This window comes from Ixodes scapularis, unplaced genomic scaffold, assembly GCF_016920785.2.
Source record: "Ixodes scapularis isolate PalLabHiFi unplaced genomic scaffold, ASM1692078v2 PGA_scaffold8__174_contigs__length_109621045, whole genome shotgun sequence".
Classification (NCBI taxonomy): Eukaryota; Metazoa; Arthropoda; class Arachnida; order Ixodida; family Ixodidae; genus Ixodes; species Ixodes scapularis.
The window spans coordinates 18,806,295-18,878,383 of NW_024609883.1; the positions used below are offsets into that span (position 1 = coordinate 18,806,295).

Here is a 72,089-nt window from a genome sequence, read left to right on the forward strand (position 1 = left end):
ATAAGTTAATCAAAAGTTATAAGTGATTTTCTGAAAATTTCAATGGGAAAATGGAGCCCATTTTTGCCTGTTTTCGGTTTCTGGTGCCATAGAGCCCCATGTGTTTGAAAACTCCGTCGGCCGCCATTTTCCCATTGAAATTTTCAGAAAATCACTAATAACTTTTGAATAAGTTATCGGATCGGGCTGAAACTTTGGCATCTGGTTGTGACCTCTAGCTCTACCTTTGGGCGGAGAATGAGCGTTCGGCGATGCCTAGTTTATTTTTGCGGTAAAAAAGACCGTGTAAATTTTCTTTTGTGACACCCTGTATATATATATATATATATATTTTTTTTTTGCAAAAATAAACTATGCATTGTCGAGTGCTTAGTTTCCGTCCAAATGTGGCCCTAGAGGTCCAAACCTGAGGCCAACGTTCCAGAACCAACCGTTATCTCGAAAGTTGTGAGTGATTTTTTGAAAGTTTCGATAGACAAATGCTGGCTGCTGGAGCCGTTGAATAAATGGAGCTGAATGGCGCAAGTTACTGAAAACGTATTTTGAACAAGATATCGGTTGGTTCTGTAATTTTGGCATCCGGTTGGGACCTCTAGAGCTACATTTGGGCCGAAACTGAGCATACAGCGATGCATAGTTGACTTTTGCGTTTAAAAAAAGAGTAAAGCTATACGCACCCCAGAGTGCGCTTCGGACGGAAATGGCTATACGCACTCCGCTTTTCTCGTAAAAAAAGAGTGGACACAACGAGATTCCTAAGCGGTGCCATGGCATAGGGGTTAGGATGTCCGTTTCATACGCAAGTGGTCGCGGGTTCGATCCGCGGTAAACCAACTTTTTTTTTTTTTTTTTTCTCAAACATTTTGTTTTGTAGGCATTTGGCGATATTTCCTTTTTTGCGATGAACAGTAAAAAAAAAAAAAAAATCGAATATTTTCGAGAAACTTCGCAGAACTAAATGGTAGCGGACTCCCTTTCCGGAGGTGCGATCGGGGACAGCGGGGCTTGGATTGCCGGCTGGACGCCGCGAAGCGGCGTGTACTGGTTACGCTTTGTAATTAGCAGCCGATACTGTCGCCGCGAAGCGGCGTGAATGCAGGCGGGGGGCTGTGTTAACGAGCGCCCCAGTGATTCACGCGCCGTTCGAAAAGGGTGGCCCGAGCGGCATGATCTCTCGGAGGAGTGCGTATAGCCATTTCCGCGCGAAGCGCACTCCGGAGTGCGTATAGCTTTACTCTTAAAAAAATCTAAATTTTTTTTTTTTAACTTACTGTATTAGGGGAGGGGCGGTTGGCTTGCTCTAAAAGTGGCTCTCATGAAATTTTAGTATGAGAAATGCACCACCTAAAGACACCTTTGTGGAAAGTTTATTTCAACACTGTCTGTTGGCTTATTTATATTTTTTTTAAGCCGGTAGAGGGGTTTAGAACCCATAGTAGAATGGGGTTGAGGAGTAATAGCCTGGCATCAGCAGTGCACACATATTGCATTGTAAAGCACCTTTCCATTGTAGCAAACTGGAAATTCCAGATATCTCATTATTTCCTCAATGAGTGTTCAGTCCTTTAGTACATATGCTTTCCCTTTAAATCGCTTGTAACACAAAATTTTTATTGCCATTTGTTGCTTCTGATGTTCGTAAATTGTTGATTTCTCTCATTGTGAATAATGCAGCTACCATAAGTGCCTTTAAATTCGGACAGCTGGGAGAATTATGCTCTGTGCTCTCATAGCTATCAAAGGCCTGTATGTAGCCTTTGATAGCTATGATACGTAGCTAGCCTCACAAATGCAAATAACGACAAATGAACTGTGCAAGCTGCTGCCATTGCCAGCATCTCATAGTCATTGTTCAGTTGTTGGAGTGTACATGTGCTGGCTGTCACTTGCAATAGATAGTCATACTTGAAATTTTAGAAATTTTGTGCATTTTGAGATTCATTGTGCACAGAACAAATAGCTCTTGGCACTCAAAATGACCACGCAGCAAAGCTTTTGTTCCCCTTCCCTCTTTCAAAATAAACGTAGGATAACAAAAAAAAAAAAAGATGAATTTTTGATCAAAATGAATAAAATTTTCCAATGGATCCCAGAGATGATAGCAACATTATTAAATTTCTCTGATTTAATATGGAGGCATTTAATTTCATGTTGCAGCTCTAGGCAGTGGAAAACTAGACACATGGGGGAGCTGTTTCTCCTTTTCCTTAGTCTTGGATCTCCATCGCAGCCCATACCAGTTGAAGCCTTATTATCTAGCTTTCAACTATTTCTGGGGTTGTCAGGTTTGACCAATCATAGGAATTTATTGTGTTCTCAATATTTTTGTTTATGTTGTCCAAATCCACTATTAATTGCACAAACAACCCTGAAATCAAAAGGATTTGCAATGGTTTGCCCAGTGCTTTTAGTTATAAAACAAATTGTATCTAGTTTTAGGAACCTACTGCAATGACAAAGTGATCTAAGATAGTGACAGTCAAATATGACAGCATTTATTTGCTCACGTTATAGGACTGCTTTAAATTTTTTTAGGTTTCTCAACTTCTACCTGGAACAACAATGGCACACACCTGAGGGAAAAGAACTTTCAAAGGAGGAAGTACTTGCTTGTCAGAAAGTAATTGGACGTTGCCTATCACAGAGGCTGATGGACATTGCCCGTGACCACCTCGCTCGGAATGCCTGGCTACAGATATGATGGGTATTTACTTTCAGTTTTACCAAACCTACATTTATGCGTCTTTACAATTAACAAGCCATAATTTTAGGTCAGCAAAGCTGCCATGTTCATTTATCATGATGATACCATACACATGCTTTAAGGAGAAAGGGAAATAGAGACATTGATGAACTGGCAGCATGAGCATTTATTGAAGGTCCTCAAGAACCACGACGGTTGCAGCGGTGGGCTCAGTAAAGAGGGAGAGAAAAATGAGGTAGCTGACCAAAAGTGAGAAGGAGAAAAATGACCTAGAAGATGGGAAACTGAGTGCTGAGATTTAACCCTAGACCACAAAGAGGTGTGTTGTGGTTGTTGACAGAGACATGCGATTACAGGGTCTAACAAGCTAAGAAACGGGGCTTCTATGTTTCCAGGAAAACTACACATGTTAAAAGCCTTAATTATCTGCACACCTTATGCCACTAGTCATTCCGTTAGAAATAGACATTTTCTCTCTGCAATTCTCACCTCGAATAGTACATCTCTCTCCACAACTACAGCCCACCTAGGTCTGAAGTCATTTGTCTGCCCACTTTCCTGTCTTCTAGGTCACTTCCTTCTGACTTATTCCCTCCTTTTTTTCTTACTTACCGCCCAATCTTTTCTTTCTTCAATCTTGCCGCTTAGGCAACTGTTGGCATGGGGCTCATTCCACGCCAAACATCCCAGACGTTACGCTTGACCATTTCCCATTTTAAAAAGAAAATTCATGGCTCTTTACCCCAAAGTCCGTAACCTTTTCCTAAAATACTTGGAATGAAGAGCGTGCTGGTAGGGGTAAAATATAATTAAAGGAAAAACAGAAAAGACCTTTTATGTTGTTTCCTTATTTATATGTTCCCTAAAATATTTTTGCCGAAAACATTTTTTTTACGGCGTGAGCGTGTCTTTATTTCTTAAATGGGCATACAACTAGGCATTCAATAAAGGAGTGAAAGTCTAATTTTTTTCAAAATGCCTCGGATTTTATTTTATGAAATTCGAATGGCTTTTACCTTGCTATGTTGTGATGTTTATGCAACTTTAATTGTTAAAATAGTTTTAGAAACCTCATCAAAAACCTTTTTTTTTTGCAATTTTCTTCATCTTTTTTGTTTAATTATCGCTCTGCACCTGGTATTTATAAGTTTTTTTTGCTATTGAAAGCCCTGTAGACATTTTACAAATAAAAAAAAAATGTTTGAAGCCGCATAACGAAATACCTCATGGGAAAAAAAAATATTCTAAAGTTGTGAAAAAGTCTTTCTTTTTTTTTTTTTTGCCTAAACATGCATTTATTTTATTATGACGTTGTCAGAGTACAAATGTGAAAGATACCGACATTGGAAGAAGAGTTTGTCTTTAATTTCTGAAAGTTTATTCAAAATAATCTTTTTTCTAAAGCAAGAAAAAAAAAATGTTGAAGATGAGTTGCCTTTGTTGCAACCTGGCATTGTTTCTTAGCGCCTCTTCACCGCACTACACGCCACCTTACACGAGAGTTGAGAAACTTTGCGATCATGGAAGGCATTTGTTGGTTTAGAATGTGATTTTCGCATAGGCTTCTTTCTACACATGCACATTTTTGACTCGCAATTGCCTCACATATATTGTCACTGTCTACAGCTAAAGAGGTACCGCGGTTTGCCGCGGTCGCTTCCACTTGTCCTTCTTTTTGGCTGTAACGCACACAACAGTGGATATGGTGTGATAATCATAAACGCTGTCACTGCATAGCTGGCTTCTTTCACCCTTTGTACCAGTGTCGGCTCTCCTCACTTTGAAACTTGATGCCTAACGGCCTCACATCGCCTAAAAGAAAGTTATTCCCTCAGGAAACGCAATGTCGACCAAGTGAGATCCCTACTGGCATATTGAAAGGAATGAACCGACAGTAAGGAAGGGCAAAAAACTAGGGGTATTGTTTCGGACGACCACTAATTAGTAGCAATCGGGAATCTAGCCAAGAAATTTTAGTTTTTGTAAGAGTATGGTGACATATTGATGTATGGAGCAGGTCACTCGGCACAGGCAAGTCATCCTGCAGTTGATGCGGATGCTGATGAGGGTAAGCAGGAAATTCTAATTGTTGATGATGATTCTTTTAGAGCGCAGCTCTTAGGCGCCCGTTTCTGGCGTGAGCGGCGTCCCCGTCGCCATAACCGCGCGTTGCATTTTGGGAAAATTTTCCCGCTAAATCTAGCGGAAAAATTTCCCCACTAAATCTAGCGGAAAAATTTCCCTGTTAAATCCAGCGGAAAAATTTCCCCGCTAAATCTAGCGGAAAAATTTCCTCGCTAAATCTAGCTGAAAAATTTCCCCGCTAAATCTAGCGGAAAAATCTCCTCGCTAAATCTAGCGGAAAAGTTTTCCCGCTAAATCTAGCGGAAAAATTTCTCCGCTAAATCTAGCGGAAAAATTTCCTCGCTAAATCTAGCTGAAAAATTTCCCCGCTAAATCTAGCAGAAAAATCTCCTCGCTAAATCTAGCGGAAAAGTTTTCCCGCTAAATCTACAGAAAAAATTTCTCTGGAAGGCCGCGTGACCCCCACATGACCTCGGGGAGGGGGATCACGTGACCTTGGGGGTCACGTGACCTCAAGATGGGGCGGGGGTGGGGGTCACGTGACCCCTCCCCCTGGTCACGTAACCCCCCCCCCCCCCAAAAAAAAAAAAAAAAAAAGAAAATGTCACCCTTAGTACCCTCCCCTCCTCCTCAAGAGCTGCACTCTAATTCAGCATTACAGGGAGCTGTAAGCGGCTTTTATTTTTTTTTTGTTAGGGGCGAAGCTCCTTAGGGGCTAGCCATGTTTGGCGTCGGGTGCTCGTGCTTCGCTCGTGAGTTCATGTGCTCACGAGCACGTGAGCACGTGTTCCTAAGGTTGTGTAAGGCAAAAAAAAACAAAAAAAAAGCGCATCTTTACGTGGTGAATGATGTTGATTGGGGCGAAGCTCTGGTGGTGCTTGTCTGCGTAGACGCTGAGCCGCAGCATGCCGAGCCTTTCGTTCATTTTCATCCATGTCAGAAAGAGAATGGGTGGTATGGAATGTGGTTATATGCGCATTTGAGCATTTCACCGCAGCGTGACATGGATGAAAACGAATGAAAGGCTCGGCATCCTGCGGCTCAGCGTCTACGCAGACAAGCACCACCAGAGCTTCGCCCCAATCAACATTTTCACAACATTGAGATGCAGTTGTTTTTCTAAATTAGGAGGATAGTTGTATTGTGTTTACTCATTTCTAATGTGTCGCCAACTCTGTTTAGTTGCTACGGTTCAATTCATGCCTTTTTCGAACCACCTTGACCGTAAAGAAAATTTAAGCTACATGTCATTTGTTCTGTTATGCTTATGCATACCTGCCAAGTTTTACGATTTTATCGTAAAGTGTCTGCTTTCCAGCGCTTTCTTGAGGTTATCGTATTAACAACAATATTTGTATAATTTTCCGCACCCCCCTGTAAAGAAAAAGATAATTTTGTTTAAGCTGCATCTCACTTGTTTACAAGTTGGGGTTGGCAACACTGGATAATGACTTGTATGCCAGGGGGCGCAGGCTACCGCTCCAGTGATGTAAGGGGTGGTATAGCCGCTACTGAGCTGAGCGTCTAACATCCATCCATCCATCTGAATCCAAAACTAGAAATCTCCTTTGTTGTGGCGAACGTTGTACGTTGTGTTACTGGAACTTTTACTCATGATCCCTTGAAACCATCTTTGCTACAAGATGGCGGGAAAAAAATACTTGCAAGTGTTTATTCCCAGCTATTTATCCGACTTTCCATTTCTGAAGACGTCGCGCAAGGGCGAAATGTTCACATTTTGTAGTCTGTCGCTGCGATGTCAACATTTCGCACGCTGGTCGCCGGGACATTCTGTCATCTGAATAGAAAAAAACACAAGGGCTCTGCAAATGTAGATGAAACCAACGAGAAGCTTGGAGGGTACTTTAGTCGATCAACGGATTACGACACTACCCGAGCAGAATGCCATTTACGACATTTTTGATTGAACACAACGTGCCGTTTACAGCGGTTGTGGAGACGTTAAAGAGCAAGAACTTTGCTCTTTAACGTCTTCGTTAAACCAGGCACAGGAGAAAGAGTTTTCAGCAAAGTGAAGGAGGCACACACGCAGTTCCGCTCCTCTATGTCGAAAAAGACTCTTGAACAGTTCTTAGTTGTGAGATGCAGCCAGTCTGGAAAGTGCCATGAACAAGTGTTCGACAACAACTTCCTAAGAGAAGCATATGCTGAAACTTCCTCAGTGTTGACCCAACCTTCTACTTCTAAAGAATAAGACATTTCGTGCAATGTATGATGTGTTTGTGCCCTAGTTGAGGCATTTTTCTTAACTAAACCAAGTTTTTGAAGTATAAATCAGTTTTCGTATTCCTTCACACAATAGTAGTGTTTTTTGGCATCCCCTGTAGTATTTTCATCATTGTAGCTTGGCAAGTCTGCTTATGTGACACCTATCCGAGTGAAAGTTGTAATAGTGCATTGATTTATCTGCAGTTGACCTGGTTCACTTGCCTGTCGCTAAACCAGCACGAAAAAGTTTTTAAAGCTGAATATACCGGTTTGGATACAGTACTAGCCTATGTCTTGAGGGACCTGATTTTTATGTGCCTGCATTAAGCGAATAGTTAAGAGGGCTTTCTTTTATGTGCAGTGCCTACCATCAAGATTTCTGGTTTGTTCGCAGAAGTTGAACTTCCTCCGTGCTTTCTTGGTTCATGTGGTTGCCACAAAATCACGTAGGCTAAGAAGCAGTTTCTGATTGATGCTTAAAGACCGACCAACGAAACCATATTCCGCAAGGTAGGAGAATGCCCCTCGCACCCTCCTCTTTTCATTCTCTCCCAAAAATCATGTGACGGCAGGGGCTTCCTTTGTGTCTGCTTTTTCTGTATGGATAATCCTCAAAAAGTGTGCAGTGAGCGGCTAGCTGCGAGCGCCACAACGACCTTGAGACGTCCAGGTGCAGGGGTGTGACATCTGCCCCAATTGCGCTAATCTGATACAAACCCAGTTTTCTGCGCCTAGTTGTGCCAAAAACGCGAAGTTGGTCGAAATTGCGCCACACTGTGCCAAAAGTAACTCAAAAACGAAAAAAAATTTAGGGGCGGCACTAGATTTAGCGGGAAACGAGAGCTTGGTTGGCAACACTCAATCTCGTCGTAGTAAAGTACACGGCACGTGTACAGGGTGGCGCAAGCAACCGCCGGATTCAAAGATTTCAGCTCTAGTACCCTTCTATACCTATGATACGTGCTATTTTCTCCCCTCTTCCTACTACTTTACGCTGTCATTTGTGACTGCATGCTACCGGTGCACTGTCACGCGGTCTTGCTGTCTGGCCGCGAGAGGTACGTTGCACAGGCTATCAAGATGAGCTAACAAAAATTTTCCTTTCGTTTTGAGAGTAAACCTTTTCTTAAAAGTGCTATTGAGCGCCTCCATTGTGTAATTGTTCATTTGCATCCGTTATCTCGTCAAAATGGATGGCGCCGTCGCCGTGAGTACTTTCGGTTATCGCACACTTGCTTCCAGTGCGTGAGCAATCGAATGAACCGGTCACACCCGTATTTGGCGTGCATGTGCTGCTCATAATTTTCCTATCATTTCACTATTTACCTTGTGACTCACTTTTGTGGGGAGTTTTTTTTTTTCTACCTGCACGGTGCTTTCTACGAGCGTGCATAGATGTCTAGTTGTAGTAAACCGTGCTTCCCTGTTCATGCTTTTGAATCACCGCTTTAAAAGGTTCTGCACTACAATTAAAAAAATAAAAAAAAAAAAAAACGGAAAAGGCAAACGCTAGTTTCGTGCGCATAGATGAGGACAGGAAACACAGGCTTTCTGCAAAGTTAGGTGGGTACCAGGTACCTCAGGCTTATGAGGTACCTGGTACCCACCTAACTTTGCAGAAAGCCTGTGTTTCCTGTCCTCATCTATGCGCACGAAACTAGCGTTTGCCTTTTCCGTTTTTTTTTTTAAATTTTTTTAAATATATTTTATCTTGGTACGTATCAGCTCTGATAACTTATTAAAACCAGGGTGGACAAAAATAATGATTGAAAAAGAAAAATCTGATTTATGTGATTTATATTATTTTTTATGATTTCAATAGATGAAATCTGCTCTAACATTTTCTGCTCCTAATCTGCTCCAAACTGTAGACTTTTGTGCTTCGAAGTTGCTCCAAAATGCATAAACTGCTGCTTCAAAACAAGAATTTTGTCTCCAAAGCTGCTCCAAAATCCAGATTTTTCTACTCCAAAAATTGCTCCATAACCTGTTTCACCTGTCTCACCCCTGCAGGTGTCTTCCCTCGTCGACGCGGGCACGCTCAATCCGCGAGATTGAGGAAGCCAGCACGACCGAACGCTTTCTCTCATGAGCTGCAGGTCCGAGGCCGCTCGGTCGGTGGAGATCGAGGGGTCGTGGCGGTATGCTGGGTTCGTACCAGCAGCCGCTCGCTGGCATCGCGCGGCTGATGGAACCGTTCCCGTGTCTGCACAAGGATTGGCTTGCGCAACAAAAGGTTCAGGTCGTCGATAATACATTTATTTCCCAAACTTATAAATCAAGTGGCTTTCGCTAATCTCTTTATTACTGTTTGAAACACATCTCCTCTCATAGGTTGTTCATCCCATTTTGGACTCTCTCGCGTATTTATTCGTCCTTACCTCTGCCTGATGACTGTTTTATAACTTGATAAAGACCTTTAAATATTTGCACGGGCTTGCGCGATGAACGCTGTCCCGGATTTAATATTGGAAAGATTGGCGTCAGGAGGGGCTAAACAAGCAAACCGAAATTCTTGCTTCTAATGAAGACGGCACGATCATAAGATAGGAAATCCTCCAGGCCGGGAATGTTTGTGCAAAGTGATTAAATTATTTACATCTAATTTGACATGCACTATAAATCTGGTACTTTCTCTTAGAAGCAACATGTTAGTGCACATGAATCCTCCCAGCGTCTTGCCTTCTAATCGCGTGGAAGGAAAATTGAAATATCCCAGGCATGATCTGTGCAGAAGCCTAGGTTCATTGGTCGCCTACTATTTCTACAAACTCTCTGGCAAAATCACTACCATATAGCCTGGTGTCCTTTATCCAAGAAGCGAGGTTTTGATAGAATTTCGTTGCTCAGCCACTATGTTTTCGTAGTGGCGCGAAGGAACAAAAAAAGAGAGAGAGGAAAGCAACGGTTTTTGCAGGCTGATATTTTTTTTTGCAATTGCAATATTTTATTGTGTTTAGGTATGCTTTTGTGGTGTAAACAATCTTACGCACTTCCCACAAATATTTCATTGTCAACGACAGTTGTTAAAGTATTACGCAGTGCCTCGGGTGCTTTGACCTTACGCACTAGAGCGTCACAGGAGCGAGTATTTCTGCAAAATAAATACGAGGAGCTATTTCTCCCTTTGAATCCATCACTTTTGTGGAATCACGACGAACACACTTTCACCATGAAATCGTAACAAATAATGATTGATGATGAAATTGATTGGGTCCCAACAGTGGAGCCACATTATTTAGGTTGCAAATAAACTGGGCGTCAATCATGCGATGTGTTTACTTCCACGTTTGAATGTGTTGAGAATGAGTAGCCAAAAAACGCCGTCTGCAGGCTGCTTCCTGGAGTGGCCTGATATCTCCAAAACTCGGGAAAGGGAGGGGAGGGGGGAGAGAAAGGTGTGGATGTTGTGGGAAGGTGATAATATTTATTCTCACTTAGGAGAGTCGCCGGTCGTTAAAAAGTCGACTCGCCCATAACGGGAAAGCCTGTAGGGCCACATGTATAGTAACCATGAGTAAAATGTGGTATACAGCTATGTTACTGAGAAGTTGCAATAGAGCAAACGATGGGGCATTGTGGAGGCAAGTGAAGCAAAGACCTATCTTATGATCGTGCCGTCTTCATTAGAAGCAAGAATTTCGGTTTGCTTGTTTAGCCCCTCCTGACGCCAATCTTTCCAATATTAAATCCGGGACAGCGTTCATCGCGCAAGCCCGCGCAAATATTTAAAGGTCTTTATCAAGTTATAAAACAGTCATCAGGCAGAGGTAAGGACGAATAAATACGCGAGAGAGTCCAAAATGGGATGAACAACCTATGAGAGGAGATGTGTTTCAAACAGTAATAAAGAGATTAGCGAAAGCCACTTGATTTATAAGTTTGGGAAATAAATGTATTATCGACGACCTGAACCTTTTGTTGCGCAAGCCAATCCTTGTGCAGACACGGGAACGGTTCCATCAGCCGCGCGATGCCAGCGAGCGGCTGCTGGTACGAACCCAGCATACCGCCACGACCCCTCGATCTCCACCGACCGAGCGGCCTCGGACCTGCAGCTCATGAGAGAAAGCGTTCGGTCGTGCTGGCTTCCTCAATCTCGCGGATTGAGCGTGCCCGCGTCGACGAGGGAAGACACCTGGACGTCTCAAGGTCGTTGTGGCGCTCGCGGCTAGCTGCTCATTTCGCGCTTTTTGAGGATTATCCCTACAGAAAAAGTCGACACAAAAGAAGCCCCTGCCGTCACATAATTTTTCGGAGAGGGTGACAAGAGGAGGGCGCGAGGGGCATTTTCCTACCTTGCGGATTATGGTTTCGTTGGTCATCTTTAAAGCCTGGTGGGCAAGGAATCAACGGCTGCTTTTTCTTCGCTCAGGGGCCGAAAGCGGAGAGAAAGGAGCCGTCAATCTGTGCCTGTCAGGTGAAACATTAGGAATGAGTAGTCACGACACAACTATCCTTCTAGTTTAGAAAATAAAATAATTTCCTTTTTAACTTCATCAGCATCCGCACGAACCGCAAAATGACTTGCCTGTGCCGAGTGACATGCTGCATCCATCAATATGTCACCGTACTTTGTTTGGCATATTTTTGATTCCAACTAGCCAGTGGTTGTTCGAAACGATACCTCTCTTTTTTTCTGTCCTTTCTTACCGTTGGTCCTTTTCTTTTAAAATGCCAGTAGTGACCTCGCTCTATCGATATCGTATTTCTTGAATAGAAGTCCCAGTCAGGCGATGCCAATGCTGTTAGGCATAAATGAAGTATCAAAGTGAGGAGAGCTGATATCGAAACAAAGGGTGCAACAACCCTGCCATGCAGTAGCGGCACATAGGATTATCACACCATATCCGCTTTTTGCATTACAGCCGAAAAGAAGAATCAGTGGAAGCAGCTGTGGCAAACCGCAACGCGTTTTTAGCTGTAAACAGTGACTGTATATGCAAGTCAAGAATGCACATGCGTAGAACCCCCTGCGAAAATCACTCCCGACTAGCAATTAGGCTGGGGGGGGGGGAGCTCTATCCCGAAAGAGCACCAAAATTCAAGATGGCAACGACAAAATTTTTCTACCAGAAAAAGAAAAAAAAAAAAAGCGCAGTGTACACGGATTTAGTATTTTATTTATCTCTGAGAACATAGACTTTATTAGGCCAAAGATTTGTCACTGCTATGTTAATCACTTTCAAAACCACCAAAAGACTCCTCAGAGTCTGTCACAAGAAAAAGTTTGCAGCATTCCGCAGACTATGTGCCGTTGGCTATTTTGACAACCTCTTCAGAAAGAAGCCGGTTGCCAATGGCTCATTCTGCACTTCTTTCGCGCTCGAGGTATGAGTGCATCCTCCACGTTTTCGCTGTACACCGGCGTGCCGTTACTTAGCTTTCGTCGAAGTTTGACTTTCTGGTAGTTTGGCTGTAGCAAATTTTCAAAATTCTTGTCCCATTCCCGTATCCGGTAGAGCTTGATGTGTCGAGACGTCAGGTGTATGTTTTTCCCGTTTTCACAATGCCATTGGACGACCTCAATTTTCTTTGCCGCTGTGAAAGAATGCATAGCCGACCTGACAACCCCAAAACAAAGCGACAGTGGTGCATGGCGACCGGGCAGATAGGGCTGCAAAGTAGGATTGGATTGGATTCTTGGACTGAATTTCGCAGGCCAGTGTTGCCTGGGCACAATCAGGCTGGTACGTGATACGGGTGTGGTGCGGGGAGGGGGGCGCTTTCCCGGAACAGCGAGGAAATGTGAAATTGGCAGTGAAGTTGGGGGGGACACTTGCTCAGAATTTCATAGTAAGCTTAAATTGTATCTTCATATTTTCTAATCTCTTTTATGCCTAAAAATAGTGCAACCAAATACTTCCCTAGGGTGCTGTGGGAGGAGGGTGAATACACCTTACTGGGCACTGTAATGCAGTGGCTTTGGCACTGACAGGTTTGACGTCGTTTGTGTGGCTGGATTCGCCGAAGCCTGGGGTTTCCACCTTAAATTGGGTGAGGTGGCTGATGTCACCTATCATAGTGGAATACCAGGCAATCGGATGTTTTTTGTTGCCCATGGAGCTTGTTTTTGAAACTTAAGGGGGGACACTGGCTAGAGGTCAAACTTTTGAACTACTCAAGTGATCGGAATGAAATTTGCAGGGGAGATTTAGCTTCAGATGTAGGTGTACTGTGCAAACTTTCAGCTCTCTAGGACAAATTTACATACCTGCATAAGATGATGTGTCACTTTTCATTAAGGAATCTATGATATGCAAATCAAGCTATTAAGCACCATTTTGACTGCTTGAATATAAAGTGGGGGATATGGGACCTCAGGCTATCTAGTTTCAATAACTTAAATGTAAATATTTCAGAAAGAGTTATTACCTCAAACTATGAGATGCATATCTGTCATCTGTCAATTTTTCAAAACTTAAGTTTTTTCTCACTGAGGACTTCAACTTAAAACAAAATAAAGTAGATAGCCCGATTCCTGAGTAAATTTCAGTTCAGAAACATCTTGAATGTGGTAACAGAATACTTTCACCTTCGAACAAAAGATTCCTTCGTATGAAATTTGCAGCAAAAAGTAGAACTGAGAAAAATGCATTCAAACATTGAGCTCCTGTACTTTGTTACTGCCTCACAATGCGTTGAAAATATTTTATATCAACGTAACTATTTGGCGTATGGTCATCAAATTTGGTGTAAAGGTGTATAATTAGTTTCTAAAACTGAAAACCTTAGAATCAAAAAATGAATTTTTTCAAAAAAATTTAAAATTTAGACCCATTAAAACAACATACAATGGTTCATCTGGTGAATCAATTAAAATTGTGGCCACCCTCTGTATTGGAAAAAATGACCAGAGTTGATTTCATCTCATCAAATTGACGAGTTGTGTGACATGTGGACAAGTAAAGGAGAAAGACATTAGCTGGCTCAGAGCGTGTGAAAGGGTAGCACTCGATTGCCAGGCCTGCTCAGATAAACATGCATTTTTTTTTTGTCAAGCCTGTCTTGTCCTTGGAGGTGAGCTGTATGCACCGATTCTTACTGACGTCTGTGCAATGTGCGCCGTCAGTAATGTACCACTTGCGCATTGCAGAAGAACACTGGCTGGTGGTAATGTTGGTGTGGGAGTCTGTGTGTCGCACCATCAGGAGAGAATTTGGCACGCTAGATAAACTGTAATAGAAGCGAGTGAAGTAGGCTGTACATTTGCTCTAGAAACATGTTTAGTGCAATATTCATTCTCACAAAAAATGTTACCTTCGTCTAGCAGTTTCAAGTTTGAGTCAATTTCATTGCAACAAGTGTACGGCTGTTCTCTTTAGACCTCATACCAATTGTCATTATGACAAGCAAACAAAGCAATGCATTATCTTTTTATGTTTATTTTTTTTTGTTACTATGAGAATTTACGAAATAGCTAACTTATTGCAAATGTTTTCAGTCATCTTGAACACTACATTTGCTTACCACTTTTGAGTTTAATGACGAAAACACCATTTTTATTGCCCGGTTGTGGTATGTTTATGCATGTTCTGTACAGTTGTGCACTGTATCGTTTTCACTGGATATATCTGAAAATGTTTATGCAAAGTAGTCATAATGAACAGTGTATAGGGTGTTTTCACTGACGTGATTTCGTCCACCATTTTGTTGTTGCGATCTGTGTGGAATGTGCCAAACTCGAGCATTTCAAGGATATACATGCCTTCTCAAATGCGTAGAGCACCGCTGACATCATTTCAACCGGTTACGATGTAATCCTTCAATGTAGTAAATTTGTTTCAAAAACCAAACTAACAACAAAATGGCGGATTGACGTCATGCGCAAACAACCTATAGTAGAGTGCCTTGAATGCATTTGTGACTGCTGTCTTTGGCCATCCTATGCTGCTTATGCATTTAAGGTAGCCCCAAAATGGTGACAAATTATGTCGCAGGAGCTGGATGCTGTGTTATGTCGCAATCCTAATGGTTGGCCCTATGTGTTCCAGCGAATAATAGGAAACACAAGTGTCGCTCTTGTAGCGTCCCAACTCCTGGCTGCTGAATCTTCCATGGACTATCAAGCTGGAGACGAGCTACAGCACAACAGGGGCCTACCGCACCCGCCTTCTGCTGCTCTACCACCACCAGGATCGTGGCATGGAACAGCATGACACTTCTATGACGTTGTCAGGCAAAGATAGAGGGAACTAAAATAAAGTGACGATGAGCATAGCACTCGGGAACATGTTCCAGGCACCATTAGAATGTGCTAGTAGAGGCCCATTGATGTAGCCCATTAGAATGTCCCAGTAAGGGCAAATACATCAGTAGGCCGATATTGGACCAATACACCAACATGCCTCTACTGAACCAAACACACAAATAGGCCTCTAATAAACCAATACACCAGTAGTCCTCTATTTGACCAATACACCAATGGGCCTCTATCGGTACTATAGGACCCACCTACTTTTTACAATAGGAATCTACTGGTCTATCAGTTTACTGGTTTATTATTGTAATTTTTGCTGGGGATGTGATAGCACAACATCTTTTATTGCATATGTTCTAATGTTAGCTGCATATGTTATGAGCCTTACATATTGTTTACAGGTGTACTTTGAAAATATTGAGGTCAGTGCCATTTCTAACTCCAAACCCTCGATTAAGTAATCTTGTTCATTATTTCGAGCAAAAATAAATTATTAAATTTAGTTCAGTTGTACCACAGCTGCTGCCCTTGCCAGGGAGAATTTATTTGAGGAAGTATAATATATGTACAGTATAGACCACTTACAACGTAACCGCTTATAGTGCAGGACCGGGTATAACGCGGTTTTTTTAAACCACCGGTTCGCCTCCCATAGAACTCCATGTATTTACATACCGCTTAAAATGCAGGCGCGCGAAGGGAAATACCGGCTATAGTGCGGTTTTTGGCACAGCCCGCCGACCGCGCCGACGACCGGAGCAGCGGGCACGCTTCCTTGTGCGACACTAGATAACGGCGCTGACGGCGCGGGGCGAGGATGTTGCTCGAAGAAGTGGGGAGAAGCGAAGAGAGAGGTTTCAGTCGCCGTAGCCACCGTAGCGACAGAGGGACGCACGCACGTGTCGTTCACGTGCATGCGTCCCTCCGCTGCGTTGGAAACAAAGAAACAAACAACCGCACCGACAGACCAATCGCAGATCGAGGAGAAGTGTTCGCGCGTGTTGCGTACCGGTCGCGGGCCGGCTGCTTCTCCGTAAACATGGTGTCGGTTGTGATCGTCGTCGTAGACGGCGGTCATCTCATTGTTCTGCGTAAAAGCGCTATCCTTGACTGTGAATTTTCGTTGTGTGTCGCTATGATAACCCAGCACGTACTAGAAGGGAAGATCCACCTACTCGTGCAGCGATGCCGTGGCGGCGCTCTCAAGACCGCAGAAACGCCCGTGTCGTCGTGTTTGTTTACTTCGACTACAGTGGTGATTTCTAAGCATTTGTGACCTCAAACATCGCCCGGATTTCTTATTTGGCGCATTTCATGCGTGTGCTAAAGTTCAAGGTATTACTGGCGCGTACCGTATGAAGGATGCGAATTTTCACGCGTTTTCATCTCCGGAGAAAAGTGATTAGGGTTAGCAATCCTGAACGCTCGCAACGTCCGTCTGCAACCCGCGACGCCGTTAAAAGGCTGCGCCAGGCAAAAGCCGCTAATTTCTTTCAAAATGTGTGACACACTTGAGACATAACTGTACTAGTCTGGTGAAATAAAGACTTTCCTCAAACTAAGCTTTATTTTTCATCGAACATAAAATAAATTCTTTTACAAGGGTAAGTTGTCTCATGGCATGTATTTTGGCCTGAAAAATTGATGTTTTGGTTATAACGCGGTACCGCTTATAGTGCGGATTTTCGCGACTCCCGCGACATACGTTATATGCGGTCTACACTGTAGTAGGGCCTCTCACCCTTGACATTTAGGCTGCTGCAAAACATGGCACCAGCTGTTTTGTGTGTTTTCTTTTTGAGGAACGTCTTTCCTGTAAAATCCACATTCAGGATCATTATCACAGCGAAATCTCTGGAGTGCTGGACACAATTTATGATACTTGGCATGGCACGGGTATAGTATTATATCAGTGCCCGGCGTCACTATTTTCTAGCACCGTGTTTAATGCACACCTTTAATGCATACCCTGATGATGGCCTTAAGACAAAGTACATTGGATAGTAATCACCCTACGTAAACAACATTTACATGCTGGTCCATGTCTTTCATCAGCCTGTATACGTAAATATCCCCATTCGATAATAATAAACCTACGTGAAAAACGTTTACACGCTGGTACACATCTTTCATGAGCATTTATGTAAATATTCCACAGTGAGCATTAAAAATTGGCTGTATTTTCACATATGTTAGGAAATCTTGGACTATGTGAACACATGTAAAAAAAAAGTTCAGATGCATGTATGCCCTCTGCTATTGCAACTTATTTTCATCACACTTCCGGCACACCAAGGAAGCAATAGACAATGTGTTTGATTTTACTTCAAACAGACCTGTTTAGCTGTGCAATGTACACTAATTCGGTTTGTACAGGCGAGTTATATGGCTAGTGGGACATAATTAGCATGCCGTGATTTCGGATAAAACCGTAAAACTCAAACAAACATTTGCCAATAAAATTTTATAAAATTAGATTTATCCGATAAACTCACACTTTTGATGTCCCAGTGTAAAAAAGGAAAGGAAAAGAAAAAAACAAATGCGTAAGCATGCCTTTCCTTTATCTGCTGAAAAAAGAAGTTGTCTTTCTTGGTGGCTGCATGCGATGAGTGATAGGAACCTTTATCTTGTTGCATGGCGGTGTATATATCTGATGGGGATCGACAGTTTGCCGACGTTTGGTGTTATATTAAATCGGTTGAAACTTGGCGCTTGTCCTTGTCGTACGTGTCTTTTTTCGTCCTGTTTCAGTTCAGGCTTTTAACGTTTTAATCTGTATTCTGTAACTGAGTTTTGTCACAACACAAGGTCACTGTTCCCAAGGAGAGGTCATTCCTGTTTTTTTTCGAATCTCTGATAGTTGACAAAAGACGTTTTATTGTTTATCTTGTCTAGGTTTGTTGAGGACAACTGGTTATTATACCTCTGGGTCACGACAAAAGCCACTGTTCCCGTTTGCAGTCTGAGCCATACTCTTTGTGCTCCTTAGTGGGGGGGGAAGGTTTTGGTTTTTATAGAAGTAAAAAGTATGAACCAGTAGATTTTATGGGACAGTGTGCATGTGTCTGGGATGGGGGGGGGGGGGGGGGGGGGGGGGGAAGGGAGCTGTCACTATCAGTACTGCACTTCATGCAGCCACAGGGTGAAATGGATGGGAAATGACTACATCTGGGTCTCTAGTGATTTTAGAGTATCAATGCCTGTTCCAGCAACACTTCTGTGTAACTTTTGTCATGGGAGAGATGCGGTGTTAACAGTGGCAAAGACGCGAATGCCAAACCCAGCCGAATAAATATCATTTGATACAGGCACGTTCTTTTGAATTTAGCAGACATTTATGCCCAAATGGCATTTATTTTTATTTTCAATTTTCCAAAATTGGGATTACAGTGAAATTAAACTTTGATTTTCATGCATTGTAGAAGAATGGGTGTTAAATAGTAAAGTGGTAAATATAGACCGACACGCTGTTTACAAACAAGCACGTGTGTTCCCCCACACCAGGTGTGGGTACTGCGCGTGCACAGAAACCAAATTTGCGTGAGGTGAAAAGTCTGCGCATGCGCAGTGCTGTCAACAGCGCCATTGCAGCTGCGTGACTTCAGGGCCGCATGTGGGTCTATATGTTCTTTTTCCAGCTTTCCAAGTGTTGGTCCTGGAGAACCAGGCCAACATCATCACGCAGCTTACCGAGCTAAGGAAGAGTGTCGTGGCTACCTCAGCCACGAAGGTAGCAGTCGCGCTGCCTCCAGACGCCCCCACGCTCCCTGCAAGCACGTACGACGGCCTCAAGGAGGTCAACGCTTACGCTGCCTCGCAAGACAAGCTGGATGTTCTGGTGAGATTTTATGACAATTTCGGTGTATAGTTGCCATATTCAATGCGTAAATCATATTTGCACCAATTTCATGGTTCCCCGCCATCCTGGCAACTTAACTTTATCAGGTGCATATTTGTCCTGTGAATGACGGCATGTGTGTTTGTGATGAAACCCCATGGTTTGACAGAAGGGCAATGAGCCAGATTTTGTGCATGTTTCTATCTGTTCGTGAATTCATAGAAAAAAGCCTCAGTGCGGGAAAAAAAAAATTGTTGTGCCCATTGTAATTTGTATTTTGGAATTGCAGTGGCTAAAATGTGCTTCAATTACAACTACAATTTAATTTTTATTCAGAAGTAATGAACCACAATAACGGATGTTTCAGGAAAGCAGTGAAGTAATGTTTTTTTTTATTATTGTGAATTTTTTTACGAGCTGATGTTAGCGGCTGTCATCAGCTCATTGCGAAAAATTTATTGCGCCAATGGAAGAGCCCACTGTAATGAGACATGACTAAGACCTTTATGGTGATATCTTTCTCAATAATAGTGTGATATGGCTTTTGCTCTATTTAAACCAATCTGCGACATAAAAGGCAGGCAACCAAGATGGAACAAGCAAACTGCTGGGTGGCTTTGCAATGACTAAAAGCTATTTACTGTAAATGACTTAATTTCCACTAGCACCTAATTTTTACAACTTGCATAAATTAAAAAAAAATAGACCCTGCAAACATATTTTCCTGTGGTAACAAATCGATCCGTGCACTCATGCTTGTAGGTGATGGGCTGTGCCGTGCTTTTAGAAAGCAAAAAAGTTGTCGGGTATCAGTGTAATTGGTTGAGTTTTGAGTTTGACCAGATTCAACTTTTTCTAGCCTCTTGCGAAAAGTTTGACAAAGGTTCGATTCAGGTTTGACTGATATGCGCATGCGCGACAGGCTGGAACTCTACTTATGATTTCCGGTTGCTGGGCAATTCCATTCTCTTGAATAACGGTGTGCCACACCTGCATGAACTCGTCGTGGCTTGTAGACCACGTCAAATGCCAACGACAATATCGCCATCCATGATGCAGTGTCGCTCAATGAAGTCATCAAAAAGGGAACGACGCATAGCCAATAGTTTGGACAAAGTTGACAGCGTCACAGGCACCAGGATGCATGATTTGACATGTGCAGAAGCATCATGTTCGATGGCCTTCAGCAGTTTGTTTACGACCAAGACAGCGTTGCTCACTTCTAGAGAGCGATGCCTCCGAAAGGAAATTATATTTAATTGCGAACCAGCGCACAGGTAGGCAGTTGCTCAAAAATCCAAACACACAAAATAATGCACTCACACAGTGCTGTGTCAGTGTGTTTTCTGTGTGTTTGGATTTCTGAGTAATTGTCTGCCTGTGTGCTGGTTTGCAATTATGCCTTATCAACTCACCCAATCTGCAGTATTAACAGGAAATTACTGATCACTTTCCTGAAAATGAGGTTAAGTGGAAATGAAATTTCATCAGCACCTCTACTGCATGCACCACATTTTCATGTACTTTTTATTTATTTCAGGGCTTTGTTTTCCTTTTCACCTGGCAGGTTATTAGCTTACAAGTAAATATAGAAGTTGGACACATTTTTGTCATGTGTAGTCGAGGCCCAGAATTGTCATGCTTATATTTTATTATATGACTCTTGGGTTGTATAACGTTTTTGCGCAGCCCCCTGAAAGTTATATAACGAGGGTTCCAATGTATACAATATTGTTTCTCTTAGAATACACTTCAAAAAAGCAAACAGTGGATACCTCCTCAACTTGGAGGCAGATCAAGTACCAGAAAATACCAAGGGAGCACCCACCTTACTTTCACTGAGAACGGAGTTAATCTAAACATGCATGCTTGTCCACTCAAATCAGGCGCTTAACATAGAATTTGCAGATTTCCCAAGTTTGGGAAATGTTAATAGTGGGCACTTCCGCAGTATTTTACGGTAGTGCATTTCACCATGGGAAATGTACAGATTGCAAGATAAGTTTATTTATCTGATCATTAACTGAGGGCAATATTCTTGGGAAGTTCCGGTTATTAGAGGTCAAATCTCATAACTTTATACAGTGGAACCTTGAATATGCGACTTTCAGGGGACCGCGCAAAAGCGTCATATGATATGCGAGTCATATAATTAAAAAAATGATTACGACTTTGGGGCTTGGCCTCGCATGATAAAAATATGTGTAACTCCTTTCGTTACTTCTATGCTAATAACTTGCTGGGCGAAAAGAGAGCAAAGCTTTTAAATAAATGCAAATGCAATGAAACTGTGGCGCGATAAAGGCGCCAGTACAGATGTGTTTTCACTTCACGTGGTTTTTAGAAAATCGATCAGTGATTTTTTTTTTGCAGGCTGCACTCTTCAGAAGCAAGTTTGAGTAGTGCATGCAAAGAATAACGTTGCCACTGCCACTGCACATGCGCCTAACGCTAACCCCGTTTTGCACTTTGCGTGCACTATTTTATCATACATCATTTTTTGGAAATTGCATTCATACGCAAAGAGTTTTAGTGCTCCTTCAAAGAGGATTCGCAATGCGCGAGAAGTTGGCTAAAGCCAAAACGAGCACTGTTAGAAAATGGCAGCTGCTGCAGCTGCAGGCTGTGGCGGCTGCCGCCGTTTGGGCAATCGTCGTGAGCACAATGTCGGCAACATCTTTGTGACTGCAGTTTTCAATACTGTACGATATTGCACTCTTATGGGAGGCACACGTCACAAACGGTTTAGAAGACTAGCAAGGTGGGCAATAATTGTCGGCTGCTTGCAACGCGCAAACGTTTCTTGGTGAAGGTATGGTGTGCGAAGGTCAATACACAAGACCTCTCTTGTCGAGGTGACGGAAATACAAATACATTTTTTAAATGTATCACGATACAGAGATACAGATACCTGAAAGTGTCTCCGAGATACTATAGTGATACATTTGTATCGTTATACTGCCCAGCCCTGGTTGGTAGTAATTCAGGATTTTAGGATTTCAGCTTTTAGTTCTCTAGTAATTGTTTTTCTTCTGTGTATTCGCTAGGTATTTTTGCATTTTGCCGCCCGTGCACAGGCAGGGTGAAGTGCTGAGGCTACTTGTTGCCACGTTTCGTTACTTGTGAACCCCATTATATTATTCCTGTTTCTATTTAAATCATTGTTTTATTTAAACTACCTTTATTTTAAAACTTGCGTTTCGTCTTCTTTATTGGCAAGAGCCATGGTGTTGGCCGGTCGACTGATTGTCAGTTCTTTCTTTATTTTCTGTTTATAAAGACCTCGCCACGGTGTAGGCCGGTCGACTGATCGTCAGTTCTTTCTTTATTTTCCGTTTATAGTGAACCACGAACCTGTGCGCGTGCGACGGCTTACAGCAATAGGTGGCAGCGCTGGCTGATTCACAGGCTGATTCACACCAAGAGCGTTCTAATTGCAAATAAACATCTGCAGGTTTTTGCACTCTATGACCCTCTTGGGATTTCATAAATGAATTCCCCAGATCAATAACTCTCTTGCAACCCTTGACCCACTCATAGATCATGACTTTTCTGATTGCGGATGAGCCGTCTCAAGAGATCTTGGAGCGACCTGAATAGCGCTGAGCGCACATTTGGCTGTCTCTTTCAAATTTTCGTACCGAAACTCAGGCTTTTGACCTTCTACCTTTTTTCTTTTGGCCCACTGAGCGATGTGCTATTAGTAGCATCCCAATATAAATTGATTTATTCCAGCCCAAAATTCGTTTCATGGGCCTTTAAGACGGAAACGCCCCAGCAGAAACTGACGCGACCACGACCTAGTTACGCATTTATTTTGATGTTTTCAAACAATATAATGCAACATGTCTTTGCAGATTTGTATTTACTGGTCATCAACGGCCTATCGGGTAAATTTAAAAAAAAAATCGAGAATGGTTATTTTTTTTTAATTGCCACACAAAAATTGCAAAATTTTGACTTTTTCCATTTTGACGAAATTTCTGAGCACAGTGCAGAAAACGCTTCCAACTGTAGAACGCTAATTAATTTGTTAAAAGTTCACAAAGCATTAAACACTCGATGCAAAAGGTTTCAGCTTTAGAATATAAATTTAAAGCAACTTAAAAATTCGCCGAAAAATGCCTCATTATGTAAGATTTGCTCGAGAAGCCAAGTTTGGCATTTTATATCCCTTGAAATATATGGTCATATAAGTTAACTGGAACTAATTCTGGTAGTAAAGTATGCCTGCAGTAAACGTAAAAACTGTTGACTGTGTACAAAGCTGCACGCTTTAGTCCTCCAGCCTTCAAAGTTGCGTCATTGCGCAGTTGGGAAAATCGCTTTTTCAACCTTCTCTCGAATGCGATTCTTCTCACGAATACAAGGAAGTATCTTGCAAAAGTAAGGTCTGTCCCATTATTTGGACAAGTTTAGCTACCTCATATAAAAATATGACTGAAAACAAAAAATAGGCATGACACCACCATGACCGTCCATATCTGAACACACCCTATGGCAAAACCTTGAGACATGCTTCGAACTGATTTGTGCATGAATTTATGATTTTGTTTTCCAAGTCTGCCAAATGGAGTGGGCCCGGTAAACTATGCACATGAATTCAGAAAAAAAAAAAAAAAAGGAAATGGAGGCTATGGGATTCTAAATTTAAGTACTAGTTTAAGATTCTAAACTTCGATACCAGTTCAGGATTTTAAACTTCAAGACTTAGTGCGGCCGGGTCTGCACCAAGTCGTCGTACAATGCGTGACGTCGCAGGAGCCGGGGTTGCGTGATCAGGGTTCTTCTGTAGCAATAAATTCAGTTAAAAGGTCATTTTTGCCCTGCACCTGAAATCTAGCAGTTTTACGCAATTTATTTTGCGGGTTTTTGACTTTTGGGATGGCAGCACAGAGCAGCGGTGGCCACATTTCAGCTGGTGAGCTGCCTGTGGCTCTTTACGCGTGCAGGTATGGCTCGCAGCTCCCTGGTATGTCAGTTCGCCCCCTCCCCAAGACCACAAGGGAAAAGACATAAAAGAAAGGGCAGTTTGTGTTTTCGCAGCCCAACCTCAAGGTGCTTGTTTCACAAATGGGGACACGTAACAAAGAAATGTGATGAACAGCTGCTTTATGACTGGAATTCGCTGTGGCTATAAGTGAGGTGAAAGGAATTAAACAAGTATAATGCCTCCTGTTTACCTTTTTGCTGCGACTCTTGAAATGGTTATTTTTTTATGGCTCTTCACTCGTGTCCACAACGGCCACCCCTGGTTTATAATGTTTAATAAAAATAAGATTACATATATAAAGCCATACACTACGTTTGAGAAGGCAGTATATTTGAAGCTGTACCATTCCAAGATAAAAAATCGTTCAGCCTTTCCAGTTTCGTGAAGAAGAAAGACCAGCGGAGCTGTACTCGATACACTCTGTGCTTCTTCTTTGTCGTCGTCTGTTTTTCGCGCTGTTTCCTACGATGAATTCCCACCAACGTGCCCAACTATCCATTCTTCTATTATAGCTCGACAGGTTGGCGCCATCTACGAGTGACGGCGGAAACCACACTGGTTGTGTGCTTGCCGCCGTCGCTTATATATGGCGGTAGCTGTCTAGGCAGGTTTGTGTCGACATACCGGACACAATCCTAAGGAACCTAGCCCTTAACAGCTCCGCTGTAAAAGTTGCCAAAAGAAGGGTGGGAGTTATGAACATTAGACAGCAGGCCATGCATTGGATTGGATTGGAAAACCTTTATTGCCAACTTTACCGGTATAATCAATGTGCTTTGATGTTTACTATATACACATTTATTTTAGTGGTCAATCATACCAGACAGAAATCATGAGAAATCGTGTAGTCTCCTGAAGCCTCTTTAGCATAATATGCAGGGTGTCTAGTGACCGGGAAAACCAGGAATTGTCAGGGAAATTTTAATTTTCGAGAAAAATCAAGGCATTGTCGGGGAAATTGTCAAAAAGCGAGCCCAGTCAGGCAAAATGAGCCGGAAAGGCCATCGAGTGCCCTGAGCAAAGACCTGAGGACTTGGGGGCAGAAATATGGGCAATAAATTCTGCTTAGAGTGAGGCGTGAGCTCTGCTCCCCCGATGTACAGTGTGCTGCCCAATGCAAACAGAACCGACAAATCCAGTCGAAGCAATGGATTGGATTGAGGGCGCGACACTAGGCTAGATCCAGTTAGAGCCTCCTTGTAGTAGATATGGTAACAAATGGGAAAGCCGCAGACTCCAATCCAAGCCTTCAGCCGAAAGTATCCGAAAGTGCGTCTGGCGGCCATGTTGCCATTTGGTTATTGACTAGTGTGGTTGAGCGTCATGTTTTCATCGTGTTTCCGGAAGTGGCCTCTTCACTGACGATGTCAGCAGCAAGAAAGTGCTTGTTTAACCCGGACTGGACGAACCCAAATATTTCGGTATATGCAAGTTGGATTAAGCCTGTGCAAAATGATCCTCACAGTGCTCAATGCCTTGTGTTGTAATGGTCTTATATATTTAACCACCTCTAGAGTGGTCAGGGAATTTCACCTGAAATTGTCAGGGAAAGCCTGGAAAAGTCGGGGAATTTCAAAAGAATAATTTACTAGACACCCTGAATATCCCGTTTTTGTGGTGTGCAAGGAAAACCAAAATTCTGAAAATGTTCTGTTGGAGTGCCTGTGGACACTCTAAATGTGCTGAGACATACTGTTGAAAAAGGTTTTCCTATGATGTAACATGTCCGACGTTTATTTGACTCGTGGTACAATGTCGAACTACCTCTGTGTATGACTTGTTTTTGTGCTCTACCTATTGTTTTTTTTTTCCTGTGAATTTTTTGTTTTTGTTCCTCTATCCACCCTTGAAAAGAGTAGACAGCCAAGGGGATGGTTTGGGTAATAAATCTGACAGGTTGGCTAAGAAACCTATTTTTTGGGATTTTTGACTATCTATTTGGTACAGTCACCTATCATAAATTGCCAGCTCCTGGGCGATGTACGAGATTATACCTTGACATGGCTTTTTTTTTTCCTTTCATTAGATCTGTCTGAATTTGGGTCTCATGGTGGTTGTGTTTCGTACAGGTCCAGCACCTAGCCCTTATTGGGGGCAACGACGAAAAGGACACCACACGCCGGATCCTCTGTGCCCTTGTGCAGCATGACCTTGCCCTCAGGTTGAGCTGGTGTGGGTCCGGGGGAAAGAAAGAAGCCTTTGGAGATCCCCAAAACCTGCGTACCGTCGTGCTTCGTAAGTAGTCCTTGAGCTTATTTAGGGATGCTGTGTGATGCAACGCTTGTCGCACAAATTACCTAACTATAAAGGCTGGCTTAGGCATTAACATTGGTTACATCAACAGTGACTAAAATAACGAGCGACAGAGGCACCAGGACAATTAAGACACTGATGATTTCCTGAACCCACTCGAATTGCTTATGTTGTTCACAGAATCCGCGAAATTAATTGGTCACGAATATGTCTCTCTGCACGATGCTCGAAAATATGGGCCACAAGGGCCCATATCTGACATTTTTTAGCAAATAGAAAGAACACCTTCATTTGAATATTCAAACCTGTATCCTCACTTATTTAAAAAACAACCAATATTAAAAAAAAAAAAAAGTACAGAAAGTAGTTTGTACGGTAACCAGAAACGGAGATCACATTGTATGCCTCAGCTTGAGGTACTTCATCTTGTCCCTCTTGCCTTGTCTGGACGCATTCTGAGCTGCAACAAGGAAATGCATTCTAGTAAGCACAAAGAAACGAATAACTTGATTTGTCACTTCGACAGTGTGCTCTGCGCAGCCAACCAAGTTCAGTCTGTTTTTGGAGAGGCAGGAGATGGGAGATACCTTACGCTGTTCGCCCTCAACTTATTGAAGGTGAAACAGTATGTGATTCCATCTTCCATTATTTCAACTAGGTCCTTGAGTGCCTGGGACGGGTAAAGAAGGCCTCCCCTGTCCATGTACTTTGTCAGGCACGACTCCCCTGGGAGCGAGGGCGAATCCTTGGGCTGAAGAAGCAACCTCGAACACTCTTCGCACTTGGTTTTCTTCAACATTTTGCGGGCAGCATAGCCACTAACATAGTAGGTTATCCGAGAGTCGCTTTTTAATGCAACCGTGTCACCGTGCTCTGGCAATGCACTACATGCTTTTATCATCTCATGAGCCTCGTTCAGGTAGTCCGCATCCAAGAGATCGGCCAGCTTGTTTTGCAGTTTTGCCGGGTCAGAGTTGCTGCGAGGATCAAGAAGGCTGTTTAAGAGTCCTTGTAAAATGTTGCCGCTTGTGGGTGACCGTGCTAAGCTGTAAAAGCTCAGGCAGTTCACTGAAATCAAGAACTGCGTCGGCGTGGGGTGGTCGTTGCAGCCTGACATCTGTCTCAAGATGCCAAACAGGTTCTCGATGGAGTCCTGACTGAGACGTGCGGTCATCAAATACTTGAATCCCAAAGTCTTTGTCACGTATGTCAGGAGCGAGAGTGTGCTTGCAAGAGTCACCCGAAAGCCTTCAGCTGTAGCTTGGCTCAAAAACCCCAGCTTTCCAATCAGTGGCTTCCCAGTTGTCAAGGTATTGTTGAAACCTCTTGATGTGCTTGACTTGTTCCATCTCTGGTCTCAAACCAGTTCGGCGGTGCCTTTGAAGTCATGGAAGTGATGAGGTCCCTCAGCATAGCGACAAACAATGAAGTGGCCACTGGGCTCCCAGGCCCATAACGGCTCTCCACTTCATGTCTATATACATAAAGGCCCCTCAGTACCTCGTCACTGAAGAATCTAAATGCAAGATTCACTCGCATCTTCTCGCATCCATTCGGCTGAAAAACAGCCATTGTTGCGTGCGGCATTGCTTTGAGAGGCACAGTACTTGCACTGTCGCACTTCCATGCTTCTTTTACGAATTCGCCGCTCACTCGTCCATCTGGAGTCTGAAGCCCTGTTGAAGATATAGAGTTTCGCACACATTTGGTGCGGGAAGTCTGAAATGAAGTGTAGATACCGGCTCGGGTCCACTGGATGTTGAACTTTACAGACTGTCTTCGTGAGCTTCCCGGCGACACCAAACATTTTCCACATACTCCTGTTCCAGGAGGCGGCATCGCATGTGATGAAATCAACAAAAAGTCCAGACCTCTCCGCAGAAATCACAGCATCCGCAACGATTCTGGACAGCACATCTGCCTTCACATTACCTCGTGCGCCAAAGACGCCGAGGATCTGCTGCCATTTTCCTGTGAACGGCTGAAACAGTACCACAAGCCCTTGTCGCAAGTGACACCTTCCTGACCCGCGGAGCTGTAGCTGCCGAGGTCAACAAATCTATCGATGAGTCCTTTTTTGTTGAACATCAGGCTTTCTGAAAGCTTCGTTTCATCAACAAGAAAGAAGCCCTCCGTGTCGCCGGTATGGATTGATGTCCTTTGACTTCTTGGCTATTGCTGCAGACACCTTCTCAATGAAGCCAAAGCTGCTTTTGTAGGTTTTGACGTATGTCTGTAGGCACGGAGGGCTTGGGACTACCACGAGCTTGTATGTTCGAATATGCTCGTACAGTCGAGGGCTCTTCATGTGCATGACAATGCACTCAAGTATCCATTCTTGATCAAACTTCATACCGTTGGTCCCCTTCCTCGTTGAAGCTTTGCAGCTGCTGCTTTTTGCAGCTGCTGCTTTTCGCAGCTGCTGCTTTTCGGACAGTCCTTCTATCTTCCGCTCAAAACTAGCGGTACTGGTGGACTCATTCTTTGTCTTTATCTTTTCAATGTCTTTCTTCAGGTTTGCAATGTTGTGCTTCTGTCGTCGAAGTTGCGCATTTTTTCTAATTACCTTTCGTGATGCCTCAACACGGGTCAGTTTTGCTCTTGTGCTCTTGTAAGAAGCCTGGTTCAACAGGAACCTGCATAGATATTTGCATTGCAGGCATCGCTTTTCATTTTGCGAAACTCCACCACATTTCACACTGTGAAGCTTGCCAGCATATATCTTGTGCTGTTTTTGTTTGCATCATGTCAATGCTCGTCACCATCTCGAACCCCTCACAAGGAACAAGGGTATTTATCTGCGAAAGCAGGTCCTTCACAGCATCAGCGCTGTCGACATCCACAGTTGTCACCACTGATCCCTGTACGTATGCGGTGCAGTGGATACTTGTCTCGCTAGTACAGCACAAAAGCAGCTTCTGAAAGCAGAGAGTTTCACCATTTGGTGCACACACTGAAAACGCTACGACGTTCGGTGCTTTTGGGATCGCGTGCTTAGCCCGGTATTTGCTTGGAAAATCTTCTTCTTTCATGCTCTCCAACTTTTCTTTGGTGCTGGGCTGCGTTACTGGTGTGATGTTGGCTGCAACGATGCGCTTGTCTTCACGAATGACGTCGTCCCTCTTTTGCTTTCGTGGCATGTCGCCGTTGGACGTCACCGACTTCCTCTTTGACAGCAGTTTCTTCGACAGGCACGCGGGGATGTTCGGAAACAAAGTTGGGATTGCATTGGCTGTCGGGCAAGGGCGACCACGAGGAATTTCCACCGTCTCGCCGTAAATGACGTGCGTGTAGTTGCGAACTATGAATCTCTCGTCAAAATGCCACAGTGCCTTCTCTGGCTCGCGCGGGCGCCTCATTGTCGATGCGCGCGCCACCTCTCATCGTCATGAAATACTAGCGCGCCTCCTTGCACGGCGCGGGCTAGGCGATTCTGACACCTCCCCCTTCTAGCCACCGTAACGTGTCCGCGAAAGACACCAGAGATGTGGAACGGCGGGAAGCGACCTGGTCCGGCTGGTTCCCGATTTTCCCACTTACTGGTGTCCGTTTTGCTGGAGTCGCGAATTACCTTCACACCATGTGATACATACACTGTTTCTTTTAGTAGGCTAATTTTATTCCGACATGACAGCACTAGAAATGTCAACACGTATTGCGCTAGTCCCTTGAGAGCTACGCGATGCCTATCTAACCTTGCTCTGCCAACTGGTATGTCAGCATCGAGTTCCAGTTGTCTAGTGACAAGGTGTTCATGTCATAGGTGGTAAAAGATTGGTCCTAATGCCGTTACCAAGGCACAGCTCAACAGCATTGTTCCAGCACTTGAATCAAAACGCGTGCATGTCCACTCCAATTCTGATCAGGTATTCACGGTGGCTTTTGCTGCCACTCTTGTAGTTCAAACTTATCTTCCTGCATGTTGGCCTTCACCTGCATCCTCAAGACAACAAATAATGCTGCTGCGACTTGTTTTCATGTGTGTCACTTTTCACATGAGCTGTGTGGGCTATCTCCTTTAGCAACAATGGTAATTCTGTTGGCTTCGTCGCAATTGAGGTTGTAGGAGGCGACCGCCGCTGTTGAGCAGGGCATACTTAAGCAGTGAAAGTGGACACTGCGCACCACTCACCACTTGCTGCAAGGCGCACCACAGGCGCATCGCGCAAATTTATCTGCATCGACCAGATCCGAGTGACATGACACCGCGAGAATATGACGTAGGGATGTTAGCACAGGTTACAATGGCTGCTGCTGCGCAGCGCCCATTTTCATTGCTCGTGTGTCCCCTGCCTCAGTCCAGCTCCAGTAAAGTTGGACATTCTGGTGCCCTTAGGTCATGCTAGCCTCAACATGTCTTTGCATGGACACGGTGCCGAAACAAGCGTTGACGGAAAGACTGCCACTTTTGTTTTGATGCAAAAGATCTGTGTGTTTCAAAGCATGCCGAGCTTCGGTTGGAGATTTGTGTTGCCAAAAACACTGTCGCCATAGCAAGAATCCGCTCCCGCGGTGATCGGGACATAGGAAGTTCACCTTTTCTGTTTGCTTCCTCTCAGTTAAAGGACACATGCAAAGGAAAAAAACATTTTTTTTAAACGGCTTAGATGGAAAAAGGACGCCATAAAACGATTTTACAACGAAGAAAAAAAATTTTTAGAGCTATATTTATGGCGCAAAACGAATTTGTAGTTGGCGCCCGCGGGCACCGCGGAGAAGTGGTCTGTATTTATCACGTGACTGGTCTTTATTTATCACGTGGTGCTTGCGTTCTTTCGGAAGCTTCCTATCGCCTCTAACAGTAACTTATTCATCTTTGTTTGAAGTAAAACAAAAAACTAAGATGAATAAGTAACTTTTAGAGCCCAAAGGAAACTCACGAAAAAGCGCAAGCAGACGTGATAGACCTGCGCGCCGGTCAGACGACGGCGGCGGCGCCCCGAAGCAGACGAACTTGTGCGGCGGCGGCGACGGCGGCGTGGAGAAACGCGTTGAAGCGGCGTTCGCACAACGCTCAGCGTGCGGCGGCGACGCAGCGCGGCGGCGCGCGGGCCTACCACGTGACCAGCGGCGGCTCCCGCGAGCGCCAACTACAAATTCGTATAGCGCCGTAAATATAGCTCTAAAAAATTTTTTTCTTCGTTGTAAAATCGTTTTATGACATCCTTTTTTCATCTAAGCTGTCTAAAAAAAATGTTTTTTTCCTTTGCATGTGTCCTTTAAGAATCTGTTCATGAACACTGATTTCTCCACTTAGGATGTTTGTAAGCTATGAATTTCTTAGCTGCCCTATTTATTTAAATATACTCTATTTACTCAAAAGTAGGCCGACCCCCAATGTTGAACCCCCCCCCCCCCCCCCCCAGAAAGGAAAAAATTGGAATATAGGTTGACTTTGTTTTTTACAGCGGAGCTGGTAAGGGCAAGGTTCCCAAGGAATGTTTCCGGTACAAAACACTTGTCAACAAAAACGCCTCTGGACAGCGACGGCGGCAAGCACACAACCAGTATGGTTGCCACCGTCGCTCGTAGATGGCGCCAACCTTTGCAGCTATAATAGAAGAATGGATAGTTGGGCGCGTTGGTGGGAATTCATCGTAGGAAACAGCGCGAAAAACAGACGACGACAAAGAAGAAGCACAGAGTGTATCGAGTACAGCTCCGCTGGTCTTTCTTCTTCACGAGAGTAAAAAGGCTGAACGATTTTTTTTTCTTTTTTGTTTTTTAGGAACAGGGGAAAGTTTGGACAAAAGAAACAAACAAACCTTTAATTACAGCTCTCAGCTTAATCACAGGGCGATGCCAAAAACTTGATCATCGTCAGAAGTTTTGGACGTGTCATCGTCGTCCGAAGCTTCGTCACCCTGGCAGACATCCTTGCAAAGTCGCAACAATACCTCACTGACACTGTTGTAAAATGCCGACAAGAAGAAATGAAAGAAGGTGGAGACTGGCAAAGTGACGAAAGACCAAATACAAAGACACAAGTAACGCTGGCAACGCCGCGAGCCGCCATGAGCAACACGCGGGCCGCCGCAAACAACAAACAAAAGTAACCTCCGTTTTTTGGTGTGTCTTTTTTTTTGTGCACGTTTGTGAGGGTTGGAGGGCAAAGAGCATGGCGCATCACATTCCCCCCCTCCCCTGCCCCCTTGCCAAGCAAGGGGAATGCTACAGGTACCATGACGAAACCCAATGCCCAAGAGATGTGCGCGAGAGCCCCGCGGGCGGGCCGTCAGCTGCTGCTGTTTCAGTTGTTTTCGTGCACCAAAAGCCTTTTGAAACAAGAAGTGGTGGTGCAGCTCTACAGCGACGGCGGCTCGGTGACTCGATAGCTTAATGCCCCCAGTAGGGTCACAAAATTTGGTCGCAAATGTAGGTTGAAATTCTTTAATCACGATTCGAGGTCGACCCTTAATTTTTGGCTACATTTCCAAAAAAAAAAAGGTTGACTTATATTCGAATAAATACCTGAGGTCTACCTTTTTTTTTTTTCGCGGATATGTTGTCAAAAATTAAGGGTCGACCTATATTTGTGATCAAAGAAAGTGACAGACATTCGTGACCAAATTTTGCGACTTTACCGATGGCATGCAGCTGTCGAGCCACCGAGCCAGCGTCGCCGTAGAGCCGCACCGCTTCTTGTTTCAGAAAGTTTTCCGGCGGCCTGACCGCGGTGGCTGCCGCTCGCACGCATCTTTAGGCGCCGCTCACGCATCCCCCTCGCCAGAGCCGTATATTGGGAGAGTCTGGCCAGTGGGTGGGGCGATGAAGGTGCTGGAGAGGAGAAAAGCGAAGGAAAGGGAGGAGAGCGGCGAAGGAGTGAGAGAGGAAGAAGGGAGCTAAGAGGAGACCACCGCCATTTTGGTGCAACACGCTGTAGGCGCTGAGCACTGTTGAAGGTACGCGTTGTCTGCTACAAGCATATCTTTTTTTTTTGCCCCAATAAAAGTTTGTGTTCAAACGTAGACAACTTAGTTCATTAGCTTTTTAAGCCACCGAGGAATTATATTATATCATTTCATTGCCAGAGCCTGCCAAATAAAAAGAAAGAACCGATAGTGGATGTCGGTCCCATGCATTCTGCTGGGCGAACGAATGGAAACGGCAGCTCTTCCTGCTCAGCTGGGAGCAGCCGTGAGTTCATGCACATACGCCTCTCGCTCTGCACCGCGGGCTGATTGGCTCATTGGTAGGGGGGCGTTGCTGCAGCAAGATCATAGACTGGCCTAACTCTTCCTATATACGGCTCTGCCCCTTACTACGCAAGGGGGGAAAGGAAGGAGACGGACGCAATACGCCATGCACTTTGCCCCCTTCCCTCTATTACTCTCTTACTCGCAAACTAGCACAAAAAGAAAATAAAGCTACGAAATACTGAGGTTATTTTTGTTTTTTTTTTGTTGCTCATGGAGGCTCGCGCGTTCCTCGCGTCTTTGCAACACCCCTCCATTCTCCCCATCAGCGTACAGTGCGGTGTTAGCTATGTGCTAGTTGAACCACTCATATATTTATCTTTGGTCCTGCAGTCTCGTTCCCGTCTATACCCAGGTGCAGGGAGTAGGGTCAGGTGATAGAAGGGAGGTGGTTGATTTGTTTGACGAGCGCACAGATCACACCGCACCATCACCCAAGAGGTGGGACAACGACCTTGCATGGTTGATGGAGTATGGCATCTTCGTATATTGGCTTCTTGGCGTCGCCAAGTCGCAGCATGCCAGCATTATGCCAGAGAACCTAAGCAAGCACAAGAGACTGCACGCAGCTGATCCGGGCTCTCGGTTCTTTAAGTTATACATGCATTAATTTGAGGCAGACTGGGTTCACTTGGAGCCACACTTTTGAGCGCCAAGATACCACCAGCGAGTTATTCACTAGGTACTAGCCAGAATATGCTAAAGGAGCAAGGTTTGAAGCCAGATTTTATAGCAAGAGCTAATTTAGCAACTTGTAGCTGATAGGAAGGTTTTGTAGCTATTTCCCTTGATTCCATCATGTGAATGCATCTTGTCTATTTTTCTGTTCTATGCAAACATCGCTTTCAGGCAGTGTGTGATTGTATAGGGGAGAGAAAGGTGAAACAAGTTTTGGAGCAATTTTTGGAGCCGAAAAATGTTATGTCGGTATTTTTTCCCACCCTGGTTCCAATAAGTTGTCAGTGCCATTACGTACCAAAAAAAAAAAAAAAACACACGCGAGTCTAATGCGCACAGATGAGGACAAGAAACACAGGCTTGCTGCAAAGTTAGGTGGGCACCAGGTACCTCAAGCTTATACGAGCTGGTGCCAAAGCGCAATTGTAGTGCAGAACCTTTTAAAGCGGTGATTCGAGAGCATGAACAGGGAAGCACGTTTTACTACAGCCAGACATCGATCGGATGCTCGTAGAAAGCACCGTGCAGGTCGAGAAAAAAAAAAAAAACTCCCCACAAAAGTGAGTCACAAGGTAAATAGTGAAATGATAGGAAAATTATGAGCAGCACATGCACGCCAAATACGAGTGTGACCGGTTCATTCGATTGCTCACGCACTGGAAGCATGTGTGTGATAACTAGGGTGACCATATTCCACAAGGTAGAAAACGGGACATCCCAACCAGGGGGAAGGGGGGGGGGGGGGGGGGGGGGCTACTAAAGAATGAGATTGGGAGAAAAGGTTTAAGGCAAGACACTGGTTCTAAAATCGACTTTTTTTGTTTATTAATGGATTATAATGAAAATCAGTGTGTATATGTGTTTTGGCTTCCTCTTTTCAAATATTCAATTAGTTCTGCAATATCTCAGTTACTTTTTGAGTTACGAAGAAAATAATGAAGCCTAATTAGGTCATTTTTTACGACTCATTAAGGAACTTTCTAATACGAATTTTTTTGCATAAGTGATATGGATTTGTAGCTAAAGACCTGCCGTGCAAGATGATGCTATTTATATTTTCGTAAAGATAGATCATTGTATAAAAATACTCTAATTAGGTCAACTACACTATTTACAAAGCCTAACGAGGTCACACTATCACTAATAATAAAATTTTGGGCCCATACTGTCATACAAAAATACCATCACCCTGCAGTTCACTTCTTTCTGAATTCAACGGTATAAAGTTTATAGAAATCCTTGAAGAATAATGTCATGAAAACAACCGTAAGGCTAGGCATGCAGACGAAAAATGCGAGGCTGAAAAAATTGCAGTTGCAGTTTTGACACTCATTGCATAAAATTGAGTAAGGGATCCCATGCAATAATGTTCAGCAATATGGAGCATAGTTCTATCTGAACAAATTCAGATGAAAAATTCTGCAATCCGTTCACAAGAACCTTTAAAAAATAATATAAAACTGATAAATAATGTCTGCAATGTAAAATAAAGTTATAAAAGAATGAGTAGACTCTATAAGGGACAACGGGAGGAGGCACCGAGGGTTGCACGTTCCGAAAGCAGATTTTGTTTGGCCCTGAAAAGGGCCTTTGTTCGTGTAGCACTTGAAAGTGGAGCCCCCTCACAGCTGTCCAGGACTGTAGTCCCCAGCTGTTCCGGTTTGGTGTTGCCTGGAGAACCTCTGCTTTGCATTGCTGCTGCTCTGGTGGGTAGCGTTGGCCTTACGCAAATGCAGATTGTCCTTCTCCATGCTGCGGCGTACAAGGCAGTCACCGGCAGCATAGCCCAGGCTCGCAGCAACGGACTCGCTCATTGCCCGCCTGCCCTGATTGTAGACGGCAACAGCTTCGGCAGCAGCCCTCTTGACGCTGTCCAGGGAGGCATTGGCGTTCTTCGAGGTTTGCGTCCAGATGACCGAATGCAGGCTCTCGCTGGCATTTTGTGTCTTGCCTTCGCTGCACCGTGCCAGCAGGTTTTCATCACTGAGCCTTGCAAACACTGGCTCGAGGGCGGCCCGCACACAATCTGGAAGAGGGTTCTTGTGCGCAGGTGGACACTCGCCATTTGCCAGGGCTCTGTTGAATTTGCACCACGATTCAGCTCCGTTGGGGCACTTCCTGTGGTCTGGGGCACTGTCCGTAGACGTCATGTGCAAGAGGGTGGCTTCCACTGCCCTCTTCATCCCTGGCACATTGTTACTGTTGCTCCTAAGGGCATAGCTGTAGTAGTTTTGATTCTTCTTGATTCGGTCCTGCGTCAGTCTGCCCTTTCCGCCGAGTGCTTCACCCTGGGCCTTCTTTTTCTCAAGGAGGTTGCGCAACGCAGCCCCCATCCGCTTGTGCACATGATTGACGCAGTCCTTTTTCTCGACCTCGACGAAGCCGTAGACTTTTGCCTCGGTCAACGCATGAAAGGTTTGGCTATCTCCATCCGAGAGAACTATGGTGTACCTCAGTCCGTGCTTGGCCAGGGATCTTTGAAACATGGTCAATGCAGCCTCCACTTCCATCCGACCTGAATTGCAATCTATGTTCCTCTGGCACTCGTGGGCTGCATACCAGTCGCCGTACCTCTCTTCCTCCGGCTCCGGTCCCAGGGCACACCCTAGGCAAAAGTTGGAGTACACCACATGGTCAAGAACTAGGCCGGAATACAGCTCGACAATGCAGCCCACACCAATGTGGGAGCTGCGTCCTCTCGTCATCCAAGATCCGTCAAAGATCACGTCGATGTTGCCGACAGGGTTCAAGAAGTCTGCATACAGTCTCTTGACAACTTCTGTGCTGGCAGCTTCACTTGCGCTTGCTGACTTTTCGCAGGCTTGCACATGGGTCTTCAGGTGTCCCTGGAAGGTCTTGTGATGCAGGCCGTGGTGGGACCAGTTCATGGACGCACAGAAGTCTGCGAGGGCAGTGACTCCTTTCCCAATTGACTGAATTCCCTTTGTTGCCCTCATGTTCACTTCGAAAGGAGTGATCTTCGCCGTTCCGGCAACTCTTGGTGAAGAAAACTGCTTCTTCTCGAACTCGCATGTGGCACAGACGAGCAGAAGCTTGACTGCCAAGCCATACTCCTTGTCCGTGGCCTTGCTAAGTGTCAGGGTTCCCGCACCGCAGCTTCCGCACTTCGCCTGCGCGAAGAGGTCGTTGAAAGCTTTCACGTCCACTACAATGAACTGTGTCCCAGCGTCGCGCGTCTGGCCTCCTGTGGTGACGCCGAGAAGGTCGAATTTGCGCTGGGTCGCCGACTTTTCCGATAGCGCACGCTTGCATTCGTCCGATCGTGCGACTCGTTGCGCCTGCTCTGCCGTGGAGTAATATGCGGTGTCGACACGATCCGCGCTCGCAAAGCTCGACAAACTGCCGCTGCTGGATGGAGTCACGATGTCTCCGGCTGATGTTTCCGGAAGATCCAAGGCATCCGGCGGTGCCGATCGCGGTGGCGCACTTGCAGCAGACAGCTTCGGCTTCTTGTCCCACGGTCGCTTCCTCTTCCTTCCGAACGCTTGCCGCGTGCTCAATTTCAACCGAGCGTCGTCCGGCATCTCGAGAACTCGAAGCGAAACAAAACAAAACACGCGCGACTTTGTAGGAAAACGAACCAACAATGTTCAACGCAAGCACGCAAACGGGAACCAAAACCTGCGCTCGACCACGGAGGAAACAAAGCAGACAAGCCTAAGGAGACGGGCCCAGGAGCAGACGACGCACCCCTCGCCAGCGCGGGAACGGAAAGGAGGAAAGGAGAAAAAGAGCGGAGGGGCGCGTTTAGGCCAATAGCAGGGGCGCTAGGCGCCGCGCGTGCTCTGACGTACGGGCACCTTGCTAGCCGGCCAATGAGCGATCGCAATTGGTGCCTTCGAAACCCGCGGAATGCGGACGTTCCCCGATGTTGTCGCGATAACGAATGGCATGGGGACGTGGGGAAAATAAGCGGCTTTTCAACAAGACCAAGATGGCTGCGACCCGACGAGCGATCGCGAAACGCGCGGGGCACGAAGTTCCACTTGTTTTCATTAAACTCGCTGTGTTAGGGCTATGCGGGGACATCGTAAACGTAATTTTTCGCATGCTTAGACATTGAATTCGACAGTGAAACTTTGCAGGCAGGTACCTTAGACTACAATTAATCGAAATATGTGAATTTTGAAAAACGTGAAATTTTGCGTTTTTTGACTATTTTAGGACCCGCGTCTCCCCTTAATAGAATAACTGCTCTTATTTCAAAACGGTACCATACTGCACTAAGTCCGGCTTAGGGAACAGTCACATTCAAAGTTCCGTTGCATGCACTCATTTGGAAGGTCCTGCTTCGGGTCCTTAGTTGGTGTGGGCTTATTTTACCATCGGCTGAAGTTTCCTAAGCAGGACTTTATCCTGCAAGACTCCGTTGTAAAAGTCAGCGCACTTATATGAGAAGTTCAACCGCACATGAGTGCTATATCCAGTAACTGAAAAACATATTTCTACACATGCATCTTCGCGAGAGAAATATGGTTTGTGGGCAAGAACAGTTTTATATATTACTCTGTGCGTGAATATTTTAAATCACCCACGGCTAATTTTTGTAAAATATGCTTGTAACGAGTAAGCATAGTTTCATTTTGCTTCAATTCGCTTGGTGCCAATTTCGAAACTATGCGCTCCTGCGTAAACGGGACATGGTTCTTTATTGGGACAAAAAAACGGGACGGCAGAAACGGGCCTCAAAAACGGGATTGTCCCAGGCAAAACGGGACGTCTGGTCACCCTAGTGATAACCGAAAGTACTCGCAGCAACGGCGCCATTCATTTTGACGAGAAGATTACGGACTCGAACGAACAATTACACAATGGAGGTGCTCAATGACACTTTTAGGAAAAGGTTTACTCTCAAAACGAAAGGAATATTTTTGTTAGCTCATCTTGATAGCCTGTGCAGCGTACCTCTCGCGGCCAGACAGCAAGACAGCGTGACAGCGCACCGGTAGCATGCAGTCACAAATGACAGCGTAAAGTAGTAGGAAGAGGGGAGAAAATAGCACGTATCATAGGTATAGAAGGGTACTACAGCTGAAAGCTTTGAATCCGGCGGTTGCTTGCGCCACCCTGTACACGTGCCGTGTACTTTACTACGACGAGATTGAGTGTTGCCAACCAAGCTCTCGTTTCCCGCTAAATCTAGCGCCGCCACTAACTTTTTTTTAGTTTTTAAATTACTTTTGGCGCAGTGTGGCGCAATTTCGACCAATTTCGCGTTTTTGGCACAACTAGGCGCAGTAAATTGGGTTTGTATCAAAATGGCACAATTGACGCAGATGTCACACCCCTGATCGTATTGTTGCCACCTTAAAAAAAAGGTTCCAAGTATGTTTATTGAACCGCCTCGAGTAGGGTGACCACCTGTCCCGTGACTCCCGGGACTGTGCCGCATTGAGGGCTCGTGTCCCGCGTCCCGCAAGAAATATAAAGTCAAATTTGGGGGTTTTACGTGCCAAACCAACGACGGGCATCTGGCGCGCCCCACCGGAGGACTGGGGATTACTTTGGACCACCTGGGGATCTTTTGACGTGCAACTGAAAGCTCGATTACCACGACGCCTTCTCTGCAATAACCCACAAGAAATACCAGATTCTTCAAAATCTGTTGCATTTCACAATGTTGTAACATTCATTACGCAAAATATGGCACTTCCGAACTACGGGGTGGAGGGAAGCGCGGAGGCTGCTGGTAAGCGTGTGAATCTTGATAGTATGCCATTTCTCTGATGGCAAAATATCGCAAGCAAAAATTGCTTGTCAAAAGTTGGGAAATTACCTATCATAATTATTTGCAAATCATACTGTGTCATGCAAAAGGGTTGTGGGAAGCCATTTTTTTTTGTGAAGACGGCCACACAATGCAAAAAGCCTGCAACTCCAAACGGTCGAGAAAAACAACATAATGTCCCAATTTTGTGTAGGAGCATGTTAGTATAAGAGTAAGTATAGACTGGAAACAATAAGCCAAAAAAAGATTTACTGCTGCCTATTTCCCTTTGATGCATTGGGGTCTGCTGCAGTCGATTTTTATGTTTTTGACTTGGACACCTTTAATAAAATATGGACCGTTGCAATCAAACAAAACATACTTTTCACTGTGAGTGGAAATATTTTAGCTTAAAGGGTAACTGCAAAGACAAAAAAGTTTTTTTTTTTGGACAGCTGAATTTCGAGAAGCATGACACAAAACAAACTTTCCGCAAAGAAAAATTAATTTTTTAGCAATATTTACGCCACGGGAAGCAATTTAGTTGAAGTCAAACTCTCCACATTTGAAACCCGCTCTTTCACCCGGGGCGGAGGAGAAGTATGCCCCGCCCCTCGCTTTTGTATTCGCTCTTGGATGGACCTGGCTGTAGAGTTGAACGACGTACGCAGCGTCTCGACTTTCGGTGCATCTTGTGTGCGTACCACAGCCTTTTGGAGCTTCTGTCTTCTGTGTAAACTGCGCACAAACTGGACCCTGAATGAATGCGTCAGCTTCTTGGCCGCTGCTAGCAACTGGGTCTTCTGCCATATGAAGATACACCGCGGAGGACGGCTCGCAGCAATGATGATGGCGCATTGCCTGAGCCTCCCAAGCCTTTGGCGTGCTTGGACGACACCTGCTGATCGTTGTTGCGATAACTAATCTGGCAGAACATTACACAGCACATCTCCAAAAAATCGAGATTTTCACGTGCAAGCAAAAATAAAGAAAAGCACACTAAGAAAGCAAAGAGAACACCCCAGGAAAACGAAAATACCAAACTGCTATGAAAGCCAAAACCTCGCATCACTTCCTATCACTAACACCTGCGACAGCTGCTAAAAACACACGACTTCACTTCCGGAAGTCTCGCTCAAGCACCTGGGTCAACAGCAAACACTGATCACTTTGGCAAAACGACTAGTCGAGGTAGGCGAGACAGGTGGGAGCAGAGACGGCGTCAACCATAGAAAAAATGACTCAGCTTTTTTTTTGCCATGGTATGAACCCAAACGACAGCGCCCGTCTTGCAAACCTTTTGGCTATGTTCCAAATCTTACCCGAGTAACCTGCCTCCTACGTCAGCGGGTAGTACCACGTGACATCGCGAGTAAACGATCCGCGACTCGATTTTGGAACGGCCAGGATAATCACCTGGATACTACGCGGATTGGCTTCGTCTTGGGCGACGGCAAAAAGAAAACGCAGCAGCGATGGCAGAAAATAGCAGACGATCCTTTTGATCATGGAGAAAGCAATCGAAGAACGGTAATGTTAATGACGACGCGGTGTATTTTGAGGTGGATCCACCAGCTCCTTTTACTCACCTTCGTTTTGAGCTGTATATTGAGCTCAAAATTACTTACTCCTTACAGCTAGATATAAAAAAATGTGTTTTTATTAATCAGCGCGATCGCTGCAATTCTAGTCACGGTGCCCTAAACGCATTGTAATTTGCACCGATTATGTTTTGCATAAATATATTCCACACGGTGTAGCGGTCCAGCGCGAGGGTGCTTTCTCCAGATTATGAAACTCACGTTCGCTTTGACGCGAATGTGATTACAGTGAAATTTTCGAAGCCTTCACTGCTTTACAAACGTTATCCTCTCATTACACACACTCTGGAGGAAACAAAAATATTACATTATCATATAACGAGTTCGTACATTTTCGGCCTTGAACGTGAGATTACGGCATCCCCCAACGCCGAGGACGAGGATGCGGAGAAGCTCCTGTTTACGCTCGCACTCAGATAATAACAAGTACACATTCCCGGGGAAGGTGGACGGTCTGGATGTAATGCAGTCAATTCCTGCGTTGACAACAGCAAATCGCAATAACCACACATGCTGCACCTAATTCTTTGTCATTTCGAACGTCCGCCACCAAAACCAACGTAGCAAGCGAGCTTTGACGGCTGCCGGCGCAGAAAGCAGACGACGAACAGATCACGTGACGTATTTACTCGATTTGATCCGACTTTACCCCCCGATCGAGGAGGGTAGCGCGAGTAATTACTCCGGAGTGAACAACCCGCTTCTGGAACGCGAGTTCTGACGTCATCGAGTAAGCTCGAGTAAGTTTTGGAACGCCACGGTACGAAACTTTTACTCCGGAGTTGGATCGAGTAAATTTTGGAACACAGCCTTCGTAAAGAATAAAAAAATGACCACATCTCCATGTGGTGAATGATGTTGATTGGGACGAAGCTCTGGTGGTCTGCGTAGGCAATGAGCCGCAGCATGCCAAGCCTTTCGTTCGTTTTCATCCACCTCAGAAAGAGAATGTGTGGTATGGAATGTGGTTATATACGCATTTGAGCATTTGACCACAGCGCCCTCTCCTGTATAGACGTTGAGCGGCTACATGCAACGTTTTATTCATGACAGAAACCCCAGCTCTTGAGTTACTACCACATCTCAAAGCCCCCACTCGTCCTGCAGTCGTGGCCGAGTGGTTAAGGCGATGGACTAGAAATCCACTGGGGTCTCCCTGCACAGGTTCGAATCGTGTAGACTGTGCAAACATTTTTTTTTCGTCTTTTTTTTTTTTTTTGCTTTACAGAAGCATGTGAGCTCATGAGCGCGATCACAAACACGAACACCAGCAAGATCGATGTGAGCACGGACGCTGCACGGACAAGGCTAGACCCTAAGGAGCTTCGCCCCTAATAATAACTCTCATCACATGGGTTATTCTTTAAACATAAAAAAATGCTGCTCAAAAGGAAATGAAAACATATCACAACAGTTTTTTTTTTTGTATTTATTCGTGCAACAAGCATAGCTTGATAGTTTAGATTAGGTGCGCTATTTGTGCATCCCGTATAAAGCCCAAAAGGGCTCCGGCTTGCGCATTCACTCTGGTCTATTTGTAGTAGTCCTCAGGGGAGGCCAGGTTGAGGTCTCGTGCCTGAGTCAGGGGTAGGAGGCGGTGCTGAAGATTTGGGCAATTCCAGAGAATGTGTCGGAGGCCAACTGCGGACGGCCTGGCAGAGCAGTAGGGGCACACCAGGCTGGAATCATTGGGGCCTCAGCCCCAGGAGGCCAAGACTGCTGGGGTCCGGATCTTTGCGTCCGGATCTTTGCGAGGAGGACCTCCTCCCGCCGGGGCAGGCCTGCCGGGAGGGGATGTGGGGACGCGGGAAGGAGCGCACGCGTAGCGACCCTTATGCGGGCCTTGCCCACGACGAGTGAGGCCTCCGGCTCTTCCAGTATGGGGCGGGATTAAGGGGAGGGGGGACGTTCAATCAGGGCTCGAGCGACCTGGTGTGTTTCGTCCTGGTGAGTACAGTGCAGATGGCCAGTGGTCGAGAAATCCCGTACTTCTTTACCAGATGTACAATGCAAGGCATGAATGTCATGGCAGATATGTAGCAGAGATTGCGTTGAGTTGAGGTGTCGGATGTCAGAGGCACAATCCGTGTGAACACGCACCCGAGTGACATTGGGCATCCGCGTTAGTGCTTGTATGGCGTCCCGAATACCATATAACTCCGCGATGAGGGGATTGTTCAACTGTTTGGCCATAGCCTCCTTTATACTGATAATGCCTGCCCAGTGGTTGGCTTCCCCATGTTTCGTCGTCGTTGCACCTGCTTCACATATTTGCTACTAGAGGCGCCAAAACCCCATACAAAAAATGCACACGACTCTTCGCTTCCTGCTGCCAGTCCACTGTGATGCCATTTGTGAATTGAATACATTCGTAACCCATGCTACATAGCAGGCGCAGGGCACCGTCAGTATAAATTTCATATATAAAAGAAGTCTTATACTTTCCTTTTAGCTTTCACGTCTTGGTTTTGTTTCTATGCTGAAATGTTACCAGACCTCTGGTGGTTGTCATATCGACAACAGAAATAGTCAATGCCAATTAAAAAGGAGACAGACAGGCTGGCGGACTTCCAAAACGTTGATACAGCGACCACTTAGTGTTTTATTGCTACTGGAGCAGAGCCGCAAAACACACGGCCCGTGGACTACATGCGGCAGTCAAGTGGTTTTTCTCAGGACCGCGAACGCGTCCCCGCTGACCGAAAACCTGCGCACCCGTCGGCAGCACTCTGACCGGGGATCTTGATATACATTTTCAATTTGTTTTTTAAGCGCACAGCCCCTTGATGTTTTTGACCGGTCTCTTGTGGTCCGCACTGTTTTTCACGTATGCAGTTCTAGAGTTTTAACGACTTCGTACATAGTGGCTTGCTGGCGAAGATCTTCTTGGGGTCATGCTCGTCAGTCAGGGATGCCGAGTAGTTTGTAAAAATTGACCTGAAATACCTAATACCTAGTTGCAGGAAATCTTTATAATGATTGACATCTTTCTCTACCTTTGCGTATTTTAGAGCGCCATGGTGTATAAGTGTATCCACCGCAGTATCACCAGCTGCATGCAACGGCTTTTTCAGCATATTTCGTTTTTTCTGTAAAATCTCTACGAAGTTCTTCCAGCGCACACAACACCCTCGCTAGCTTCTCTGATGGATAGTATAGTCCTCCCCTGTCCTGGTGCCCAAGGAGGGAATTACAAGGAGCCATAAAAGCCTGCTTAATGACCAATAGGAAGTGCAACTCGCGAGTCCGAGTTGCACATAGGCACACAACAGTAAGGTATCATGCGAGTTAGAATGCAGCACAAGGTGTCAGGACTAAGTACAAGGTGCTGATGTGCCCACGATCAATAAATGAAATGAAATGACCGCGCGTGTACGTGTGGCGTCGCGGTGTGCGTGCCACGAGCCGCAGACAGCCTCGTGCTATTGAGCTACGCCGGCAATCGCTAAGCGCTCTATCTGCCGGCCGAACGACGACCGAAAGCAGTTACTCGTGTCACAAAAAAAAATTACGTGATCAAGTGACCTATTTGATCACGCAAGGTCACGTTACAGCGTAACTTAACATAGGAAACTTACATTATCATGTAGCTTAACGGATAACGTAGCTTACGCTAGCTGCAGTGAACTGTAGCCGCAGGCAGCGAACAAGCGTCGTCTGCATTTCTGTATGGGGTTTTGGCACCCCTAGTAGCAAATCTGTGAAGTAAGCACGACGACGACGAAGAAACCATTGGGCAGGCATTTTCAGTATAAAGGAGGCTATGGTTTGGCATAGAACACCAATGTGTCAATGGAAGGCTGAGATGGTCAATGGACTGTGGTAGCGATGCCATGTCGGTACGTTGCTCCGACGGCGTAGAGATCTAACACAACTCGTCCGAGCGGGCGTGTGCGGACGGTAGCAGGCTTGTTGGTAATAATCGTAGTGTAGTACCATGGCAGCGGGGGAGCCCCAACGTACGGAAAACAGCGGGGAGGTTCCTCATACATAGGAGTGGTGGTATGCTTCAAATTGCGAGCTTCTCTGCGTTCAGTGCTAATATATGTTCATTAGAGTTTAGTTGTGCATACTCGTAAAGGTGCCAGGTAGGTGTATGCCGAGGGAGACCAGTAATCCCGCGAATGGCGTCTCTAATGACGATTTCGATAGTCTTCCACTGATATGCAGTGAGACGCTGGAACTGAGTTTGGTATATCAAGCGAAGTAGAGAGACGGACTTAACTAGGCGTTTGGCTACCTCAGTACCCACTTCGTCTCATCTTTTAAAGATGCGACGGGTGAGGTGTGTTGTAGACGCCGCCGTCTTGCGTGCCGCTTGAAGCCACTGCTTGGCTGAGCCGGACTGGTGGATGAGGAGTCCCAAGATCTTGGTTTGTGTAACCATCGCAAGCTGTGTCGACCCTATTCTGAGGGGTATGGGAGTCAATGGCAGTTTCTTCCGGGCAGCGTTGTTGCACACATGAAGGAATTGCGATTTCTCGGGAAACACCGTTAGGCCAAAGGTCTTTGTATGGCAGTCTAGTTTATTCAGCCCGTCCTGTAAGGCATTTTGTTGCACCTCTAGGGATGGGGGAACTGACCACATTGTGACATCATCAGCGTATAATAAAAAATGAAGGTGTTGTATATCAGCGAAAGCCCAGGCCAGGGGAAGGAATGCAATGTTAAATAGGAGTGATGCAAGTACTGAGCCTTGGGGCACGCCACAGTTTGATGGGAAATTTGGCGACTCGCCATATGATAGGCGTACGGCGAAAGTTCTGTCGATAATGAAGGCGTGGACAGCATTTATGACACGAGGTGGGAGGCCGAGAACCACCATTGCCTCCAACAGTGGGGCGTGAGCGATATTGTCATATTCCTTTGTTATGTCAGTAGCTACAAGTGTGCAAACCAAGTGGCCATAGGGTGACAGATGTAGGACTTCCTTTGCAAGGCGGTCGAGCCCATCTTCCGTTCCAAGATGTTGCCGGAATCCAATTTGGTTGGAATGATAGAGACAGTGGGCCTCCAGCCACCAAGAGATACGTTTAGCCATCATCCACTCATAGATTTTGCAGATGGTGGGAGTCAGTGATATAGGCCGCAGAGCTGTGAGGCCGGTCGGTGCCTTGCCCGGTTTGGGAATTGGCACTACAATCGAGTGTTTCCATGATGTGGGGAGCTCGCCGGCTTCCCAGATCTTATTGATCATAGCTAGCAGGTCTGTGACTGCTTCTCCCTCGAGGTTCTTGTACACCTCGTACGGGAGACCGTCATGTTTTGGAGCGGCGACTAGGACTCTGGATGGCGTCGTGGAGCTCAGCCAGAGTGAGGGGCATAGTGATGCCAGTAGTGTCTGGCATAGCCGTGACAGGGCGCGGGACCGACGGGCTGGCATGCCGAGGGAAAAAGGTATCCGCCGCGCGCGCCGCAAACTTATCGTCGGTGAGCCCCAGACGCAACTGAATGTTGCCAGTCCGGCCTTCAGCTTGGTGAGGTCGTTCCATAGCGTGAAAAGTCCGCCAGAGAGCCTCAGGGTGCTTCGGGTTACTCAACAAGGCACACCAGTCAAGCCAGCGTTGGCGTGTAAGTTTTTTCTCGTGGCGGCGTGCCTTAGCTGCCACGTGGGAAGAGGCTTCCCACGTGGTTACTCAACGAGGCACACCAGTCAAGCCAGCGTTGGCGTGTAAGTCGTTTCTCGTGGCAGCGTGCCTTAGCTGCCACGTGGGAAGAGGCTTCCCACGTGGCAGCTAAGGCACGCCGCCACGAGAAACGACTTACATGCCAACGCTGGCTTGACTGGTGTGCCTTGTTGAGTAACCCGAGGCACCCTGAGGCTCTCTGGCAGACTTTTCACGCTATGGAATGACCTCACCAAGCTGAAGGCCGGACTGACAACATGTTCTGAAGTTGGTGGTCGTCGGAGTGTAAGGCTGGCCAATGTGACCGCTTCAAGTCGCTGTTGCCACAGGCTGAGGAGGTGGGGATCAGGTGTTGGTTGATCACAGTGCACCGTGGTAGTCGTGGTGCACTCCAACATGGCTTCTTTGATGGCTCTCTGAACTGTTTCTGGGTTCTGCGCCGTGATGTTAAGAGATGATCGAAGTTTATCCCAATCGGTCACCTGAACTTGCTTCCGGAGGCGGTTATATGCCGTGGGGAACCATTTGATAATGATCGGGAAATGGTCACTTCCCCAAGTGTCGTCACTCTGTGACATATTTTAACAACTTTGTTGCACGCGATTTAAAACAGACGAAATAGCCGCAAATTAAGATCGGTCTCACGCAATGAGTATTGCTGTAAAAAAATCAATTTTTTTTGTAGCGGGAAATTATTTTTGTGACATGCTTGTCCCAATTAGGTTGTTTAATAAAAACTTTTTTTTTTTTGGTTACCCTTTAGTTTTTGCAACGCAATTTTCAGATTATTCTTTTGGGCAGCACAAGATATCAGGGTGTGCGTGTTGATAAATTTTGTTTAAAGGGAAGATGGGGCACTTCTACATTTGAGAAAAAACGCTTGAATTGCGTTCATTTGGCCTTTAGATTAACAGATATCAAAATTGTATTTCAATGCGACCCGCCGGAGAGCCATACGAGCAATTTCAAAATAGGACTGAAGCCCCGCCTCCCTAGCCTTGGGCAGCCAAAAGAGCCGTCGATGACGTCACGGACAGCGACTGTCTTTCGCGTTTTTCTCGCGTTTAACAATACTTACGCAGCAAATGGTTTGGGTATTCGGGTTCACGGGGTAAAAATACACTAGAATTCACTTCTAACTCATTTTTTCCAAGAAGCTCCGTAGCTTCCCTTTAATACTTTTTTCCTTCAGTTGTGAAAATACTGTTCTTATAACTAAAGTTATAAGAAACATCTTGTGTGTTCTTATACGGTTTGTATATGTTCTTATATGATCTTATTGGATCATATGTGTTTATTGGACCAATAAATAACTTATAAAAATAACATTTTTCACTAGGGTAAGCCTCCCTTTGACGTTTTGTTGAGTGTCCAAAAAGCAATTAGCACACTCCGCCCCCATCCCACCCCGCTCAAGGTTTGCGAGGAGGGTGGTCCGCCTTCCCCTGCTTGACCAACAGGACTCTGTGGCGCTTTGCGGTTCTCTCCGGGGCCGGGAAAAGATGGCTATTTTCAACTCTAGACCGCAAAGAGGGAGCTGCAAAACGTCACATTGATGTCACTCCTCTGTCTCCGGATTTCTCTGGGACCCGTTTTCTCCTGTTTTGAGGCTTGGTTTGGACCTTGCTTAAGGGACATACTTAAAAGGGCACTTTAAATGACCAACATGTCTCTGCAGCCTCTTTTCTGTTCTGTATGTAACTGATAGTATTGCAACTTGTACACGGTTTCTGCACTAGAGCAGCATTAGATTGAAAATCTTAGGAGTGAGGACATTCCTTATAGTGTGGCTATAATGTTTATTGCTTTTTGAATAGTAAATATGTTAAAAATAGTTATATGTTCCTTTTTTTTTATAGATGCTGTCAGGTCAACATGTTCTATGGCTACGAAGACTTCTGTTGAAACCACCATGAAGTCGTGGCTGGTCGCCGCACCGGATCGAAACGGCGGGCGCAGCAAGCGGCGTGCTGCGGGTGAGCCGCAAGAGTAAAAATTACACCCTAAATAGAAAGCAAACACGTAGAGGCAAGGAACAGACAACGAAGACTCTCAAAGTGACTATATTTTAATTTCGTCCAACTGTGTACAACTGGCTCAAAATAGTGAAACAGATAAAAGGCGAATCTGAAGTGGTGTAGGAAATAGCACCAAATTAAACTCACCCACACTGAAAATACTCGCACACCAGATAAAATATCCCTCACGTCGCAGAAACTTACAACTCAGAATCTATTTTCGTCTTCTTCCTTTTTCTTTTACCCGCGTTGAAGTTGATTATATCTCACTTTGTTGTCATCTGTACGAACCAAATGGCAATGTCTATCACACATATAACCCTCGAGTGTCAAGATATAACTCTCTTGTAGTAAGCATTATAGACGGACTACTAACACAAGTATCCCTGATTTTCGTGACGTTAGCTGCCTCAATGATCTCATGTGTTAATAGTTGTCTCCAATTACGGTGCTATTTTTGAAGTCCGCAGTGCACCCACAGCTACGACAGTGAATGCATAAAAGTGCGGAGTTTGCTATTCGGGTGTTGTTATGTTCTTTTAATCTGTCATTTCCACATCTTCGAGTTTGTCCTATGTTACTGTCTGCCGCATGAGAGGGGAAAGGAATAGATCACTCCTTCTGAGGAAGGGATGTATGGGGTTCTATGCTTTTTAGTGCAGCCTATGATAGTTTTTTGTAAGCTGTTAATTTTTTTTACATAAACCTGAGAGTTTGATGGGGGTGGAAAAGACTGCATTGGATGTTTGTACAATTCCCAATCTTCTCAAGGTTATGAGAAATTTTATGAATGTAGGGGATGACTATTGGTCTTTGGTTAGTGTATCTGTCGCATGACTTGCAAGAAGTGGTTTCACCTTTCTTAATCTGTTTGAGGAGAGTTTCGGTGACTGAAGTTAATAGATGTGAAGTATATCCCGCACCTAGTATCCAAGATACTTGTCCTGCAAAGCTTGTAAGGCCTGAATGTGAGCAGGACTTGAAAATAGATTTTTTTAAGCACTGATGGAATGCATCGAATTAAAATTGAGGAGCGGTTTTTTCCCTCTCGGCTCATACGACCAACAGGCATGACGGGGCTGAAGAGTCAATCTTAGGTCCAGAAATCTTAAGAAGATTACACACGAGCTTTCAGAGCAAGGATTCTTAAGATTTCTGGACCTAAGATTGACTCTTCAGCCCCGTCATGCCTGTTGGTCGTATGAGCCGAGAGGGAAAAAACCGCTCCTCAATTTTAATTCGGTGCATTCCATCAGTGCTTAAAAAAATCTATTTTCAAGTCCTGCTCACATTCAGGCCTTACAAGCTTTGCAGGACAAGTATCTTGGATACTAGGTGCGGGATATACTTCACATCTATTAACTTCAGTCACCGAAACTCTCCTCAAACAGATTAAGAAAGGTGAAACCACTTCTTGCAAGTCATGCGACAGATACACTAACCAAAGACCAATAGTCATCCCCTACATTCATAAAATTTCTCATAACCTTGAGAAGATTGGGAATTGTACAAACATCCAATGCAGTCTTTTCCACCCCCATCAAACTCTCAGGTTTATGTAAAAAAAATTAACAGCTTACAAAAAACTATCATAGGCTGCACTAAAAAGCATAGAACCCCATACATCCCTTCCTCAGAAGGAGTGATCTATTCCTTTCCCCTCTCATGCGGCAGACAGTAACATAGGACAAACTCGAAGATGTGGAAATGACAGATTAAAAGAACATAACAACAACACCCGAATAGCAAACTCCGCACTTTTATGCATTCACTGTCGTAGCTGTGGGTGCACTGCGGACTTCAAAAATAGCACCGTAATTGGAGACAACTATTAACACATGAGATCATTGAGGCAGCTAACGTCACGAAAATCAGGGATACTTGTGTTAGTAGTCCGTCTATAATGCTTACTACAAGAGAGTTATATCTTGACACTTGAGGGTTATATGTGTGATAGACATTGCCATTTGGTTCGTACAGATGACAACAAAGTGAGATATAATCAACTTCAACGCGGGTAAAAGAAAAAGGAAGAAGACGAAAATAGATTCTGAGTTGTAAGTTTCTGCGACGCGAGGGATATTTTATCTGGTGTGCGAGTATTTTCAGTGTGGGTGAGTTTAATTTGGCGCTATTTCCTACATGATGAATACCCAACTTGCCCAAGCATCCATTTAAGAGAATCTGATGAATCAGCAGAGAAAGGAAAGAGGATAAAGAACAGAGGGGTCCCTCAGACAGAACTATCATAATATCCCCAGAGATAGCCCACCTTAAATTAAAAGCAAATTGGGTGAAAATAAGGAGTGGGCTACTCTCGCTGTGCGATACAAAAATGTTGACAAAATGACAGTTTTAGATTTCGTGACCTGCAAAACTTTTAATCGAAGGGAGTGGCGATGAACAAGAGAGGACTGTCCTTCCCAGTCAGCAGTGTTCGCTTATCTCCCGCCGTGGCTAAGTTACACCTCTGCCGAGGTCACCATTGGCGGGGGGGGGGGGGGGGGGGGGGGGGGGGGGGGGAGGGGGTTATCTTGATGGCTAGAAATGGGCTGTCTTTTGGAGTTTTTGAAAAAACAAATACCGAATTGTGCCAAATATAGGGGTGGGTTATCTTTCGGGGGTGGGCACCTCTTGGGATATCACGGTAGGTCAGCTAGGGTCGGAGGAAAGCTGCCTTACCTTGGACAATGCATGCGAAGAAGCAGACACATTATTTTCGGAAACCATTGTCACGAGAGATATGAAAATTTCATGTCCCTTACCATCGCATTCTCGGTAAATGCCCAAATTTAGAAAGACTGCTCCTTTCGATTTCCAGCAACCAGGACCCTGGGGAGGCACAAGAATAGTGACAGATATGAAATTTGTGGTCTTTCGTGACATACGTTTTGAGAATAATGTGTCTGCTCCCTTGCTTGTGTTATTCAAGGCCATGCAGCTTTCTTCTGACCCTAATTGACCTTGGCCTGCCTCTGTTCTTTATCCCTATTCTTATTTCCACTGGCTCTTCAGATTCTCCCTTCACCTTGTTTACTCCTTGTTTACTCTTTTCGTTCGAGTGCCCCTGGCACAGTCTTGGACAAAAATAGAATAGTGTCGTTTTGAGTGTTATGTAGTATCTGTTCTTTGTCTATACGTGCTTACCGTGTTTGCACCATTCCAACAAACACTTTTTTTTTTCGCCAAAATCTGTGCCCAAAACTACATGTGCATTAAGGCCCGTTCACACTCTTGCGACCGAGTACGACTGAGAGACACGAGATCTCTTACAACTTCTTAAATGTTTTTAGAATGAGGGAACATACTGACATTGTGGCGCCATCTATGCGGTGACCCTGGAACTGCATTTCACAAGAGCGAAGGTTTTGCGGGATTTTCGAGGTCAAATGTGCGTAATACCTATAGAAAGGCTCGTTCATAACATTGTCAAAAGTTTTTCGAGCCAAGAAAGAAAGGATAATTCTCGAGAAATAAAAAAAAATATGCCGGACCGCCGAGTTTACACTGCTTCCCAATTGATGGCGCCAGTGTGTTTTCTGGTTTAACAAGTTTTAAGGAACCCAGGTTTAAGAGGTCGCAAGAGTGTGAACGGGCCTTTACATTCGAAACCAAAAAGCGAAATTCAAGAAAAACTCGATGCTCGGCATAAGGTGGCTAGCCCCATTGCCATCGTGACCGTTTGTTTACGTTCACCATTTCGGTATATGTGTCACGCACATTCTCTCGCATCTAGACTCGTGTCTGTCATCTTAAAATGGGGAAGAAAAAAATTCACTGAGGTTTTATGTAAACGAAAGGCCATCACGCTGGCAGAACAAGGTAACGACGGAGCAGCACTGCGTGGCCTCGCAATCCCAGCCACCCAACGAGCTCACTAATGTTGTTTGAAGGACGACCCTGGCAGAAGCGACGGCCCCGCACTCGTACATGCGCAAGAAGCACGGCACTCAAAATGCTTTAGAAATCTAGTATTACCTTTGTGGATAGCGAAGAAGCATCGTGGGACTCTTTCAACGACTAGTGCACAACATTTATTTTTGGTGTTGGCGTACGTTTCATAACATTTCACCTGTGAACTATGTGGTCAATCTTTGTTATTTTACCTCCACAGTAGAATCGGCAGCAATTTTCTTTTTGATTATTTTGAGGCTAACTCTAACTGCACGTTAGAATTGGGGACGCGTTAGAATCGGGCAAACACGGTAAGCTTCCTGTTTATGGTGTATTTGTCAGCAAGAATCGTTTGCTCACCCACATTTTTTTTTTTTTTTTTTTTTCACTTCAAATAAACTTGCAGCATAGTTTGCTGCTGCTCTGGATCATGATGTGTTTCTGCAGTCACTGCCAACGGAGGATGCCATTGGCATAACCAACATGGTTGAAAACAGATAAGAACTGCATGGCTAAAAATCAAATAGACCAGTGGGCAACCTGCAACCTTTCAGACAAAGGATCATAACAACGAAAACTACTAAATAAGTTGTGATTTAGAGTAATGACCGTTAAGTAGTGGAACTGACAAGTGGCAATTTCGAGCAGCTCTTGTAGCAGGGAACAATAGGTTTTGGAGCAGAGGTTCCCACTCTTGGAGCAGACAATTTGGAGCTTTCATGTCAGAAAATTTTATACAATCTCTTTGCGAGTTAGTTAGCCCGTGGAAAATAACTGCAGTTGCTGGGGTGTTGGGAGACTATTTAAAGTGTCATACCTGCAGAGGGTTTGGCCGCTAGAGATATTAGGGGCGAAGCTTTTTAGGGGCTAGCCATGTCCGTATGTCCGTCCGCCGTTCGGCGTCGGGTGCTCGTGCTCGTGAGCTCTGGTGCTCCTGTAGGGCAAAAAAAAATTGAAAAAAATTGGAAAAACAAATTATGAAAACAGAAAAAGAAGAAAAAGAGTAGGGGGGTTCTGAGATGCCATCCCATCTGTCTTAAGAAAACCACATAATCTCCTACTTACATGAATGAAAGTGGCACCATCAGCACTACCTATGACCAAAATCAGTATCAAGAAAAAGAAGAAAAAAAAGAGATGAGGGTTCTGAGATGCCATCCCATCTGTCTTCTTAAAAAAAAGAAGAAAATTACACATTCTCCTACTGAAAGGAATGAAAACGGCACCATCAGCACTACCTATGACCAAAATCAGTATCATCAGCACCACCCGAGCTTCGCCCCAATCAACATCATTCACCACGCGGAGAGGCGGTCATTTTTTTTTTATTTATTGAACATTCATGTGCAGGTAATTTTGCAGATGTCTCAATTTACCTATTAGGAATAACAACGGAGTCTTCGGTTCGTGTTTGACGTAAAAAAGATGTTTTTTGGCTGCTTTGTAGGGGGTTTGTATCACGGTGACGTAATTGTCATGAGTTTGACATCAAACGGACACTTTTTTGTTAATTATGTCTCACGCTGCTCTCTGCTGTGTAGTAGTTAGGCATGTGCAAATAATTCGGCTTGAAGCAGATTCAAAGTGTATAGTGGTTTTGAGCAAATATTTTTTTTATCGAATATTGAAAAGTTGCTTCACCTTTTTCTACGCCTTTCACTGTTGTTACACAATGCCTAAAAGAAAATTCAGCTGAGCTCTCAAAGGTTGTTCCCATGATTCTAAATGCCAACCTATGAGCTCCGTTAAATTTAATCTAGCTATATTTATAGACTACGGCCTCAGTCCAATCCCTACATTGAGACGGTAAGTAAACGACAGATTTTACATAAAATTAAACCTATAAATGGGCCCACCCATACCTAATTGAGGGGATTTATAAATATTCTCGCTATATGGCAAATATTTTCTTCAATTTCTGATTCAGAAGAAGAAAAAGAGCACAAATAACGAACACAAGTTGTTAGAACATCGCTGCCTAACGTATACTCTTGCATAATAGTCACAGTTAAATTTTGAAGATTTTACTACAATGTAAATATTGACAATCCCAATGTTTCCTCTTTAGTTTTTTCAATACACCAGGCGCGTGCGTGCACCATACCGCTTTGAAAGTGTTTTTCGCCTAAGCGCGCGACTGCGCTGCGGCAAAGCGAGTCCCGAGATCGCGGTGATAGCTCTGTGGGCATTGCTTGTCCGCAGTGCACTGGTGTTTGAGGAGAGGCGCGCTCAAGGGGGCTAACTTGCCGCGTTGGACACTTCGAAAAGTACGAACATTGCAGCCGATTTTTAAACGAATACCAAATACGATATTGTTTTAAACTACTATTTAGAAATCTGAATATTTGCGGCACCCTGCTCTTCACACGCAGTGCTTTAACAGAAAAAAAGCAACAAAGCAGACGGTACTTTGTTACTCAAATAATGAGTAGTTGCTGTGCCTTTCTCCATGCCTTTCACTACTGTTACACCATGCTCAAACGAAAATTTCAGCTGAACGCGCAAAGGTTGTTCCCAGGATTCTAATTGTCCACCTATGACCTCCATTAAATTTATTCTAGCTATATTTATAGACTGCGGCCTGAGAAAGTCCAATGCCTACATTGAGACTTATCAGTGCTGAATGCTGGGCTAGTTGGTATTGGTCTTGGATTGCCAAAGGCATGGTAGCGCTTTTTAGACGACGAAAGAAAGACAAGACAGACACGAGCGCTCTCTGTCTTGTCTTTCTTTTGTCCTCGTCTTAAAAGCGCTACCATGCCTTTGGCAACCCAAGGCCTACATTGAGAAGGCGAGTAAACAACACATTTAACATAAAATTAAACCAATGTCACGTGCCACACTTTGTTTCCTTTTCAAGGACAGCCCCCTCTTGGCGCAGGCATGGTGCAAATTGTGCCCAAATACAGCCTTTGTAGCAGCATGTAGCAGGTTATTTGTTCTGGCGCAGTTTGGCCCAAATGGCGCAGCAGTTCCACCACTGGTTTAGTCAACGTGTTTAACATCATTGTTGTCATTTATCTGAAGCCTTATCTGAAATCACTGGACATATATTTTCCTATCATCTGGAAACGTTTAAACAGTTTGTGACAGCAAAGTGTTATCACCTAAGCTTTCTGCCACACTATGTAAAACTTGGGATTTCAGACTTTTCGAACCATAACTACAGACAATTGCGTCTGCTCTGCATTAGGCAACGAGGTGGTGGCACTCATGAGACAATTGGACCATGGACTGTCGATTTTCTAAATGTAGCTTATTTAGTGGCCCTACCTTTACGAAAATATGTGTGGACGTCCTTTGTCTATACCAGAGGTGGCCAGGCCGACCAGGCCTAAGAGCCGCAAACGAAACCACGAAACTTCTAAGAGCCACGGGGGGGGGGGGGGGGGAGGGAGGGGGGAGGAGGAGGAGGAGGAGGGGGAGGAGGAGGCGGCCAAGTTGAATTTTTGTTTAGAGTCTGACTGTACGTATGAGTGCACAAGGCTGTACGGCAGTACGTATGGAGGTACAAGGCTGCCAAACCGCGAGCCGTACTTCATTCTGCCTGAATTCCCTTCTTTTTTTCCTGGGGAAATGCGGGAAGGGGGGGCGGGGGGAAGGGGGGGGTCCCTATACGAGGGATCCGCGAGCCGTTTTTGGACCAGCAAAGAGCCGCGTGCGGTTCGCGAGCCGCGGTTTGGCCACCCCTGGTCTATACTTTTGCCGTTCTATTACCCCTTTGTTCATCCTACGGATTCCTGTAGACAGTTCTTGGACCATTTATGTACCGCTGGTTTACCATAGAACAGCCACAACAATGCTATAGGGATCTCCGCCAAACAAAACGTTTTTCATTCCTTCCCGTTTCTGTGCTATGGTCCTGGTGAGTCTATGGACATCCTATTGCCTCTCTATGGTGTGAGCTATATATTGGTACGTTAATAAAGTAATGCCGGGTAGACGTTTTCTTTACGTATAGCAAGGTGTCAGAGTTAAAGAGTTGTTAATTGAGCGCCAAGGATCAATTTTTTACATTGATATCTGGAGGCCTGTCCAAACTCGGCAGCATATTCATTGTGGAGATGGAAGTGTTCAGTATGTACCGGAATAATTCCTTTAATTTCTCAGTGGCAGGTAGGCTAATGTGGGTCTCTGCGGCCCCCGCAGATATTTCCAACTTTCACGACCCATAGGGGGCACACTGGTGCCTATCAAAATGGTGGTCATCTGGATGCTCGTCGTAGAACAGCGGTACTAGGCTGGGTCTGCGACGCGTAAGTAATTCTGGTTTTTCTATATACGAGCAGTATCAGAGGAAGGTGTAAGCAAGCCCTTTTATTAGGAGGCCAATCATTCAGGAGCTAAGAAGCACGATTCTCTCACCGCGGTACCACCATCGCTGAAAGTTGCGAATACCCCCTGCATTGGACGACTTCACGAAGGCAACAGCAGTTGTGGTCTGCCTATGCCTTATGTTCTGCCTATGGATGCTGCTCTATAGAACGTCCTAGGAGTGTCCATACATATTTTTGTGAGGGTAATGGCAGGCATTGGTCCAACCACTTTCGCCAAACATCTGCCAATGCGAACGCCAGATCAGCAGCCAACCAGTGCCACCCGTCAGCCACTGCATGGCGCCCTGCCAATGGCACTATACCAGCCCAACGACCGACATGGTGCCACACTCGACCACTGCTGCTCTGCCGATGGCACAATACCAGCTCAACGATCGGCCTTGTGCCGCCCTTGGCCACTGGTGTTCTGCCGGTGCCACTATATCATCTCGGTGGCCGACCCAAAGCTGCCCCGGCCGCTGGCGTTCTGCCCGTGCCACGATCTCGGGTAAGTGGCCGACCCAAAGCCGCTCTCGGCCGCTGGTGTTCTGCAGGTGCCACGATCTCGGGTAGGTGGTTGTCCCAAAGCTTCCCTCGGCCACTGGTGTTCTGCAGGTGCCACGATTGCAGGTCGGTGGTTGTCCCAAAGCTGCCCTCGGCCACTGGTGTTCTGCTGGTGCCACCATGTCATCTCGGTGGCCGACCCGAAGCTGCCTCGGCCACTGGTGTTCTGCTGGTGCCACTATATCATCTCGGTGGCCGACCCAAAGTGGCCGCTGGTGTTCTGCCGGTGCCACGATCTCGGGTAGGTGGCCGACCAAAAGCCGCCTCGGCCACTGGTGTTCTGCAGGTGCCACGATCTCAGGTAAGTGGTTGCCCCAAAGCCGCCCTCGACCACTGGTGTTCTACAGGTGCCACGATCGCAGGTCGGTGGTTGTCCCAAAGCCGCCCTAGGCCACTGGTGTTCTGTCGGTGCCCTTATATCATCTCGGTGGCCGACCCAAAGCTGCCCCGGCCACATGGTGTTCTGCTGGTGCCACTATATCATCTCGGTGGCCGACCCAAAGCTGCCCCGGCCGCTGGTGTTCTGCCGGTGCCACGATTTCATCTCGGTGGCCGACCCAAAGCCGCCCTTGGCCACTGGTGTTCTGCAGGCGCCACGATCGCAGGTCGGTGGTTGTCCCAAAGCTGCCATAGGCCACTGGTGTTCTGCCAGTGCCACTATATCATCTCAGTGGCTGACCCAAAGCTGCCTCGGCCACTGGTGTTCTGCTGGTGCCACTATATCATCTCGGTGGCCGACCTGAAGCCGGCCTCGGTCACTGGTGTTCTGCCGGTGCCAGGATCCCAGGTCGGTGGCCGACCCAGTTGCTGCCCTCGTCCACTGGTGTTCTGCCGGTGCCAGGATCCCAGGTCGGTGGCCGACCCAAAGCCGCCCTTGCCCACTGGTGTTCTGCCGGTGCCAGGATCCCAGGTCGGTGGCCGACCCAAAGCCGCCCTTGCCCACTGGTGTTCTGCCGGTGCCAGGATCCCAGGTCGGTGGCCGATTCAAAGCCGCCCTCGGCCACTGGTGTTCTGTCGGTGCCAGGATCCCAGGTCGGTGGCCGACCCAAAGCCACCCTCGGCCACTGGCGTCCTGCCGGTGCCACGATATCATCTCGGTGGCCGACCCAAAGCCGCCATCGGCCACTGGGGTCCTGCTGGTGCCAGGATCTCAGGTCGGTGGCCGACCCAAAGCCGCCCTCGGCCACTGGTGTTCTGCCGGTGCCAGGATCCCAGGTCGGTGGCCGACCCAAAGCCACCCTCGGCCACTGGCGTCCTGCCGGTGCCACGATATCATCTCGGTGGCCGACCCAAAGCCGCCATCGGCCATTGGGGTCCTACTGGTGCCAGGATTTCAGGTAGGTGGCCGACCCAAATCCGCCCTCGGCCACTGGTGTTTTGCCAGTGCCACGATATCATCTCGGTGGCCGACCCAAATCCGCCCTCGGCCACTGGTGTTTTGCCAGTGCCATCGATATCATCTCGGTGGCCGACCCAAAACCGCCCTCGGCCACTGGTGTTTTGCCAGTGCCATCGATATCATCTCGGTGGCCGACCCAAATCCGCCCTCGGCCACTGGTGTTTTGCCAGTGCCATCGATATCGTCTCGGTGGCCGACCCAAATCCGCCCTCGGCCACTGGTGTTCTGCCGGTGCCACGATATCATCTCGGTGGCCGACCCAAAACCGCCCTCGGCCACTGGTGTTTTGCCAGTGCCATCGATATCATCTCGGTGGCCGACCCAAATCCACCCTCGGCCACTGGTGTTCTGCTGGTGCCACGATTTCAGGTTGGTGGCCGACCCAAATCCGCCCTCGGCCACTGGTGTTCTGCCAATGCCACCATGCCAGCTCGGTGGCCGACCCAATACCGCCCTTGGCCCTTAGTCTTCTGCCGGTGCCCGGCCATTGGTGCCCAGCCGATGCCTGAGCCAGGGGTGCTCGGCCATGGGGCCCGGCCCTCCCAAAGCCCGGGCAGGTGGGCCTTTCTTATGCCGAGGGACCATAACGAGGTCGGCACCGACCTCTTTGGCCGGGCAATGGCCGATGAAAAATGGCTCGGCCATGGGGATATGGCCATCCTTCGGCCGAGCTCCCCGTGCTACTTGGGCAGTTACGTCGTAAGAGGTTATCTATGTCCTGCGCATGTAATTTTTTTTATCTTTTCGACTTAGTGTACTTTACGGGGCTACTCAATGTAATTGCTACGTGAACGCAACTAATCGCAAATCTTTCTTCCAGTTTCCATGGCCTACAAGCAAGTAAGCACCAGTTTGTTTTCCCTCAAAGGTGAGCATTCCAGATACTTTAGTTAGGTGCAAAGCAGGAACTGTGAAGCCAGACGAGCCGATAGGTATATTTAGTTTACCGAGCTCAGAATGATCCGTGGCAGTGGAATGGAAGCTTATTTTTCCACAATCAAACGCAGACATAATTTTGAATCCGGCTTAGTGAGGGATTGCTACTTGTTGCGAACTAATCACAAATTTTTATTTTGCAGTTTCTATATGGCTACAGCTAGCAGGCCATAGACACATGGGGATCCAATAAGGGTTTACACCCTTATTGCCGCTTAAGCTGCAACAACTGCTTGTTCTCGAGGCCCAGCCAGAACAGTAGGCTGATCTATTCGATTTGTTTCATCTTCTTCTTTAGTAATTACAATGTTTTACATTCTCTTTTGTGTTTAAGAATGCTTTTTTAAAGTCCGTAATCGCTTCCTTTTATCTCTGGCCTCAAGTTGTTACGAGTATTGACCTATCTCGTTCAAATAGGTCAATAATCGCCTAGTATTTTTTAATGCTAGGCGAGTATTGCCTGGCATTCTCTTAAAACTTGTTTCTCTATGGGCTATTTGTAGTGAACATTTTATGCGAAAGGGCAGTTACGTCAGCTTTAAATCTATTCTTTTAAAACTTAAAAAGTAACCGAGTAATTTTCTTTCTTACTAATTACAGAAGGGCACGACTGGCAGCATAACTGCTGGGGGGGGGGGGGGTCAAATGTAGTAGTGTGTCATCTCGGGCACAAGCTTAATGTGTTGTATTCATAGAAGCAAAAAGCAACAAAAGAGAAAAACGAGGGTTTGTGTTGTGCCAAGCATTTTTATACGCATTCGTACGATGGGCGTGTTTGCAACTCTAGTGCCCCGTCTATACTGGAAGCGAAGTAAACTTAACTGCCTCCTCGTTGCAGTTCCGACGGCATATTTGTGAGCAGGCGCCCCGCTCGTGGCTTTAGGATATTGTGTAGAGAAATAATATTCTTGATATATTAACCTTTTTATTAACTCGATACATAACGCTGCCACACAAAATGCCCGTTCTGAAAACAAAGAGAAACGAAACCAGTGCAACCTATTAACACTTAAGGACGATTTTATGTAGTAATTTAAGCAAGCAACAACTATTTTTTTAGTTGAAATGTTCCAGCCCTGAAAATAAATAATCGCCGACGAATACACTGCCTCTTTTTTTCTTTGTAGATAGAATGAACTGGAACCAAACAAAACAAAATGTTCGTAAATCTCTACACGTTTTTGTGTTTCAGCGGGGTGAGGTGCCCTTCAGTTATCCGTAAACGCAATTCACTGAAGAAAGGGCTCCCCTTCTTCTGGCACCATGCACTGCTGTGCAGCTTTTGGCAAATCGCTGACACTGGGCTCAATGGCAGTCTTTCCTGGCCAAATATCTGTTCATGCGAATGAAGCAGAGCATGCTGGCATTTTTTGGTGTAAGCTGGGTCCTTAGGTTGGTCACAATGGTCCCGGCTGCGCTGAATGCTCTTTCGGAATACACGCTTGTCGGGGGGCTTGCCATGTACTTCAGAGCAACAGCAGATGGGGATGACAGCTTGTCTTGCTGCATGCCCTAGTAACTCAGGGGATCAGAGTTGAGGTGACCAGTCAGGTAGTGAAATTCGTAAGCATCAAGCTCTGCCTTGGCGACTTTCCTGCACTCCTTTTGTTCTGGTCTGTCTGGGTAGTGCTGTGGCGTAGTCATGAGTCCTATCTTAACATAATGTGCAAACCACAAGCCTTCCTTATGGGAGGTTGAAGATGACTCTGCTGTTTGGACTGCAGAACTGGAAGGAGAAGGAAGTAGGGAAGCTTGGATCTGCCGGCTCGCTGTTTTTGTTCATGTTGAACTCGTCCAGAGCTTGCGCAAGCAGTCTTGCACGAACGTTTATCAAGTGGTACTCACCACCCGTCACATAAGTTTTGAATGTGTCCCTGAAGCGGGGGTCCAGGAAGCTTGCAGCAGAGAACGTTGTGTCCGTGCGTGCTCCACTGAGATGCCTGCTTCAGCGGAGCTCACAAAGAAGGACCGAGGAAAGATGCCAAGAAGCAGTCTGCCCCTGTGTCGTGTTGGAAGTCTCTTCCAACATCATCTTCATAAATTTCAGCTGCGGCAACACCTGAACCAACGTCGCAGAATCCATGCTAAGTAGACGCGCCACTCCTTCAAAGGATGGAGCACACTTACCATTGCGTTAAGCATAGCCCATTCTTTGAGTCCAAGATGGCGCTTTGATGAGTCCTCAAACTATTCGGTGACAGCTTGCCGTTGTTCACACATTCGCTCCACCATGTGAAATGTACTATTCCAAAGAGTTGGAACGTCCTGTATCAACTGATGGGCTGGTATGTTGTGAAGGAGCTGCAGCTTTGTTAACATTGCGCGAGCTTTTGGAGAGTGGCGGAAATGACCGCAAATTGCTCGAGGAGTCCGGAGCGTCTGCTCGGCTTCCTTGCCCATTTTTTCTAGTGCTGCCTTCACAACCAAATTTAGGCACTGTGCCAAAGAAGGGATGTGTTTCAAAGAGCTGTCTCGAAGAGCCTTCACCATATTCTGGGCGTTGTCGTTAGTGACTGCACCCACCTCAAGCCCAAGCGGATGAAGCCACTCTACAATCACTGTTTTTAATTTTTCAGCAATGTTTTCCGCTGTGTGAGCCTGACCAAAACCAGACATGTCAAGGACAGCCTTTGATCTCTCCAGTAGTCTCTTCTATGATATCTCCAGTAGCCTCTTCTGGGAACTGCATCGTATCTAGTGAGCAGAAACTGACATGTAGTCTCTGCCTTGTTGGTTGGTCCATTTGCCTGTTGTTAAGTGAACCTTAACTCCCACACACTGGTTGAGCTGATTATTCAGCATTTCTTTAATGGAATGCTCAAGGGCCAGAATTGCAGTGGATGCAAAATAGTTCCTTCCTGGAATGACCCATTTGGGGACACAGAACCTCATGAAGTCCAGGAATGCTGGCTCCTCTACGATACTGAATGGCTTAATGCCCGTTGCAATGCATTCTGCTAGTTTTCGGTTATAGGCCATTGCTAATGGATGGCTTGGAGCCCATCTCTTGTTTCTCTCCACCAATTGCTGAAGAGTGAGTTGAGTGGTAGGAGTTGTTGAGGTTGACTTCTCTTGAGCTAGCCTGGCAACAGGGTTGGCTGCTTGAACTCTTCCCATCTCTTCTTGAATCAGGTGTGCGTGGTGTCGCTTGATGTGCTCGTGCAGTGCTGTTGTGCCTAACCTTGCATTGCTCCCTTCCTTCCCAAGACTCACATCACTTGGCAATGTATGCATGTTGCTGCTCCTTGGCTTCTCGCTGGGGTGAAATTCCCCCATACGGAGGAGGATTTCTTCCTTTCCTTCGCTTGTGGAGCATTGCTGCTTTCTGATGAGTCTTCAGTGAGGGTGGAGCGGAAGCATGCTGTGCTGTCGGTGCTGGCAAGGGACATCCACTGGTACTTGGATCAGAGCTGGTATCTGTTTTCATGAGAGTTTCAGACAAACACTATAGTTTGTATAATGACATACTTTGGAGTAGAAACGCAATAACCAATAAATATTAAATATTAGAACCAAGATTCTAATACAAAATCAGCATAGTGGCTTATTTGACTGATGAAGTTCATTCAGCTATATTTTCTAGATGCATGGCATATAAATTTAAGTTAAAACAGGATACAAGTAAAGCATTGCAAACATCAGTGACTTAAAAATGCAATCACCTGATTGTGAAATTGAGTTCTACATTGAACTGTGCCACTATTTATTGTTGCCATTATTGAATTCAAGGACACGGTTATCAGTCAACATGGTTATAATAAGATTTTTTAATGGTCAGGATTTTCAACATATTTATAGCTCCATGCTGAAAGTTCAAAAATGGACAACACTAAATGAAAAAGGGATTGCTGCAAGAGTAGTGACATTTCCCTTGTCAATTCCAGCCTCAGATATAGACGGCAGGGATGTGTCCAAAGTGGGGGCCCTAGGGATCCGGGCCCCGTCAAAATTTCCAGTTTTGTTGGCACTTCTCTCCCCCCTTCCTCACCCAGGCCCATATGACAAAGATGGCCCTGCCCCTCCCCCCCCCCCCCCAAAAAAAAAATCACCCCTGGTTTTGGCCTGATAGACGGGCAATTAGCTCACCTGCAGAAGACCAGGTGGCATATTTAAGTATACTAATTTATGGGCCTTTATTTATCGCTAAAAAAATTATTCTTATACTTCAACTCTTAAAGATATAAAAAAATGGCAAACCAATTATTACAATCGGTGTTCTGATTTCACGTTCTAAATTCTCTGCACAGAGATCAAAATGTTACACCGATGAAATTATTCATTTCACTGTACCTGTCATGGCAGTCAAGTTTACATCCCTTGGACCTTGGCGGCTCACTCGTACATAACAGTGGTCCTGGGCAGTGTCTGTTGCACAGAACATTATGTGCAAAGCCTCTTGGCTTTGAGACATACCTTCAACGGAGGCATTGAGATGAAAAAGAAAACACATGTAAGCTCACAAAACTGACTTATAATCAGTCAAGCTTAAGAACTAAGTACGAGCTACAGAGGAGAAAGCAGAAGAAATTAGGGTTGCAGTGGATAGGAAGTCTTCCTCTCCACTCTAACTTTCCCTCTACTTCATCGCATTCGACTTTCAACCAATCAATCTCAATGAATCTTTATTTGCACAAAATAAAACATGGGAAGCGTGCGCGGCTGGCTGAAAGGTTACAAACCCGTACGCTGCGGCGCCTGCTAGCTTGTTCCTGACATGATTTTATAAATATGCGAGATCTGAGACATTGTGCGTGCGTGCCACAACAGTTGAAAATGGCATTTTCAACTATTGTGTGCGGCATGCATTTCTTTAGCAAAAAGCGTGATTATGACCCACATAAACTTAATCTGGGTAACTGTTAGTGAGCAGATACTTGCGGTCTCGAGCGGAAAGAAGAGTACCCCAGCCAGAACACCCCCATACGCATTTACCTATCTTTTACAATGCAAATGACGAAGTAGTTGATTTCAGTGAAGTTGAATTGAGTCGTCTTACCCTGGGGCTGATTTTAGCGCTTTAGGTATAAACGAAACTTGTATGCCATTGCTGGAATGAATGAATGAAAACCACCCACGAAATTGAACAGCATATTAGCTAAAAGTAATCAAGTTGCGTTACAATGTCATGCTAACGCGTCTAACGCAAAGATTTCTAAATAAAAGTGACAACTCACAGCACGTAATGGTCCTAAATCACAGCCACATGGTCGCTGGCTGGATGCATGGTAGCGGACGAAAGAGAAACCACGAGCGTGCAAACCGAAACTGCCGAAACCACGAGCTTGTGCAGTGTTGTCGGTCGGTGCCACTATAACCCACTGTTAGCAGCATATACCGACCACACCACCACCACACACACATATTAAAAAACCCATGTAATAATTAAGGCCGTGAATATTTATTATATATTTATCATCATTAAAAAAAAATAAAACACAACGGCGTCTCTGGTCGGCTCCGAACAAGCGAAACCAAAACAAGGCGGTTCGCAGGAAGTAATCTTGGTTTGTAAGAGCATCACTGATAAAGCATTTTAACAAAACAATAAAATTAATACTTTAAGCTTAGCATATTTTCTTCCATACTTCAATATGAAAAAAATAAAAACTTGTAAAATATATATATAATTTTTTTTAACTAGGCGATGTTTGATTGCAGTCTGGCCCTACTGTCCACAAAGTGGAACCGGTTGAATCTGGTTAAAAGTGCGAAGGTTGGTCGAACCGGTTCAACTTAGTCGAACCACAAAAGTTCGACCTAAAAATCTGGTTCGACAAAAGTTCGCGACACCCCTAATAATAACACAACAAGCGTTGGCTGAATGTTCGCAACGGAACGATGAGAAATCTTCCAAACTTAGCGAAACTTCTCTATATTGTGATTGGTCGGTTTTCAAAGGGGGCGGGACTCCGTCATCCGCCGGTACGTCGGAACGCCGGTGCGGTCGAGCAGCTCCCTACGGCCTCCTTCACACAGCCGGTGTTTCGCCCCGTCCCGGCGAAAGCGCCGTGGGCGCTGTGCCGAAAACGGGATGGTGCGGGGACGGAGGAGTGTTCGAACCAGCGGCGGCGGAGCTGCCGGCGAAGCTGGCGGCTGTGCCCCCTTATATTGGGCGGTAGCTTGCGTCACCTAGCTTAGAAATCTCCGTGCACCTTTCCAATTCCACTTCAACGTTTGTATCTCGTAAAACGGTATAACCGATATAACCTATTATTTCGTGCCCAATTACACACTTCCCTCGATCTTTATTACCAATCTTGTAATACCGTATTAGTGGCTGCTTTGTGGCGGCGTGGACCACCAAATGTAGCGGACGATCGGCGTCGACGGGCGCAGCCATTTTTTTTTTTTTTTTGTTCCTTGGAGCTTGCGTTTGGGTCGCCGATAACGATCTTGCATGTTTCAAAACATATTATTTGTCTCCACGTTTCGAAACAAAACCGACAAGACCCACCGCGAGCACGTTTCACATCAATCAATCCTTGCGCCGCATTTCGTCCCCTTTGATCGACGACCGTATTTTGTTTCTTCGACTGTTCTTCATTAAAATCGCATTTAGGTGTATCGCAAAGGAACCGATGTGGTCTCACCATTTCGAGCAGCAGCTCAGCGGTAAATCCAAATCTCTGTATGCCCGTTGTTCAAGAGCCGTAAACATCACACAATGCGCCCGTCGTCTCGCTGGCCTCCATTCTTCCCGAAAAGAGCTTTGTTGGCTTCGTCGTTAGGGCGTTAGGGCACAGTACGGTCAACTCTCCCTCCCGCAGCCGTGCCCATGGTCACCCAACTTCTCCGAATCCACCAGATTCAGCGAAAGTTTCCAATTTTGTGATTGGCCGTTTCTCGATGGGGCGGGGCGCCGGCGTTCCCGGTCTCCCGCCGGCGCCGGGGACGTTCAACATCCTCGTTCGGCCCTTTTCGGGTCCGGCGCCCCGATTTCGGCCGGAAACCGGTCCCAACACCCTCTCCTCCGGCGCAAAAGACGGCCGGCGATTTCGCCGGGCCGGGAGAAAAAACGGCTGTGTGAATGAGGCCTACGTCGCCCGGCACCCGGCGCGGCACAGCGCTTTCCGGCGAAAACCGGGCCGAAAATCCTCTCCCCCGCCGGGAACGCCCAATACCACCTACAGCAAAGGCCGCAGTACTCGTTGTTGTGACGTCACAGAATCACGACGAGTGGGCCGACCTGAGAAGAAGCTTGTCTGCAACACATGCGCTTTTTTTTTTTTTTTTTTCTTATGTGTTTTTCCGAGCACGCCAAGTGGCGCATGCTCCGGCCTTTTTTTTATTTATTTTTTAGCTTTCTTCCAGCCCAGGGTTCTCCCGGGGCAGTTGCGCAATGACAATGTTTGCCTCCTGTGCGCACGGCGGCTTGCACAAGTCTCGCGGCGGGAGTACGCGAAGTGTTCTAACCGTCTCTTTTATCTTTTTTGCTAGGTGTGCATGGCGGTTAACGCGTGGTGGTTGTCAAGTTACGGGCGGCTTTCGGGCTAGCCATATTTCATGAATGCTGTGTCCCTGGGTGCCATGGGAACTATGAAACATCGTCGAAGAAAGTTTCTGTTAAGTTCCCGGAGGATGAAGATCTGCGAAAAGTATGGGTGCGGGCGATTCCTCAAAAAAACCTGGTTCTATCGACGTATGCCAGGGTGAGAACTCTCATATCTTTTCACATTGTTTTTAGAGCGCAGCTCTTAGGCGCCCGTTTCCAGCTTGAGCGGCGTCACCGTCGGCGTAACCAAGGTCATCCCAAGGTCACCCCAAGGTCACGTGACCCCGAGGTCACGTGGCCCCCTCCCCAAGGTCACGTGACCCCCCGAGGGCACGTGACCCCTCCCAAAGTCACCTCAAAGTCACGTGACCCCCCAAGGTGACCTCCTGAAGGTCACGTGACCCCAAGGTCACCCCCAGGTCACGTGACCCCTCCCAAGGTCTCCCCAAGGTCACGACCCCGAGGTCACGTGACCCCCCTCCCCGAAGTCACGTGACACCCCCCTTCCCGAGGTCACGTGACCCCCCGGAGCATATTAAAAAATGAGGGGAGGAGGAGGAGAAGGAGGAGGGGTCTATCCTCCCCTCAGTACCCTTCACTCCTCCTTCTCAAGAGCTGCGCTCCGATCCGGCGTCACAGGAAGTTGTAAACGGCTTTCACTTTTTAGAGCGCAGCTCTTAGGGGCCCGTTCCCGGCTTGAGCGGCGTCGGCGTCGGCGTAACCAAGGTCACCCCAAGGTCACGTGACCCCCCCCAAGGTCACGTGACCCCCCCCCCCCGAGGTCACGTGACCTCCCCGATGACGTCCTCGTCACTGATGACGTCACCGGCATCCGCATCGTCATCATCATCACTGCTGACGTCACCAGTGACGTCACTGATGACGTTACCGGCATCCGCATCGTCATCGTCACCATCACTGATGACGTCATCAGTGACGTCACTAATGACGTCCCCGGCATCCCCATCGTCATCCCCATCATCACTTATGACGTCATCGGTGACGTCACTGATGACGTCACCGATGACGATGCGGATGCCGGTGACGTCACTGATGACGTCACCGGCATCCGCATCGTCATCGTCATCATCACGGATGCACTGGTGACGTCACTGACATCCGCATCGTCATCGTCATCGTCGCTGATGACGTCATCAGTGACGTCACTGATGACGTCATTGGTATCCGCATCGTCATCGTCACTGATGACGTCATCAGTGACGTCACTGATGGCATCATCGGCATCGTCACGTGACCCCCCCAGGTCACCTGACCCCCCCAGTACCCTTCCCTCCTCCTCCTCAAGAGCTGCGCTCTAATTCGGTGTTGGGAGTTGTAAACGGCTTTCACTTTTTTCCCCTTTTTTTTAAGTATTGAATTTATTTCCTTGAATTTTACGCTTACGTGGCAGCGAAGGCGACAAACACAAGCTAGCTCTCGCTTTTAATTTAAACGAAAAATTGGATTTTGTGCAGGCACGTAGCCAGGGGGGTGGGGGCATGGGGCCCGGCATGCCCCCATCCACCGAAATCATTCATTTTGCTGGGACCTCTTCTTCCCCCTCCCCCTCATAGAGCATTTTGTCATGGGCATCTAAGTTGCTTCTGTTTCAATCCTGTCAAGATGGATACGAGAAGTATGGATACACGAGAATATACAATTTGAAGCTTTCAAAGGTAAGAGAACTTATTTTCACAGCCTCTATTCGTAGTGTGAATGAAAGCAGATGTGTGCATGAAGCTCCCACAGCTGCATGTGTCCCTTACTGTAAAATATCTTCAAGTTTGCTAAGTTTGCCTGCTCTCGGTTAAATAGAAACGTGTGCACTTCGACCTAGGTCTTTCCCTCTTTTTGTTTCTTTTTTGTGTTTAATTTTTCGTCTTCGTGTCTCAGTCTCGGATTAATTACTTTCTGAAAAACATTCCGCAGTTCGCCTGCAGTTTTGTTTTTATTATCATATGTTTAGTTCTGGTGAAAAAATACATTTCAACACATTTCATTTTTTTTTTTGCTCCAAAAGTCCACATTTTTTAAAATAATCTTCTTTGCATTAGCCTCAGATACAAATTCAGTAACCACACATATCATCACCAACTTGATTGTTGCTCTTACGCATTTTGGCGGGTCCCATCACTTAAATAACGCTTCAGGGCATTTATTTTTTGTTTGTTTGTGTCTCCTCACTCCTAGACATAATTAAAGCACCCAAACTTTGGATGCCTAAACCGAAAACTCATCTCTCTCAAAACGTCGTTAACCTTGTTCTTTCATATCATAACAATAATTGTACGTCCTAATATGCTGCCCGAGTAACAAATATGTTTCCCATTCGGATAGATATTTAGAAATCCTGTTTTACCAATTAACAAGCGTTTCGATTAATAAAAAATGCCATCTACGTCGGTAAATCTATGCGCGACGCCTTCAATGCAACACTTTTCCGCGGTGCTCGCCAGCCGACTCGTGTGACGTCACCGGAGGAGCGCTGCGGCCTTCAGCTCTAGGTGGTGTTGGAACGCCCTTCGGCCAGTCGGCACCACGCGTCTTGCCACGGTGTCTACTGGCCAACAGAAAAACCTGGGAGTGTCGCTCTATCGTTCTGCAGCCGTTGTGACCAATGGCGAACTACAGTAGCGATCACAGGCCTTCCTCGTTTCTGATATAGTGTCGGTAGTAAAAAAAAATTATGCGTGTGTTGTTTAATCCTCTCTCAAGCACCTGCCTAGTGCAGTCAGTGTGATTCTGAAGAAGCAGGAAACTTGCTGAAATCAAAAAACACAAAAAAAGCAAAAAAAAAAACAGAAAGTTCCGTCTGCTATGCCTTTGCCGGTGCAAAAATAATCTGAGTATATTTCGAATGTACTCAGCTGCACACGCTCATCCGCAGCTGAAAATGCATTTTACAACGTTTATCGTGGTAAAAAAAAAAGAAGAAAAAACAAACAAACATAAAAAAAGAAATATTTGCTGTTGCTATTTTGACGCTATTATGCCCGGAAGTAAACGCGCCCGATTAATCGATTAAATACTGTGTTTACTTGGTCACCGATTATTCGCGTTCAAAGTTTTAATTCATGCCAGCCCTAATGAAAACTGTTCTCCGAACTTTCAGAAATAATCCGCGTTGAGTCCTTCTCAGTCGTCGCCAAAATAGGTGTTCGGGTTGGGATGGGGTACGAACTACTCGCTTCCGTTACCTTCCCTTGGTGTTTTGAAAAATAAAAAAAAAAACTTTTCAAAACATGCCCGGGTATACTCTTGGTACCCTTGGATTCCGTCCGATCTTCGAGATGTGACCGTCGTCTACATCCTTGGGCTATATGATTTGAGATCTTGATCAAATAAATTATTTTCTAATAACGCTGCACCGTGTGGTAGACGCACAATATATGTGGAGAGCAAGTCGTCTGCTTCTTGCCCAGGAGTTCCAGCAGAAGCGGTCCCAAACATTGGTTCTAGGAATCAAGTCGGAACGGGGGGGGGGGGGGGGGGGGGGAGATAATTTATGCAGCGGGAGCGACCATGAAATCCGTGGCGGACGGAGCCCAGGGGATTATGTCGCGGCGGTCGCCGTCGTGTCACATGCTGCCGTCTAAACCAAAAAGACCTCAAAGTGATTGCTTGATTGCTAACACTCTCCTCTAAAGAGAGATGACAGAACTTGAAATAATTTGTAAGGTGTGGCTGGTGTACATGAGTTGCGGCGACTTCAAAATGACGCTGATTGTCTTTGAAAGGATTGCACTCTAAAAACGGGGTGTATTATTACACCCTTTGTCCCATAAAATACACCCCAAAACTTCAGTTCAACGTACAGCGCACTGACGTCGATCTGACTTTACCAACTTTCACGAGAGGCTTGATAGCAGTGTGGTACATCCTAATAGAAATAGTTGATGTACGTGTTACTGACTAAAAAAAAAAAGTAATCAGGGTTTTCTAAGCCCTACTGCAAAACCTCAGTGTTTTCTCTCTGTGGTCTTTGATACGTACTTTAGTTATTTAATTAGCTATATCGCACCGTTATCAAGCCCTTCGTAAAATTTGAGGCCGTCTGTTTGACTATAGGGCGCTGTACGACGAACTAAGGTTTTGGGGTGCATTATATGGGACAGAAGGGTATAAGGTGATACCCTTTTGTTAGTGTTCTAGATGTCTTCAAGTTTACCCACACATTTTTCAATCAGCCAATAAGAGCTCGATGTTCTGACATCATCGCTACTCCAGTGCTAGAAGCAGACGAACTTGCGACGGTCACACTTGCTAAATTTTATGTACGAGTCCTGTCGTGGAGGTCATTTATCACGTCATTTGCGGGCGACAAATATGCATGCC

General features: G+C 45.8%; 1 protein-coding gene and 1 long non-coding RNA gene across 2 annotated transcripts; both read left to right on the forward strand.

Moving 5' to 3' along the window:
• The first annotated feature begins 2,540 nt into the window (after window positions 1-2,540).
• On the forward strand, window positions 2,541-15,238 carry LOC120837886. The gene is made up of 2 exons (XR_005715006.3): window positions 2,541-2,704; window positions 15,013-15,238. It is a non-coding gene; the product is annotated as an uncharacterized LOC120837886 (long non-coding RNA).
• Window positions 15,239-18,822: 3,584 nt separating this feature from the next.
• On the forward strand, window positions 18,823-59,835 carry LOC120837823 (the record flags this gene model as incomplete). The annotated part of the gene is made up of 5 exons (XM_040207435.3): window positions 18,823-19,059; window positions 26,122-26,287; window positions 48,995-49,111; window positions 57,625-57,705; window positions 59,696-59,835. Coding segments are annotated over 5 exons (741 nt in total), but the record flags the coding sequence as incomplete, so codon positions are not given.
• Between the last annotated feature and the right edge of the window lie 12,254 nt (window positions 59,836-72,089).